This window comes from Arachis hypogaea, chromosome 2 (genome assembly GCF_003086295.3).
Source record: "Arachis hypogaea cultivar Tifrunner chromosome 2, arahy.Tifrunner.gnm2.J5K5, whole genome shotgun sequence".
Lineage (NCBI taxonomy): Eukaryota > Viridiplantae > Streptophyta > Magnoliopsida > Fabales > Fabaceae > Arachis > Arachis hypogaea.
The window spans coordinates 21,548,178-21,620,266 of NC_092037.1; the positions used below are offsets into that span (position 1 = coordinate 21,548,178).

General features: G+C 32.7%; 3 protein-coding genes across 9 annotated transcripts; all 3 read left to right on the forward strand.

Annotated features, from left to right (window-relative positions):
* Nucleotides 1-2,117: 2,117 nt before the first annotated feature.
* On the forward strand, nucleotides 2,118-7,207 carry LOC112741124 (pectin acetylesterase 12-like). Of its 2 annotated transcripts, XR_003171378.3 has the most exons (13): nucleotides 2,118-2,429; nucleotides 2,801-2,883; nucleotides 3,043-3,172; nucleotides 3,268-3,341; nucleotides 3,794-3,880; nucleotides 3,964-4,088; nucleotides 4,208-4,268; nucleotides 4,559-4,612; nucleotides 4,768-4,845; nucleotides 4,978-5,083; nucleotides 5,186-5,331; nucleotides 6,089-6,346; nucleotides 6,868-7,207. XR_003171378.3 is itself a non-coding variant. In XM_025789975.3 (12 exons), the coding sequence occupies exons 1-12, from the start codon at nucleotides 2,222-2,224 to the stop codon at nucleotides 6,194-6,196; spliced, it is 1,260 nt and encodes a 419-aa protein (XP_025645760.1). In that variant the 5' UTR covers nucleotides 2,118-2,221; the 3' UTR covers nucleotides 6,197-7,207. The 2 variants fall into 2 exon arrangements, 1 of the variants encoding a protein (XP_025645760.1); XM_025789975.3 differs by having other exon boundaries at nucleotides 6,089-7,207.
* Nucleotides 7,208-33,879: 26,672 nt separating this feature from the next.
* On the forward strand, nucleotides 33,880-34,761 carry LOC114924686 (uncharacterized). The gene is made up of 2 exons (XM_029289957.1): nucleotides 33,880-34,040; nucleotides 34,143-34,761. Exons 1-2 carry the CDS (start codon nucleotides 33,880-33,882, stop codon nucleotides 34,759-34,761), a joined length of 780 nt encoding a protein of 259 aa, XP_029145790.1.
* Nucleotides 34,762-42,780: 8,019 nt separating this feature from the next.
* Nucleotides 42,781-47,907, forward strand: LOC112741134 (dihydroorotase, mitochondrial). Of its 6 annotated transcripts, none has more exons than XM_029291721.2 (10): nucleotides 42,785-42,945; nucleotides 43,467-43,531; nucleotides 43,650-43,758; nucleotides 43,917-44,062; nucleotides 44,238-44,419; nucleotides 45,558-45,694; nucleotides 46,086-46,251; nucleotides 46,340-46,456; nucleotides 46,895-47,055; nucleotides 47,470-47,907. In XM_029291721.2, the coding sequence occupies exons 3-10, from the start codon at nucleotides 43,657-43,659 to the stop codon at nucleotides 47,662-47,664; spliced, it is 1,206 nt and encodes a 401-aa protein (XP_029147554.1). In that variant the 5' UTR covers nucleotides 42,785-42,945; nucleotides 43,467-43,531; nucleotides 43,650-43,656; the 3' UTR covers nucleotides 47,665-47,907. The 6 variants fall into 6 exon arrangements, with proteins under 6 accessions (XP_025645792.1, XP_029147554.1, XP_072072241.1 ...); XM_025790016.3 differs by having other exon boundaries at nucleotides 42,807-42,945; nucleotides 46,895-47,081; XM_072216138.1 differs by having other exon boundaries at nucleotides 42,807-42,945; nucleotides 43,656-43,758.
* The last annotated feature ends 24,182 nt before the right edge of the window (nucleotides 47,908-72,089 follow it).

A 72,089-nucleotide genomic window follows, 5' to 3' on the forward strand; every position in this document is an offset into this window, starting at 1 on the left:
TACTTCAACGGTGGTTATTGGCTCACCACTATAAATACACTGACACCCCTCAGGTATCTCTAAGTTCAATACTCTCTAGACCTGCTCACACTCTTGCTAACTTAGGCATCGGAGTGTCTTTGCAGGTACCACCCCCCATTCATTCGCGAGAACAAGTCGGACGGAGTCTCCCGAGTTGCAGATCCACCCGGAGTTCTCCTCCTTCATACACTTGGGCCGCCAAACGCCATCCGTCGTATTAATCTCCGGTTACCTACCGTAACAAAAGTATTATTTAAAATTTTTTAATTATTAATTTTATATAAAAATAATTATATAAAAATCTTGACCTTCCTAATTATTATTTGAGTAAGGTAAAATGTAATATGTGCATTGTTGAGTTGTAAATGATTAAATGGCAACAAAGTCCAACTCAAAAGATGAAAAGTCAGGCATTTAAATTTTTCAGTTCTCTCGTCAGAATCACTTTAGAGTTTAGCGGTAACTGATTGGAAAAATGAAGGAACAAAACGAGGCAGCAGTTAATATATTCTTAAAAAAAATTTCACAAGCAACTTCATATTTTTTTAATACAAAAAAGAAACATAAATATTTAATTTATATATTATAGAAGTTTTATAAATAAAATAGAAATAAACAATCAGTGACGGATCCAGAAAATTTTATGAGTGGGGGCAAAATATATATAATATGATAATTATTTTTATAATTATATTTATTATTAAAAAATATAATTAATTTTTAAATTATCTCATAAATAAATTAAAACAATAAAATAATCATTTAAACAATAATCTGTTAATAATTCAACATCATAAAATTAAAATTAAAATTAAATTCACTAATCAAATATAATTTTAAAATCAATTCATGAAACAAAATAAAAAATCGCTCGTAAAAGTAACAGTGAAATCATATATACACAACACGCTACTGCTGCTTTGGCGATAAATTTTCTTTGATTTTGTGGTAAAATTAATCACATGAATAAAAAAAACAGAAACATGTAATAAGGCATGCATGAGTTTAATTTTTTTCACATATATGAACTAATTATCACTTCATTAAGAAGATCTTAAATAAAATCATATAGAAAGATGAATTAGAATTGGTAGTGAAGTTAATAGTTGAAAATAGTTAAATAATTTAACTAATTTGACTAAATTTTTATTTAGCGACTCTCAATTATCAACTTTACATAAAATTAATTGTACCTGAATTTTCATCTTAATATATTTAAACGGAAGATATTATTCTTAGAAATGGAGACAACAATCACATATTTAGTGGAGTAAAATAATGTTCAAGAAAAGAAATAAATGACAACATTAAATATCTAAATTATTTGAATAATTTTTAAACAACACTTTGAAAAATTGAAATGATTCAAATTGATTAGGTTATTATTATTAGTTCTTTTATTATTATTTATTTAATTATTTTTATTAAATAATTGATATAATATTTTATAATATAATAAAATCATTTAATCTCTTTTCTTTTTATTTGTATAGATGTTGTGAACCAAGGAAATAAATATGGATGGGGTCAAATTTATTTACTTTGTGGGGGCAAAAAATTATTTTTACTATATATTACATATAAAATTTTTAAAACTCAGTGGGGGCACTTGCCCCACACTAACCAATATAAATCCGTCCCTGTAAACAATATTAGTCTTAACTCTTATTTTTGTCCTGGAATTCTACCAGTAGAGTGTATGAAAGAAAATAATAAATAAAACAGAAGAGTTAATGATTATTAAAATTAAAATATTTATCTATATATTTTATGAGTTTAAACTTGTTTTTTTAACAGTGTCAAATATTTTTAGTTTTTTAATTATATATTTTTTTAAATAATTATTCACGTAAATAATATAAAAAAATTATTTTTACTACACAATTGAATACATCTGTTTTATATATAACATATTGAAGCATCAAGAGAAAAATTAAAGAGAAACAAATTTAGGATTAGCTACACCCTGTTTATACATAATTAAATTAAATTCACCCGTTTATTATTATTTTTAGTATTATTGAAAAGAAAATTCAATTATCCCCCTAAATATTTCTCTCTAAAAAAAGCAGTGGTTTCGCTCCTTTTTGCAAATTCTCTTCTGATGTGACGGTGTGTGAGAGTGACGCATGCTTTGAAGCTTTTTTCCCTTCTCAAACTCTCTGAAACCTGAGAGTGGAGAGAGCCACAGCTTTTAACAATGAAGGTGCTTGTGTGGCTTGGCATTGTAATAAAGCTTGTTGTTCTGTCAAGCAATGCCTCTGAAGCGGTTGAGCATCATTACGTGAATGCAAGTGATCTCAACTTGTTGGAGGCACACGAAGCTGAAGCGTCCTTAGCTGGAAGGGGTGCCTACACTCTTATGGTACCACTTACCCTTATTCAAACTGCTGCTGCTAAAGGAGCAGGTACACTACTCTCTACTCTCAAAACTTGTAATTATATTTATTTTATTTTCTAAGCAAGCATCTTCTGAGTCTAAAATTCATTTAATTGCTTTTCAAGTAACATTTTGAAACCCTGCATTCCTCTCTCTCTCTGTTTTTTTTAATTGCCTGTTACTTAGCATTTACATAATCTATTGAAAGTAGGATTCTTTATTTTATTTATTTATTTATCTATTTTTGCCTTCATTTTAATGTGATTTCTTCGGAATGTTTTCTGAGATTTTTTTTAGGCTTAAGTGTTTTTTTTTTATAATGAACGAATGTACATAAAAAAACTAATGCTTTTTATTTACGAATCTACATAATTGGATTCTTATTTTATTTTTTGACAGTTTGTTTGGATGGATCATTGCCTGGTTACCATTTACATCGAGGATATGGATCAGGAGCAAATAGCTGGATCGTTAATTTAGAGGTACCACATAATAATCTTTCATTCAATTAGTTAGATTTGTGCACTGTTTTCATTTTCTTTTGCATGTGAAGTGTTCTGTGAGTTAAAATAGTATCTTTATGTTTGTTTATAACTGTATTCACTATTCACCTACTGGACTATAAAGGTTTCTATTGATAGGGTGGAGGATGGTGTAATGATGTCAGGACATGCATTTATCGTAAGAAAACTCGGCGCGGATCTTCAACATTCATGGAAAAGGAGATACCTTTTACAGGAATATTAAGCAATAAGGCTGAACAAAATCCAGGTTTCCATTCAATTGAACTACTTTGATTGCTCCCTTTGTGTTTTTCCTATGTAGTTAACCATCTCGTTCGACTTCTTGTTCGTTTGTGATTGTAGATTTTTTCAACTGGAACAGAGTGAAGATTCGTTATTGTGATGGTGCCTCTTTCGCTGGGGACAGTGAACATAAGGTAGATTTTGAATCTGAGAGTCATAGAAATGAAATGCGGTTGCCTTGAACTTAAGTTTGGCATGCTTCTTTGAGATTCCGTAAATATATGAAGGTCTAAAATGAGTGAATGTAAATGTTCCTAGAGCACGCTTTAAATTGTATATCTAAATACATAAGCTGTCGAATCTGGTTTCACCAATTTCCCAAAGAAAAATGTTAGGTGACCAACACTTTTTCCTGGTTTTCGTCTTACATTTGAACCAACACTAGTCAACTCTCTCTCTTTTTTTTTACACTAAAAATGTTGGTCCTCTAGTATTTCCCATTGGATACAAGTTTGGTGTATATTTGCACAATTTTGTTGTGAAAAAGCTGTATGATTAACATATGTGGGAGATAACACATTGGTAAGAACATTCATAGAATAAGGGTTACCACACAAAACTAAGTGAATGTTGTCTACTGAGATAGGCTGCACGTCTGCAATTCCGAGGACAGCGCATTTGGATGGCTGCAATGGAAGATCTGATGTCGAAGGGAATGCGTTTTGCTCGGCAGGTTGTATTCATATCTGCAGATATACTGATACTGAAATTATACTTTCTTTCTACTCCCAGTTAAATGCAACTATTGTGCTCCAGGCTCTACTTTCTGGATGCTCAGCTGGTGGTCTGGCTACCATCATACACTGCGATGAATTCCGAGGTCTGTTTCCAAGGAGTACAAAAGTGAAGTGTCTCAGTGATGCTGGGCTATTTCTTGACGCGTAAGTTGCTAACTGCGGTATTTCATACAATCAATGCCAATTTCCATCATGACTGCATCATTTTGGACATTTTTTGTCCTCAAATTAACTGCTTACTTGTTTCTCCCTCCGAATTATAGGACCGACGTATCTGGTGGACATACACTCAGGGATTTTTTCAGTGGTGTTGTAGGGTTGCAGGTATATCACTGTTTTTCTTAGGAAACCAAGTTATTATAGCATGAAAGCAAAAATATATTATAAACTTGCCACTTCGTTTTAATATACTCTTGAAAAAGTTTGACAGTTGAATTTGGGCTTCTACTATTTCAGAATATTAGAAAGAACTCACTTTGTTTGCAGTTACTGAATTTCAGAAACCTTTGTTTAACATGAAAATATTATGTACCAAATTAGAATTCTGTATGGTATGCAAATTGGTCTTTTGACATGGTTATAACTTCCTCAGCATTTTTGTCCATTTATTGCAGGGAGTGCAGAAGAATCTGCCGCGTACTTGTACCAATCACCTTGATCCCACATCGGTAATCATTGATATCCCTTAGTCTACAAATTTGGACATATCAAATTTTCAGATGAATGAACATGCACATTGCACGAATGATCCATAATTGTTGTTTGCTCTGAGTTAAACTTGCACTTTTGTTTCTTCTTCTTCTCTCCCTTTTTTTTTTTTCAGTGCTTCTTCCCTCAGAACTTGATTGCCGGTATAAGAACCCCACTCTTCATTCTCAACACTGCCTATGATTCATGGCAGGTAAATGTCTGTTTTCGTCTCGTACTGCTTGTCCTCTTAACTCCTTATGAGTCATAGGATGTGGTTGCTGGTAGTGTTTATCCATTAAATCAAGTTTTGTAGACTAAACAGATATATTTTGCTTGTCATCAGATCCAGTCAAGCTTAGCTCCAACGACAGCAGACCCAAGTGGCAATTGGCACGATTGTAGAAAAGATTATTATAGGTGTTCTGGTTCACAGATCCAGTTTCTACAAGGTGGTTTGATGCCTGAGAGATTGCTTTTGTTAGAAGCAAAAGGGGTCTCCGACAAACTAATCAGTGTGCTAACTAACTCATTTCATTGTCTCTATTGCACAGGTTTCAGGAATGAAATGTTGAATTCTATGAAAGGCTTCTCAAGATCAAATCAGAATGGAATGTTTATCAATTCATGTTTTGCTCACTGCCAATCCGAGAGGCAGGATACATGGTTTGCGGACAATTCTCCTGTCATTAGGGAAAAGGTATTCTATTTGCAATTTTATTAATCTCTAGTTTCTTTTCTAAGCTATCACCACTTGTTTGTTCTGTTAATAAAAATTCGTTAAACACAATTTTCCACTTTGAATAGATGTTTGTTGAGTTTTGATAAGTTACATAAAGCATTAGTTGTCTTGAAGTTTAAATTTTATTTTTGACGCAATGAACCAAAAACATCCTTGTTTGAAGCAGTGTCAATACTGTGTTCATAATGGGTGTGTTTGGAAGCAAAAAATTTTGGAATTGATTTTATTTGAATTGAAATGAATTGAATTGTAAATCAAATAATGTGTTTGGAATAAATGATATAAAATGAGAATATGGTCCTCTGGTGGTTGGAAGACTATTAGTCGAGGTCAGCCGGGTGGTCGATCTGGATGGGCCAATGGTCTGCTGGGATCGGCTTGGCTCCTTTTTCAAGCCCTTCTCTTTACAGAGAGGATTTGAGATTAGTTAATTCTTATTTGTTTTATGTATTACAAAGGATTTACAAGTCAAATCAATTCCAATTTCAAAGAGGATTTGTAGTATGTTACTATTACTACTTATCAGACTCAAAGTTGATCTTCATAACTTTGGTATGTTAATGTTATGCACTGATGATTTTTCTGATCTTCCATGTTATTGCCATTGAGATATACTTTTTTATTCATTCTGATCTTCCATGTTATCTGAAACTTTCTTACACCGCAAAATCTCTGTTCAGTTCTAACCTATATATATGCATTAATAAAATTGCAGGCAATTGCTCTGGCAGTTGGAGACTGGTTTTTCAACCGTGCTGTCGTTAAGGACATCGATTGTGCTTACCCTTGTGATAATACATGCCACAATCTGATCTTCAGATGAAGCAATTTTTTATCAAATTGTTCCAAATTCATTCACCACATTCATTTGGGCCTCTTCTCATCAAGAATCAGGATATATATTTTTCACCTAAAATTATTATACTAGGCAATTAAAGGGGGAGAAAAAAAGGTTGCTGAAAAGTGCAACAAGGTAGCGTTTCTCTGTGACCGAGTAGCTGGTGAAAGTGATTGTTGTGTATATGTTTAGTTGTGAATGCTTTGTTGCAGATATTGACAAATACTTGCATGTTCTTCGAGTACATTTAATGTATAGATTAATTTTAATCACTGAAAATAAAACTTTAGTGATTAAGATTGATCCGTCACCTTATAACTCGGTCTTTACTGTGCATTATGAGTTATAAATCGGCGTTAATTATCATTCATTCTTTGCTTGTAACTGACACCTTCATTACCAACTTAATGACCAAACGGTCATAACATGAATATCATTCATCAATTATATGCCTATAAAAGGAATCTTCTATATCTAATCTCAAAGAACAACATGATAAGTTCCATATCATATAATACATTCTATATTCATAGAATTATTATAAATACAACATAATACATGATAACTTTCATTTCATATCTTACATTCTATATTCATAGAATTATTATATACCTCTTAAACACTTACTGACTTGAGCGTCGGAGTGTCTTTTGTAGGTACCCACCCCCTTGTTCTCTCCTTGCCGACATATAACTCATCCCGACGAGAAGTTTGAAGACATTCATCGACGGACGAGCTATACACCGGCCAAACTCAGCAAGAACAAAGATTATTCTTGGAACACATTAAATATACTTAAGAAATTTGCAAGGATTCTCATAAAATATTTTTGGTTATCCAATATTTTTTTAGGTGATGGAGAGGCAATAAAACATTAGAATTAGGGACAGTTTGCATAATGTAACTTGGTAGTGATGATTGAACGAGATCATCTCAATCTCATTTGAATATTTCTCTTCCGATGCAATAAAATGTTTGGCATTTATTATTGGTCAATGACGATTTTCTAAACGCATCAATATAAATATATTTGTGTTATAAATATATGTGTTATGGATGTCTTATATTGTAACCTTATTTTAAATTTTAAATAGATAGAATTAGTTAACCTAGCTAAGACAGTTAGCAATTAGATCTTAGGCTATAAATATCTCTTTTGTGGTGTTCTGTATACAACACAATTATTAATAATATTGTCCATTATTCTTCCTATTTTCTTTTTTTATCTCTCCTCTCAAACTCATTCTTATTTTCATAACACACCACACTTTAACCATCTGAGCTCTAAAGCTAAATAATTCTTTTTCTCTTCTACCCACTTTATTCTTCTAATTTTTTTTATGCCATCACCTGTGATCTTCTATACAATACAACAATTTTTTTTATGACATGGCCTATGATCGTCTTGTATGACATGTGATCGTCTTTTATGGCTAAGTAATTTTTTTTATACCATAGCCTGTGATCATCTATACACATTGATGATTAATTTTTTTTTTTTAATGATTTTTCTATGCAATACAAGCAACCCATTCTTCTTTTTCTTATTCTTTTGACTACCTAACTCATTCATTAATAATTGTTTTGTTTGTAATTTTTTAAAAATTTGGCAAAGCACTGCAAACACGTTATTTAATAATTTTTTATTGCTTATAATTTATATTTATCATCGGTTCCAGTTTATTTTATAATTAATTTTTTTGTCCTTACCTTTTTCTTTTATTAATACGACCCCTTTTATTCATCCTAAATTGTTTATTTTTCATTTATATAATAATTTTTTAATATTAATATTGTTTTTCGAAGTGAATGATAATTAAATCATGTACATAATCATTTTTTGAAATGAATAATAATTAGAATAATGCTACACATCCAAATCTTTTTGTTAACTGGATCCAATTAAGTTAGTTTAATATAACAAAAATTAATTATAATTATTATTATTTCAAATCTTATTATTTAACTTAGTTAGACTTAATTTATAAAAAGATTTAAATATATAATATTATTCTAATAATTAATCATAAATATAATCATTTTCTGAAGTGAATGATAATTAAATTATGTACATAATCATTCTCTGATGTGAATGATAATTAATCATGTAAATTCCCCGGAAGTGAATGACAAATAATTTTTCATTCTCGATAATGAAGGTATTATTTGGTAATTTATTTAAATTATTTATATTATCTTAAAATAGATAATATATACTTTATCAATTTCTTAAAGTAAATTAATTTATTTTTTTCTTTTTTACTTAATTTTTTTATATGTATTATTAATATTATTATTCTTAATTATTTATTTATTTTTATTTAATTTTGTTAATAAATCTATCATGTCAAATTTGCAAAAGTTTAAATTTGCTACTCTTGATTAAAAAATTTGGAAATACTATAAAAAAAATGTATGAAGACCAAAAAACTGTATTATTGCCAGAGACCGACCCAGTGCATTGGAAATTAAGAAACAAAGTAATAGTTTTGTATATATATATATATATATATATATATATATATATATATATATATATATATATATTTGCCTCCAATATTATTATACTTTTTGCCCTACAAAAATTTACAAAATTTTGTCTTGAGATTTATATTAAAAATAATTTTTATTAAATTTAATATATAACAATATTTATTTTGTTAAATTTAATTTAATATAAAATTAAAAATAAGTAAATAAATTAACTCAATAAAAAATTAATGAACAATTTTAATATAATTTTTAAAATTAATTAATTAGTTAAATATCAAACTAAATTTTAATTTTCTAAATATAAATAAAACTATCAATATTTTTTATCTTCAAAAATTCGTTGAAATAAGAAAAAATAGTATCTATCTATTAATTAATATTCTTTATTTTAAAATTATATATTATTTTTCTAATTTTATCTCTTAAATAATCTTGTTTGTAACAATTATTTTTGGATTAAAAAGTATTTTATGTCATAAATATTATAACAAATAAATTTTCTAACTCAACAGGTGGTAATTAATATTTGAAAATTATAATGAATAGTAGAGCAATTGTTTAAAAGCATAGAAGTTAATTTTAATATATTAAATATGTATATTTTTTTATATAGTCATTTAATTACATTTATTTTTTTAGATAACAATTTTTAGGTGATGAATATAAAAAGTTATTTTTTTAATTACAATACATAATTAAATAGATGTATAAAATTTTTAATCTGATAGTATATCAAAATTAAATTAAAAAATATATAAAAATTTAATTATTTTAAAAAGAAAGGGATAAAAATAATTATAAATTAAATTTCTATTATTTTATATAAGCATACTTTTTATATACAAGTTTAGTTTTTCTTTAGTATTTATATATAATTCTAGTTTCAAATTATAAATACTAGTATATCAATAAGCGCTAACGTGCAAATTAATTCATTTTTTTATTATTAAATGTGTATAAAAATAAATAAAAGTAAAATTAGTTAGAATGACAAGTTATTTATAATTTAATTAAGATATTTTAAGTTCAAATTTAAAAAAAATATTTTTTTATAAATTATATATAATAAATAGTATTTTAATAATGAAAGGGTACATTAACTCTTTTTAATTTTTATATTTTTATTATATTTTTAGTATAATTAATAATGCTTAATAACATTTATTTTAGTATAGATATTTTTGCCCCTCATTCCTAAAATTTTCTGAGTCTGTAACTGATTATTACTTAAAACTCGTTATGAGTAGATACATTTAATGCTGCAAGATTTTAAAATAGTCTGTGAATATAATTTTGCACATTTCAAAATAAATTTTCAACTGAAATTGTATGGTCAAGAAGTCACAGATGAGGATCTAATAAAATTTTTTTTTTCACATTCCATACTTCCAATATACTGCTACAACAACAGTATCGTGAAAAGAATTTTAAAATATATTTTAATCTAATAGGTTATCTTCTATTAGCAGAACAAAATAATGAATTATTAATGAAAAATCATGAAGTTCATCCTATTGGTTTAACTGCTTTTCCTGAAGTAAATGCAATATACCGTGAACCTAAAAGAAATCATGGTCAGAATAATAGTCGAAACTGTAGTTGTGGACGTAGATATGGCAAATGAAACAATAAGGTTCCTACTCATAACCAAAAATGGAATAAACATGAGAAGTGTGTTCTAAGTAATAATTTACAAAATGTGAAAAATTTGTGCTATCGATGTGGATGAAAAGGTCATTGGTCGTGTATATGCCGTACCCCTGAACATTTTGTCAAGTTATATCAAGATTCTATTGAAAGAAAATGACAAAAAATAAGAGGCCAATTTGACTATACAGAGAAATGAAGTTGAAACTAATGATGTTAAAATAGAACTGAAATTCACCGATAATATCTTTGCAGACTTTGATTATATCCTTAATATTAGCAACTCATGCAAGTCTAAGCCATGTCATTTTGGTGACTGAAGCGATTTTACTTATTTAGATGAATCAAAATTCTTTTGGAAGAATCTTAATTAGAAATCTATCAATTTTTTTAGTTGTTTTCTTCTTTTTATAGTTAGTTTTTTTCCTTTTGGTTATAATTTTTATTTATTTTTGAAACTTTCATATTTTTTTCTTTTCATTAATGGTAATCTATTTTTATTTTTTTAATAAAGATATGGATATTTCTCACATTTCGCTCAAATTTAACAATAAAGAAGTATGTCTTACTGAGAGTATTTCAACACATACAATACGTAGAGATAAAAGACATTTTGTCTCTCTTGTTATAAAGAAAACAAATGTAAGTACGATTGTTGGTAGTGCAAAAATGATTGAAGGCTTCGAAAGAACTACTATAATATTACCTAAAGAAACCAAATATTTTTTATAAATAATACATTACTATCAAGTAAGTCTCATAGAAACTTGTTATGTTTTAAAGATATCCGCCAAAATAAATACCATATAAAAACCGCAAGAGAAGAAAATAATGAATATCTCTATATTACAACTATGTTATCAGGAGAAAATTGTGTGTTAGAAGACTACCTACAGTTTCTTCTGATTTGCACTACACCACTATTAGCAATGTGGAATCATATGCCATAATAAACCAGAAGTTTACAAATAAAAATATATTTACAATTTGACATAACCAATTAGGACATCCAGATTCAATCATGATGAGAAGAATCATCGAGAATTTATCTGATTATCCTCTAAAAGAACATAAAATTCTTCAATTTAATGAATTCTTATGTGTTGCTTGTTCTCAAGAAAAATTAATTACAAGACCATCAGAAAAAATTGGGATTGAATCACCATCTTTTCTAGAACTTATTTAGAGTAATATATGCGGGCCCATTCACCCACTATGTGGACTATTTAAATATTTCATGGTTTTGATAGATGCATCTTCACGATGGTCCCATGTTTGTTTACTATCAATTCGCAAGATAGTGTTTGCCAGATTGCTAACTCAAATAATTAAATTAAAAACTCATTTTCCAGACTATATTATAAAGATAATATGTCTTGATAATGCTAATGAATTTAGATCCCAAGCATTTAATATTATTGTGTGTCAACTAATATTATGATAGAAGAATCTGTTGCTCATGTACTCATTAATTAAACGCCTCCAGTTAATAGCTAAACCATTACTTATGAGAACTAAACTGTCTGTTTTAGCATGGAACATGCTATTTTGCATGCTGCAGCACTTATACGCATCATACCAACAAGTTATCTTAAATCCTCCTCATTACAACTAGCTTGCGATTAGGAGCCAAATATTTCTCATCTTAGGATATTTGGATGTGCAGTTTATGTCCCAATTGCTCCACCACAACGCACAAAAATGGGACCTAAAGAAGATTAGGAATATATGTTGGTTATGAATCTTTGTCAATTATAAAATAGTAAAATACTTTAAATCCACGATGGGTGATTTATTTAAGGCAAGATTTTCTTTTTGTCACTTTGATAAAATAATTTTTTCAAAACTAGAGGGAAGAAATAAGCAATTGAAAAAAAGAGATTACTTAAAATACATTGTCATTATCCCATTTTGATCCTCGCACTAAACAATGTGAATTAGAAGTACAAAAGTTAATTCACTTGCAAATCAATTGCCAGAAGCATTTACTGACCTAAAGAGAGTAACCAAATCTCACACTCCAGCTGCAAATGCACCAATAAGAATAAGTGTCTCAGAAGGACAAGTTGTTAGTGCAAATAAAAGCAATTCACGTCAAAAGCGTGGATGACCAATCAGTTCTAAGGATAAAAATTTTTGAAAGAAGAGAGAGATAATTAATCATAATTGTTATAATATGGAGGCAAGTACTCAAAGGGGATTCGAAGACATAAATATTAATGAAACCTCTGAAGAAGTTCAGGTAGCTAAAAATGAAGAAATTTCAAAAAGTTATGTCACTACTGAAAAAATATGAGACCGAACATTGACAACTTTTTTGCTTATAATATTGCTACTGAATTAATAAAGCAAGATGAGGATCATAAACTAAAATCTGTCAAAGAATATAGACAGAGAGATGATTGGCCAAAATAAAAAGATGCAATTCAAGTTGAATTAACTTCTCTTAAAAAACGTGAAGTTTTTGGTCTTATAGTCAAAACATCAGAAGGTATAGAACTAATGGGATACAACTAGGCTTTTGTGCGCAAACGCAATGAGAAAAATAAAATAGAAATATATAAAGCTCGACTAGTAGCACAAGGATTCTTACAAAAATTAAACCTGGTATTGACTATATGGAAACATATTCTCCTGTGGTAAATTCAATTACGTTAAGATATTTTATTACTCTGACAGTGCATGAAAAGTTTAAGAATCTCTGAAGGATTCAAAGTGCCTGAAGCATATAATAGTTCTTTAGAAATTTGTTTAGTAAGACTTCAAAAATTCTTGTATGGATTATAACAATATGGACTTATGTGGTATAAACGTTTATGTGAATACTTATTGAAAGATGGATAAAAAAATGACCGTGTATGTCCATGTGTATTCATAAAAAGGTTTGAATTTAAATTTGTTATTATTGCAGTATATGTTGATGATTTAAACATCATTGGATCACCCGAAGAGATTTCAAAAACTGTAGATTATTTAAAAAGAGAATTTGAAATGAAAGATCTTGACAAGGTAAAATTTTGCCTTAATTTATAAATTGAACATTTGAAGGATGGTATATTCATACATTAGTCAGATTATACTGAAAAACTTTTGAAAAAATTTTATATGGACAAGGCACACTTATTGACTACTCCAATGGTACTGAGATTACTAGATGTGGATAAAGATCTATTTCGACCTTGTGAAAGTAATGGAGAGCTCCTTGGTCTTGAACTACCTTATCTTAGTGCTATTGGTACACTAATGTATCTCGCTAACAATACAAGACCAGATATAACATTTTCAGTAAATTTGTTATTGAGATTTAGCTCTTGTCTAATTAGAAGACATTGGAATGGTATCAAACATATATTAAGATACCTTTAATGATCTATTGATAAAGGGTTTGTTTTACTCTAATAAAACAACATTTCAATTAGTTGGATATGCAGATACAGATTTTTTTTTCTAATGTGCATAAAGGCAGGTCACAAACAGGTTATCTTTTCACAAGTGAAGGAACAACTATATGTTGGCACTCAACGAAGCAAACTATAGCGACAGCCTCCTCAGATCATGCAGAAATATTGACAATTCATGAAGCAACTCAAGAATATGTTTGACCTAGGCCAATCACCAAAACATATTCAAAATATGTGTGGTTTATCCATGAAGAAAATATTAATAGTCATATATGAAGATAACTCTGCTTGCATACATCAACTAAAGGAAGGATATATCAAAGGAGATAGAATAAAACATATCTCACCAAAACTCTTTTACTCTCATGATCTTCAACAAAGTGGTAATATAGACGTTCAACAAATTCATTTCAATGATAATTTAGTAGATTTGTTCACTAAAGCACTATCTACTATAACATTTGAGAAGCTAGTATACAAAATAGGGATGCGCCGACTAAGAGATATCAAGTGATGTAATTATTAGGGAGAGTAATACAGGTTGTACTCTTTTCTTTAATACAGATTTTTCCTGGTAACATTTTTAACGAGACAGTTACTTAACATATTACACCAGAGACATCTAAGGGAGAGTGTTATAAATATATCTATTATGGATGTCCTAAATTGTAACTGTATTTTAAATTTCAATAGATAAAATTAGTTAACTTAACTGAGTCAGTTAGAAGTTAGACTCTTGGTTATAAATAATCCCCTTTTAGTATTTTGTTTACAACACAATCATTAATAAAGTCGTCTACTATTCTCTCTATTCTCTTTTCTTTTTTTCTCGTCTCAAATCCTAATCCTTATTTTCATAAAAATTTGACCATTTTTAAATTTGAAGAAATTAATTTTACTCTATTTTTTTGTTGAGGCTTATCTTGGATAATCAACAATAGAGTTGATAAAAGATGAAATTGGCATCATATTTTATGAAAAAAAATTCAAAAAAAAAAAAAGATTTTTACTGTAAAAATTAAATAATAAAAATATTAATTTTTGTAATACCTTTTAAGTATTATTAAAATTATATAGTTATTATAGGTATTATAGTTTATAATCATAGATAATTAAACACCATTGCATGCACCCAATGTCAAAGCTTCTAAATAAAGTTTTGAAGAATTAAAAAAATGTCTAAACATATTAAATTTGAATAAAAAAAAATAGAATAAATTTTGGAAAGGCTAATTGCCCAAACAGGCAAACATGTTAAATAGTCACAAAAAAAGAAAAAACATGTTAAATTTGAATAAAGAAAAAAAAATTAGAGTGAACAAAAAAAAGAAGTAGAAATTGATTACAAGTGATTAAATTGTTAGTAACTTAATATAAAATTCTAACCAAGTGAACTAATTATATTCTTTAACATAGAACTATTAATTTTTTTCGTAAAAGGTTTGGGGCCATAGCCCCATTGTTTACGAGAAGTTTTGGTAGGAGATAGATTTATACTCAATAAGAATTAATTAGACAAATATAATGACTTTTTTGAAATAAATAAAAAATCATATTTATTTTTATTTAAAATTCAAAATTTTATTCTTTTAAATATTTTTTTTATTTCGACTGCCAGGGTTATAAGAGGGAAATAGATCTTGAACTATAGCATAAATTTTGCCAGTGATATAGTTGGAATCACTATATAACAAGGAATAATTAGATAATTTATTTTTATTAAATATATGATTTTTTTAGTTATCAAATAGTCATTTAATATTTGTACTCATATTTAAAAAAATTTTAAAAATTAATTAGGTAGTATTTATAATTAACTATACGAGTACAATAATATAAGTATATTTATTTTTATTGGATTAAATTTAATAGTTAATTTAAATTATGTTTATCTAAAATTTAAATTAAAAAGTTTTTAATTTTAAAATTTTAAATTATTTGAATAAAATTAGATGAAATAAAAAAATAAAAATAAAGCAACACAACATTATTTAAAATATTATATCGACGTATCAAGAAAATTTTAAATTATATTTTTTTGAAAAAAATTTAAATCGTTAATTTTTTTTAAATTGAATATTTAATTAACTATATAAGTAGAATAACATGAGTATATAATATTATAACTAAATTGTTATAATAATACACATATCCTGGATATACTGGTATTAAACTCATTATCACACTATTACACTGCCAGCAACTACGCTATTGTTTTATTGTGCTCGTCGTTATAGTTTCTTACCTTATTTAGTAGTCAGCGCCTGCACTATAGCTGTTTGTAACATAGTTCCAAAATGTTCAAAATGGTGAAACAGTACAAAATTAATTAAAAGAATAAATATAATTTTTATTTATTTTAAAAAAAGCCACGAATATAATTGATAAAAAATATAATAAACTAATATTTCATAACATTGCGTGCTTGATTAGACACATAACACATTCAATGGATAAAGAATGTAAATAAATTAATGTTTCACAAATATCGAGTTTGATTATCACCAAGGGCTAGAACTTATTAGTACTAACAACTAAACTACTTTTAATCAATGAACAAATGTATCTAAAATTCTAAATCTGCATAACAAACCGGATAACTAGTTTTTTCCCGTTGCAACCAAGAGTTTATACACATCGAATGGAACTCATGAACACAAATTCCAAAAGGTTGAATCAACTCTCTGTTCTTAAACTCTTCTATACAAACTGAATAATAATCAACTTTCCAATCGGCTGATTTGTTGGCGTCCTTCTCCTCATCTTTCTCCTCCTCGATGTAGCGGCAACAGCTTCAAAGTGCTAAACAAACAATTCCGTTAGTTCTTGTGTGTCTTCTTCAATAAATAGTTAAAACGTCATAAAATGATTTCTGTAATCAACAAACAAAAAAATCAATACTATATTTCTTGTGTTCTTATCAATAGTATTATTTTCGTCTGAATTCTCCCTTCACATTCAGAAATATAAAAAAATAACCAAAACAACCGATGATCAATTCAAAATAAAGATAAGAATCACCAAAAATCCACCTCCTGTGCATAGAGATATAACCCTTGTAATGAGGAACATAAAGGGTAATAATATCATCATTGACCAAAAGGCCCTTCGGATAAAACCAAAAATCCTAGGCATATTAGAGAAGGAAACTTATATAGTATGTCGTCTTTTGTGGTTCATGACCAGAATATCTTGTTCTCGAAAATTATATCAATTTGTTCGTAGGAACTAACTAATTTAGCTTTTGAATATCGCATTGTGCATGTTTTTTTTAATAAAAGAGCTCAAACACAATATAGTGAAGTGATAGAAGAATCAAATTTCAAACATCAACATCCAACGAAATATAAACAGAAAACTATCCTTAGTGTCATTTCCGATATTGTCATCAACAATAAAAGGGATCCAAACTACTCCACTCTCTATAACTGGTTAAAGATACACCCGCTTCCTTGTTATTAAAAAATTCGACTGTTCCTCTCTAGCCAAACGTTCTAAATAACGGCAAAGAAGCATATAAGCTACTTGTTGCACTCCTCTTTCCTGTTAACTATACCTGTCCAACTCTCAAAATGTTCTTTTAGTGAATCTGAAACAGACCACAATCTCCCAAAGTCAGATAGTCATTCACACCACACTTGTTAAGTAAACTCACAACAAAAAAATAAGTGGTGAATATGTTTAACATCTTTTTTATACAATATACACATATTATCATTGTGACTAATAATTCCCAACATATGCAATCTTTCTTTAGTATTTACTCTTTCTATCAAAGCAAACCAAATAAATAACTCCACTCGTGGCAGAACCAAAACTTTTCATATGGTTCTGGTGAAACTATAGCTAGTGATATCCTTCGGGAGTGTTTCTGACTGCAACACCTGCATAAAATAGTTAGTTGAAAAAATACTCCTTGTCAAACTTCCATACAACTCTATCTGCTTATCATATGCTAGCTTTACAGGCCTTAAGGTCTCGTGCAATTGATCCAACAATTCCAACTCCAATTGGTATAAATCTCGCCTCCACTGGAAGTTTTAAATCCAATTTAACCCATCCCAAAACCCACAATCTCCTATGACAGATCCTCTTTGGTTTGAAATAGAGAAAAGTGACGATCGGGTTTTCTATCGATAAAGAAATTTAAAAAATATAATCGCGTTGTAAGTATAGTTTCTAAACCAACAGAGAATCCTTTCGTACAAAAGTTTGGTTGTCATAAGTAACAAAATCCAATAAATTTATAAACCGAAGTATTCAAACCTCAGGTCGTCTTCTCAAGGAATTGCAGGGGAGTATGATTTATTATTGGTTATGTAAAAAGATATATTTTTGGGTTTTTGAAATAGAGAACAAGTAATTTAAATAGCAAGAAAAATAAATTAATAATTACGAAAATCTCTTCGCAAGGTATGAGAACTGGAAGTCCTATCCTAGTTATCCTTATCAATTGTGATGAGAATTGGCTTTTGCTCCCACTTGGTCAACCTCTAACTATGAAGGTATGTTAAGTGGATAAATCAATTTGATTCCTCAAGTCTTAGTCTTTCCCTTGGAAAGGCTAGAGTTAGTGGAATCCAAATTAATTAGCAAGGAATTCCAATTTTTAGTCAACACCTCGAGTTTGATAACTAAAACGTCACCAATTACTTAACCAAAGTCAAAAGTCAAAATTCTAAATTAAATTGAAAACATCATAAATAGAATAAAGCAATCATAAAGCTGAAATACCTCAAACTACATTTAAACATAAATTCAATTCTAACATGGAAAAGTTCATAAATTAAATTGGAAAAATAAATAAAAGGAACATTGATCCTGGAAATTGAGAAGAAGAAATCCTAAATCCTTTAAGAGGAATCCTAATCCGAAATCCTAAGAGAGAGGAGAGAACCTCTCTCTCTAAAAGCTACATCTAATCCTAAAATTATGTAGTATCAATGTTCAGTATCCCTTGAGTCTCTGCATGTTTCCTGGCTATATTCTGTGTTTCTGGGCCGAAAATTGGGTCAAAACGCGGCCCAAAATCGTCCCCAGCGTTTTCTGAATTTTCTGTAGATCGCGCATGTCACACGTACGCGTCGTTTGACGATTTTCCTCTCCATGTGTGCGCGTCAGGCACGCGCTCGCGTTGTTTGCGCGAACTCCAATCCACGCGTACGCGTCAAGCACGCATACGCATCGCTGTGATTTTGTCCAAATCGCGCGCACGCGTTAGCCATGCGTGCGCGTCGCTGTTCGCTGGTTGTCTCCTTTATTTCTTGTGCTCCTTCCCTTTTTGCAAGCTTCATCTCCATTCTCTAAGCCATTCCTGCCCTATGAAGCCTGAAACACTTAACACATGGATCATGGCATCGAATGGCATAAAGGAGAATTAAAATATGTAATTAAAAGATCTCTAGGAAGCAAGTTTTCAACCATAGAACTAACTAGGAAGGAATTGTAAAATCATGCAAATCATATGAATAAGTGGGCAAGAATTTGATAAAAACCACTCAATTAAACACAATATAAACCATAAAATAGTGGTTTATCAACCTCCCCATACTTAAACATTAGCAAGTCATCATGCTTAGCTTAAGGAGATAAAATAAATGAGTAGGGAAAAACAAGACTCATGCAATGCAACCTATGAATATGAATGCAACTACATGCTAAAATGATTCTACCTACATGGTGAAAAACAAACAAGTTCTCCAAGACAAATACAGACCAAATTCCACTAATTCAAATCATATAATAAAAAGCAAGTAAACTTGTAAGAAGATAGCTCATGAAAGCAGGGAACAAGGAATCGAGCATCGAACCCTCACTAGAAGTGTATGCACTCTAATCGCTCAGGTGTTTAAGGTTTGATCTCTCAATTCTCTACTAACCTTGCTTTCTAATACTTGCTCTTCTTCTACCAATCAACAGAAATTTAATGCACAAATACACAAATCAAGAAGTCTTTTGAGGGTTATAATGGAGTTAAGGTCAAGGTAGGATTGTATTTGGCCAAGTGAACTAAAATCTGAATCCTTAATTAACTTAAACTTCTCACCTAACTTAGGACAATCCATGTAATCATAATATAAAGCCTAACTATCCATTAACAATGTTTTCCACATATTCATGCATCCCAAATTTAAGTACAACTCATATGCATTGATATTATTACTTAACTTGGGGCATTGTGTCCCCTTTTTATTTTTCTACTCTTTTTCTTTTCTTTTTCTCTTTTTTCTTTTTCTATTTTTCTTTTCTTAATAATTTTTTTCTTCTTTTTCAATGCATATGATTAAGGTATTGAATGCATAAACATGTTCCTAACATTCTTGTTCATATTTTCTCAAGAATACACAACACCCAATTCTCAAACCAAATATTTTCAATCCCAATTTCCCCACACTTAATTCGTGAGTACTTTCACTAGTCTAAGCTAACCAAGGATTCAAATTAGAGACATTATTGTTTTCCGCTTAGAGTTAATGATGTGCTAAAATAAAGAACAAATGGGGTAAAATAGGCTCAAAATTGGTTTACAAAGGATAATGAAAAGGTTAAGGCCATATGGATATGTACGTTTAGTGAAACAAGGCCTCAATCATATAAGTGCATGCATACATTAAACCATAGAAATATAGAATCAAGCAAGATAAAGATCACAATTTAGAGAGAACAACACACAAAAAAAATAAAATATTAGTTGATAAAATGCAACCAATCAAATAGGCTCAAAAATCTCACAGGTTTTGTTTGTTCGAGCTCTAAACCATGTTCTAAAATAATATTTCTTCAAACAAGTTTTTCAAAAAGTTTAATTCAAATTAGTGAAATGCTATAGAGAGTTTTCTTGAAAAAGAAAATATTACTTCAACCAAGTGGTAAAATATGCATAAAATCAAGAAAATATGCAATCAAACATGCAAATGCAACAATGTACTAAATAAATAAAACATTGGTATTGAGAAGAAAATAACTAACCCATGGAGATTGGTATCGACCTCCCCACACTTAAAGATTGCACCGTCCTCGATGCATGCTGAGATGTGCAGGTGGATGAGCTGCTACAACTGATGCGTTTCTCTAGAGATTGTGTAGATGAACTTGTCTGTTGTCCCATATAGAAGTTTTTTTCCCTTTCTCGGTGGCCAGCTTGAAAGAAGAGGAAAAAGAAGAAAAAGTAACCCAGAAAGAAAGATAAGAAAATAAATAAAGTATGGGTGAGTTAATACCAAATAATAAGGGTCTCAATTACATGGTAGCTACAACATGCAAGCAAGAAAACAATTGAAGCACATGGCATACCAATGGTGCAAAATTTGCAACAATGGGAAAGAGAGTGGGTAAGGAAAGACAATATAAATTCATGTCAATGCAAAATTAATACAAGTATCATAAAAGATTAGCATTGACTTAAATAATATTACTCAACAGTGTAAAACAAGTCACTGAGCACCAAAATAATACCAGAAAAGACGCAACAGTTGAATATGAACAAGTAACACCAATGGAAATAATAAATTTAGAAAAGAAAAGAAAAATATGCACAAAATTAAAATACAAATGAATGAAATATGCAAATAAATTAAGTAAAATAGAAATGAAGTGAAGAGGGATGAGAAGTTAAAGAGATAAAGTAAGAAAGAAAGAAAAAAGAAGAAAAGATAGAAGAAATTAGGATTAGAAAAGAAAAGATAAGATAATCGGCGCTGATCTGGATAAGTTGTGCGGCGCAGGCGACGCAGACGCGTGAGTGACGCGGTCGCGTGGTGTGCGATAAGGTCAGGTGACGCGGACACGTGGGTCACGTGATCGCGTGACCTGATTTGTGCGATTGGCGCGAGTGCAGCCTCACGTTCGTGTAACTCTCTGTTCGAAACTCTTTTTGCCAAATTTTAGAGTGACGCGTTCACGTGGATGGCCGTTTTTGGAAAATGACACAGCCGCGTGAGGCACGCTTTCGCGTGGTAGGGCTTGTGCTTCTAGCACGAGTCCAGCCCTACTCCATCATAACTTTCTACCATGCACCCATTTACGTCGATTTTACAGGGCCATGCGTTCGCGTGGGAGACATGGACGCGTGGGGAGGCTATTTCGCAAACGACGCGAATGCGTCAGCGACGCGGTCGCGTGGGCGTATTTGTGCCTGAGGCACGCCTCCAGCCACGCTTTTGCGTGACTTTCTGTTCACTTTTCTTTTCTTCTTAATGCACTTGTGACACGGACGTGTTAGCGACGCTTACGCATCGCATGCATTTTTTTATGCAAAATGTATAATACAGTATGCAGATGCTAATGCAGATGTTATGAATAATTCCAGGTTCAATGAAATAAAATAAAATTCAAAAAAAAAACAAAACTAAATAAAATTATAATTGAAAAAGGAACGATCATACCATGGTGGATTGTCTCCCACCTAGCACTTTTAGTTAAAGTCCTTAAGTTGGACATTTGGTGAGCTCCCTGTTATGGTGGCTTGTGCTTGAACTCATCCAAAAATCTCCACCAATGTTTGGAATTCCAGTAGCCTCTGGGATCCCAAAGTAGGCGCAGAAAGCCTTCAAGCAAGTTAAAGCAAGTGACAAGGCCCCAAAAGTGTTGATTTTCAGAATGAATTCCGGGGTCCCAAATCTTGCTTTTGCACCCGTCTTCTTGTTGAGCAATATTGTTCCATCCGGGTGGCAAGCAGTCTGAATTCTCACTGAAGCGGCCAAACAACATCTTAGACCTATTCAATTGAACTCTACACCAATATTTGCGTTTAAACTTCGAGCTTTCAACCATAATGAACCTAGGATTGTGTTGCCCACCACTAACCATCTTCCTCTTAATGCCACAAAGAGCTCTAAGTTGACCATCCGTCTCCAGTAGCCCATATTCAAGTGGGAAAGTAAAGGATAAGGATATGAATTTTACCCACTTGAATGTTGTGTTGGACGGTAATGGCCTTGGGAGAGGTATTTCTAATGAATTTGCAAGCTCCCCTCTCTTGTGCTCTTCTTTGACAACTTCCACCTCTTTGCAAGCTTTTTCAATTTCAACCTCTTCCTCTTGGTAGCTTTCTTCTAATTCAATCTCTTCTTTATTGCTTACCATGGGCATGAGATGTTGTGCTTCTTCTTCTTGAAACTTCATCTCCTAATCAACCTCTTCCAATTCTTCAACCAGGATATGCCTTGGAGGTTGTACACTCTCCTCAGCATCAATTTCAATCGCCTTGGAAGGAGGCTCTATAACCTGACTTTCCCTTGGAGGTTCAGCATCTCCTAAGTCTGCAACCACTTTTTCCTTTTCAATAATTGCTGCTTTGTCCAGTTGTTTAAGTATAAAATCGTACTCCTCCTTGATGATTTCTTTTCTATGACAACTCTCTTCAACTACTCCTTCATCTGCAAAGGTCTCTTCTACCTTCACCTTTAGTGCCTCCTCTAGCTCCTTATGAAGTATGGATTTGCGAAGATGATTTCTTCTCTCTTGTTCCATGTCAATAGCATCATTGGGATCATGTTGCTCTTGGATTGATGGATGTGGGTGCTCTTCCATAGATGGTGGTGATGGGATGGAGAGATCATTTTGTTGTTGAAAAAGAAGTGCACTAAAGCTTGAGGGGTGATTGTTGAAGGTATTCGGTGGTCTAATTTGGGCGACGAGAGCTTGTATAGCAGAGTTTAGATCGGTAAGTGCTTTCTCTATGGAGGTTTGGGGTGGATAGGAGGGTTCATGGTAGGAAGGTGGTTCATCTTGATAATGACAAGGGGGTGGTGTATATTGAGGTGGTGGTTCATGAGAGTAATTATGTTAGAATGGGGGTGGTTCTATGTATGGTTCATTTGGCTCATAAGGTGGTTGGTATGGTGGATACGGGTTAGGGTCATATGGGCGTGTTTGGTGGTAAGGGGCTTGTGAGTATGGTGGTTCAAAGCTATGTTGAGGAGGGAGTTCATAGGCGTATGGTGGTGGTTGTTGATAATCAAAAGAGCACTCACCATAGCCATTGCCTTGATATGCATCACAGAATGGTTGTTGATAGTCCATTGGAGGTGGTTGTTTCCATAAGGGTTGATCAAATCCTTGTGGCTCCTCCCATTTTTGATTGTCCCAACCTTGATGTATGTTCTCATTGTAATCTCCTCTTCCTGCAACATAATTCTAACCAGACTCATAGCCAAAGGGGTGAGAGTTCATAGTAGTGAGAGAAAATGAAAACAAAAATTAATAAAAAAGAAATATTTACAATAACCAATAATAAGGCACACGTTTGCAATTTTCCAGCAACGGTGCCACTTTGACGATCGGATTTTCTATAGGTAAAGAAATTTAGAAAATATAATCGCATTGTAAGTATAGTTTCTAAACCAACAGAGAATCCTTTAGTACAAAAGTTTGGTTGTCACAAGTAGCAAAACCCAATAAATTTATAAACCGAAGAATTCAAACCTCGGGTCGTCTTCTCAAGGAATTGCAGGGAAGTATGATTTATTATTGGTTATGTAAAAAGATATATTTCTGGGCTTTTGAAATAGAGAACAAGTAATTTAAATAGCAAGAAAAATAAATTAATAATTACGAAAATTTCTTCGCAAGGTATGAGAACTGGAAGTCCTATCCTAGTTATCCTTATCAATTGTGATGAGAATTGGCTTTTGCTCCCACTTGGTCAACCTCTAACTATGAAGGTATGTTAAGTGGATAAATCAGTTTGATTCCTCAAGTCCTAGTCTTTCCCTTGGAAAGGCTAGAGTTAGTGGAATCCAAATTAATTAGCAAGGAATTCCAATTTTCAATCAATACCTCGAGTTTGATAACTCAAGCGTCACCAGTTACTTAACCAAAGCCAAAAGGAAAAATTCTAAATTAAATTGAAAACATAATAAATAGAATAAAGCAATCATAAATCTGAAATACCTCAAACTACGTTTAAACATAAATTCAATTCTAACATGAAAAAGTTCATAAATTAAATTAGGAAAATAAATAAAAGGAACATTGAACCTGGAAATTGAGAAGAAGAAATCTTAAATCCTTTAAGAGGAATCCTAATCCTAAATCCTAAGAGAGAGGAGATAACCTCTCTCTCTAAAAGCTACATCTAATCCTAAAATTATGAAGTATCAATGTTCAGTATCCCTTGAGTCTCTGCATGTTTCTTGGCTATATTCTGTGTTTCTGGACCGAAAACTGGGTCAAAACGCGGCCCAAAATTGTGCCCAGTGTTTCCTGAATTTTCTGCAGATCGCGCATGTCACGCGTACGCGTCGGTCACGCATACGCGTCATTTGACGATTTTTCTCTCCACGCGTGCACGTCAGACACGCGCTCGCGTCGTTTTCGTGAACTCCAATCCACACGTACGCGTCAAGCACGCGTACGCGTCGCTGTGATTTTGTCCAAATCGCGTGCACGCGTCAGCCATGCGTGCGCGTCGCTGTTCGCTGGTTGTCTCCTTTATTTCTTGTGCTCCTTCCCTTTTTGTAAGCTTCCTCTCCATTCTCTAAGTCATTCCTGTCTTATGAAGCCTGAAACACTTAACACACGGATCACGGCATCGAATGGTATAAAGGAGAATTAAAATACGTAATTAAAAGATCTCTAGAAAGCAAGTTTTCAACCATAGAACTAACTAGGAAGGAATTGTAAAATCATGCAAATCATATAAATAAGTGGGCAAGAATTTGATAAAAACCACTCAATTAAACACAATATAAACCATAAAATAGTGATTTATCAAAAAGTCTCGGAAAACTCATCTTTAGCAAACCACTTTGTAACTAGACATCTTCCCAGAAGCGAGTCCTCCTTCCATCACCCACCTCTATAGACAACCTAACAATCATCTTATCTCTCACATTACTATCCTTGAATTGTAACTGAAAGATATCCTTCCATGGACCCTCTCTACTAGGCAATATCTGAGCTAATAACATCACATTTGTGTTCCTAACCATGACATCAACCACCCCCAACCTACCCACTTTTATAGGAGCCTGAACCACTTCCCACTTAACTAGTGCAAAACCATTTCTACCTTCCTCCTTGCTCTATAGGAACTTTCTCTGCGACGAAATCAACTTTTCTGCCACTGCCTTCGGCATCTTATATAGACTCAAATAGTACACCGACAAGCTATTCAACACAGATTTAATAAGAACTAACTTATCCACTTTATTAAGCACTTTTGCCTTCCACAAGCTAAGCTTCTCCTCCACTTTATCAATTATCGATTTCCAAGTGCTGACCAACCTTGGGTTCGCTCCTAAAGAAATGACAGGATATTTGACTGGAAGGTTAGCCTCCTTACATCCCAATAAGTTGCATATGTTGTAAGTCCACTGCTGTTCACAATTGATTGGGATTAAACTAGATTTATCAAAATTAATACTTAACCCTGACATCACCTCAAAACACCTTAGCAACCTGGCATAGTTTCTGATGGTCTCCTCCTGCGGTGGATAGAACAATATATTGTCATCTGCAAACTGGAGATGAGACAACTCTATATTATCCTTACCAACCAGCAAAAGCAAAATACGTCTGTTCTTGGCTGCCTCCCCTACCATCCTATCCAGAACATCAACGACCAGAACAAACAAAAATGGAGACAGTGGATCACCTTGTCTCAAACCTCTCTCCATCTTAAAAGGTTTAGAGCTATACCAACACACTCCTTCACCCATTTCCTCCAACTCCAACTAAAGCCCATCTTCTGTAACACAATATCCACAAAGCTCCATTTTACTCGATCATAAGCCTTCTAAAAGTCTAATTTAATGATTGTCGCTTTCTTCTTTCTCATCTTTAACCATTACAATGTTTTGCATGAAATAAGTACCCCATCATATATTTTCCGACCCTTTACAAATGTGCTCTGAGTCTCCCCTACTAGACTTGGCATCACTGGTCTCATCCTTCTAACCATCACTTTAGAGATTACTTTATATACGCAACCTACCATGCTAATTGGCCTGAGGTCCTTAATCTCCTTGGCTCTAATGAACTTAGGTGCCAGGGCCACCTATGTAATATTGGAGTCAGAAGGTAACCTTGATGACCAAAAGAATTCTAATACGACTGTCATGAACTCTGCACTAATCTCATTGATACATGAATATTTTATACCCTTTTTGACACTATTTTCTAGTTGTTTTTAGTTAGATTTTATTTAATTTTACTTGATTTTAGTGTAAAAAATCACTTTTGAATACTACTTTGAGTTTTCTTGTTTTTTATGATTTTAGATGAAATTTAGAGCAGTTTGGCAGAGTTTGGAGCTGAATAGGAAAATGCTGTCAGCATCCCCCTAGGTGCTGAACGCCCACCCGGTGTTTCACGCCAGCAGGGGGACACATGCTAGCGACGTTGCACTCCCCCTGGCATTTAACATCCATCTCTAGAATTAAACGCCAACAGCAGCCCGTTTTATACCTCTTTGGACCTCTCAAGTGGATTTTGTACCTCTTAGCTTACTTTTATTTTCTTTTTGTAATTTTTAATTTAGGTTTAGAATTTATTATTTTATTTTATTTCCTTATCAAAATTAGGTTAATATTTAAAGAAAAAGATCACTTAGGTTTAGGATCTTCTTCCTCCCGCACTTTTTAGAATCCTGTTTTCTCTATAAGTTATAAGCAACTAAACCTCCTGGTTAAGGTTATGAGCTCTGTTTATTTTTATGGATTAAGATTATTATTCTTCTATTTTAATTTATGTTTAATTTAATTCTAAGCATGGTTTTTGTTCTTAATCTTATGAACTGGGTGGAACGAGAGTATGACCCCTTTTTACATAAGTTCTTGTGATTCTCGAGAGAGTTATCTCGCTTGAACTACAGCTTGAAAATATTCCTCTTAGACGGCTAATTACACAAATCGATGGGGATAAGCAACATCTATTTAGCCAGTTTGGGGTGATTAGGGCCTTCCCGGTATAAACTAGTTTTTCTGAACTTCACCCTTAAATCTGAGTCAAGTGACCACGAGAGTGGCGGTTGATGAAGGTTGAAGGAGGCTAAATCGCTAAGAGATTAGGGTTTAGACACTTATGGTTTGCCATAGAATGAATCATTCATTGTTAAAATAGTTGGTAAAACATTTTAATCCAGAAAAAGTAAACATCTCCGAGACCTTAACCGTTTCCTTACATTGTTTTCACACCAAACTGTTTATTGCTTTTCTTATTTATTTGCTTATTATTTTTATGCGTTTACAACAACAACAACTCTTTTTATTGTTTGCCTAACTAAGTCTAATAGGATAACCATTGCTTGCTCAGTCTGACAATCCTCATGAGATTGACCCTCACTCACTTGAGGTATTACTTGGATGACTCGGTGCACTTACTAGTTAAGATGTGGGAATCCAAAATCCCGCACCACTCATCCCAGCACTTTTTAATGAAATTCATGTTATACCCATCAATTCTTAGAGCCTTGGATGAGTCAAAATCTCAAACCGCCTCTCTAACCCCCTCCATTGTCGGTATTTTCTCCAATGCTACAGACTCTTCTTCATCAATCCGATTTACCAGTCCGTCCCTAAATCCCACAACCGGCAATCTTTACTGATGATACAAATCCTTATAAAACTCTCTGATAGCAATCTTGATCCGAGCTTGGTTTCTTATCAACCTCCCATTAATTACCAATGCATCAATTCTATTGTTCTTCCTTCTTGCCGACGCCAAGTTATGGAAGTACCTAGTGTTTTTATCCATATCCTTTGCATGCCTGGAGCATGACATCTGCTTCCAATGTACTTCTTTTTTTCACATACCATCGCTTGTAACAGCTTACTAAAGCCTTCTTTCTAGCCTCTAATGTACCATCGTAAACTCCATTGCTAGCCATCTCATCTATCTTCCTAATCTCCTCCTCAAATCGTTGAATTTTCTTGTCCACGTTGCCAAAATTGTCCTTATGCCATCTCCCCAAAGGCAACGTTAGAGCATTCAGCTTATCCGTGAACTGCACCTCACCAAGATTCCTCCATTCCTCCCTGACCATTCTTAGAAAAACTTCATGTGTAAACCAAGAGTCTAAGATTCGAAAGATGTGAACCACCTCTAAATTTGAAATCCTTAACTATAATTAAGCAGTGATCTGACAAACCTCTCGGTCTGCCTTTTAATCGAATCTCTGGGAACTCCTCAATCAATTCTACACTCACTAGAACTCTATCAATATAACTGCAAGAGTGGCCTCTGAACCATGTAATTTTCGATCATTCAACGGTAAGTCCACTAACTGCATATCTTGAATCCAACTCTTAAATTCTTCTGCAGAGGCTATTAACCTGTCCTAATCTTTCCTCTCTTCAACCTGTATAACCTCATTAAAGTCACCCATGTAACATATCGGAGCTTGACATAAGCCAGCTATAAAGTCCAGTTTCTCCCACACAGCAAGTTTCTCCACTCTAGTATGAGCACCATATACTAAATAGAAAGCACAAGTGCATTCATTTTTTAGTAAGACTCCTTCAACACATAACCATCTTTCCCCCTTTGTAACAGTTATTCATTCTAAAAAGCATGTCATCCCATATTAACAACAAACCTTCGGACGTGCCTTCTAATCCTACGTACTCCCACCCCACAACATCGCTCCCCCAAATACATGCTAAGTCAAACTTATTCACAACTTGCATTTAGATTCAACAAAACCTAACATATTTAGTTTTTGCTTTTTTTTAGTTCTTTCACCATACTCAATTTTCCAACACTCTATAACCCCCTAACATTCCAGGAGCTAAAAATCATTTTAAAATTTTGTTACACACCTTTTTGAAATTTTTGGGTCTGCATCTTCGTGCCTTTTCTTGCTGTTTTGCCAACCTCCTCTTTTTGAGCTAATGCTTCATTCTATTCTTGAAGAATTACCATGATATCATCTTCTTTGTTGTACTGCACTGCTCCTGATTCAACAGCCAATTTTCATGCCTTCCTATTTTCAAGCATCTGCTCTTCCCTTTCCAAAGCCTTTCTATCATAGATCCCTTTTTGCTCAGCACCAATATCCGCGCAACCCCAGTCTCACCACTGCCATCATCAAGCCCCGCAACATTCAATGTCATACAGTCTTCTAGTTATCCTTCACCATCTTCAACAAACCCGACTCGGGAGCCCACAACATTTTTTCCAGCCACTAAACCACTCACCTCTTCATCTCCATCGAACCCATCGTCCCTGGAAGAACGGAGTCCAACCATCGCCGGCGATGAAATGTTGCTAGGTGAGGTCTCGGAATCCATAGTAAGGTATCTAGTTGGCTCAATCTCGCCCGCATGGTTCCCCGCTGCAAATCCTACGGCGCCGTCATCTCCACTACTCCGTCCTTGCTTGCCGGCTCGATGGTCTCCCTTGCTGCGTGAAATGGTCGTGCCATCAGAATCTGGGTTCTCCTCTTCGATTTGGTCTTGAGCAGCAGCGCACAACCCAGTTTTTGGAGAGCAGCCAACCCGATAGAGCACAACCCGACTCGGACTCCTTATCACCAGCCTACCTCCTGTTTTTCCATCAGCATGACATGGGCTTCTGTTTAATGAGAGGTGGCCCATTCTGTCTCCTTTAGCACAATTGGCACAGACTTTTGTAATGGGCCAACTAATGAGCCTATTTTGGTCAGATTTTTTGTTCCAAATACAACCTTTATTCAGCCCATTATTATCATTACCCCAACTAACCATTTTTTCTGATTCAACATCATTAACCAAATCATTATATCCCTTAAAATAAACACTTCCCTAAAAATCAACATCATTCATTACCCTTGGTGTTTGGATTTGAATTGAATTGCAATAACTCCATTCATTCAAAATGTTCTTAGGAATTACCATACCCTTATCAACTTCTTCCTCCCTTGGCACTGCCATCACCAACTCAACCACCGGATCTCTATTTACCACTGGCACTATCGAGCTCAAGCTGCTTTCACCCAAAATCTCACTAGCTTTTGGGGCCATGGTTTACCTACCTCCTCAAGCTTGCATTGCAATCCATAACTCTCATGACCAACCTCTTTAACTATGACATCGATTCCACTAGTACCAATTGTGATGTGAATCCACTCGTTGATTATGTCCATAATACATGTATCAATTTCCACCCATCCTACACTGAATGAGAGGCATGACTCAGTGGCTTTTTCACACCTAATAACTTCTTTCTAATGGCTTCATATCATCTTGAATGTCTCTTCTGACCACGTATGCAAAGGAACACCAAAACACTCTAGCCATACCCTTCGAGTTTCACTACGCTCCTCCTCATCTCATCTTTATACACTATGGAAAAATTGCAACAGATTGTTCATTTTAAACGTGAAGGCTTCTTCTGCACTGAATACACTATCAAAAGTCAAAAGTGCTTTGTATGCTCCTAGTTCTCGTACTTGCACAACTTGAGGCAAATTCTTTCCAATCATGGTCTTCAAAGAATTATAGTTAATAGCCTTTGTCATACCACCTATTAGACTCCTCTGTAACTAATCCAGATTCTCTTTTGCCACATGTACTTCCATCTTTTTCGTCCACCCATTACCGTGTGGGTCTTCTTTTATTTTCCCTCTTTTCTTGGTTCTTTCACATTTCTCTCTGAAAACCTTTAGCTCTCCTCATGTGGAGGTTGAAGCTTAACAGTATTCTAGATGTCATTTGCCTCATGATGTCTCTTCATATTCTTCACTTTATTCGTACGTTGATACCTAGCTTCTATTGAAACAACCTTGCCTCGTAATCTCATTCTATTCATTTCCGTAATAGCCTTCATAGCTCCACCCTTCGTTGTATACTGGATAAACGCAAAAATATATATTGTTCCATTTTTTTATTTTCATGATATATAGATATCATTTATACGTCCAGTCCAGTTGAACAAGTGGTACAGCTCCTTCTTTGATATATCTTCAAGAAGATGATATACAAAAATAGAGAACGACTCATTTTCCAGACGACAGTACTCTTCTGGATTCCAAACCCTAGTATCTCTACTAAATTGTCTAGTTCTAACCCACCCGATATTTTTTACCCTTTCTCTTGCTCTCATTCTCACTGTTTGATTTTTGCTCTTTTCGCATTGTGTATGTAGCAAGATATTATTCAATGATAAATTTTTAAATAAAATTTTAATATGTAACAAATTAATTTTTATTTTGACAGATTGAGAGATGCCATAAAAAATATATTCGTAGGCAGTTTGATTCGATGGGTAGATATATTATGTATAGAGAGAGAAATTAAAGAGAAAATCCAAAAAGAACTGAGTTTATATAAGAGTTATAAGCTCTTATGAATTATATATAGGCTAGGATAAAGAAGTTTTGGAAATGAATTAAAGTAAATAAAAAAAGATATAATATGATACGATGAAGTAAGATAATGATTGACGAAAATGAAAGAGTTTTACAAATTTAAAAGTAACTTTCGATCAGGGGCGCAGGTACATATAAGTAAAGGGGGGCAATGCCCCCCCCAAAATTTTAGTTTTTATTTAAAAAAAAAATAGTCTAGTCCCCCCTTTCTTTATTTCTCAGCCCCCTCTCCCTTTTAGTTTTTAATTTTTCCAGCCCCTCTTTTAATTCCTACAAAAAAAACCCAGCCCAACCCCAATAGCCCATTCCCCATCCCCTTTTTTATTTCTCAGCATACAACCAGTCTCTCCATCCCTTTTTTTTTTATTTTCCAGCGTAACCAGTCTCCCCCTCCCTCCCTTCCCGCCTTCACTTTCCAAAATTTCAAATAACAACTTTTCTTATTCTTCTTCTTCTTTATCTCTTTAATCTTCTTATCTTTTACTTCTTTTGACTCTTATTTTTTTGTTTTTTGCAGATTAAAAAAAATAGTAGTTCAACAAGTAATTCTTCACTCTTCTTTCTAAAAAAAGGTTATATTTTTATTTTTTTATATTTAGTTATTTACTTAATTAGTTAATTTATTATTATTTGTTAATTAAGTTTATGTTATTATATGTTAGTTTGTATATTTAGTTTTTTTTATTAGTTAACTATTTAATTACAATTTTATATTATTTATACTAGGATGTTAGTATTATTGTTCCAAATTTTAATATTTTATTTTAAATTGAAATATAATTTTTATATTTTATAAAGATTTAGACTGTAATTTACACTTTTTGCTAAATATATTTTTAATTATAGGAACTTATTTGGCCATTTGAATTATGAGTAAGTTCAAAACCATTGATACATTTTTTAAAAGAAAAGATCAAGATAATGAAGATGCTTCTACTATTACTACTCCAACACTTGAGGGGTCATCACATTTCATTACTTCAAGTTCTCCATTAAATAGCTTAAAGCGTCCACGACTTCTTCCAAATCAACTGGATGTTTTTCGTTTGGAAAGAGATCCTAGAATGCGACCAATAATTTGGAAGTTTCCTCCAAATAAAAGAGATGAAATCCGTCGGGCTTATATTAAAGTTCGGCCAAATCAACCAATTCTTGATAATTATCTATTTTCTGGTGATAAAAGTCATCGTCGTTTTCAAGCTTCATGGTTTAAATTGTTCCCATCTTGGTTAGAATATTCTATAGAAGATGATGCTATATATTGTTTTCCATGCTTTCTTTTTGCTAAGGAACCTTCAATCAATACGGGTTCAAATGCTTTTATTGAGAATGGTTTCAGGAATTGGAAGAAAGTAAATAGTGGAAAAGAATGTGCTCTTTTGAATCACATTGGCAAAGGTCCCAACTCATTTCATCATAAGGTGCTGAAATCATGTGATGATTTGATGAAACAATCACAACATATCGACAGACTTCTTCATAAGCAAACATCAGAAGAGATTGAAAAGAACCGAATTCGGCTAGGAGCATCTATAGATTGCATTAGATGATTGACATTTCAAGGTTGTGCATACAGAGGACATGATGAAAGCCAAAGTTCAAGCAACAGAGGTAACTTTTTGGAAATATTAAAATTTTTGGAATTTTACAATGAAAGAGTGAAAAAGAAAATTTTGGAAAATGCTCCAAAAAATGCTAAGTATACTTCAAATGATGTCCAAAAAGAAATTCTACATATTCTTGCTACTAAGGTGAGAAATTCAATTAGAGAAGAGATTGGAGATGCCAAATTTTGTATTATTGTTGATGAAGCTAGAGATGAATTTAAAAAGGAGCAAATGGCCATTGTTTTGAGATTTGTTACTCTAGATGATTTTGTTAAAGAGAGATTATTTGATCTTGTGCATGTCACTGATACTTGTGCAACAACTTTAAAGAAAGAATTGATTTCTGTCCTTTCTCATTATAATCTCCAAGTTGAAAATATTAGGGGTCAAGGGTATGATGGTGCTAGCAACATGTAGGGTGAGTGGAATGGTTTGCAAGCTTTGTTTCTTAAAGATTCTCCACAAGCATACTATGTACATTGTTTTGCTCATAGGTTACAATTAGCATTGGTGGCAGCTTCAAGAGAGGTACTTCAAATTCATGAATTTTTTACTCAATTAAACTCTATTGTCACTATTGTTAGTGCTTCTTCAAAAAGACATGATCAATTACAAGAAGCCCAAGCAATTGAAAATGCAAACTTGGTTGCTCAAAATGAATTAGAAACAGGCAAAGGTGCGAATCAAATAAGCACTTTACAAAGAGTTGGGGATACTCGATGGAGCTCTCATTTTAATTCTATTTGCAGTTTGGTAAAAATGTTTACTGCTACCAACATTATTCTCAATAATATCATTGAAGATGGGACAACTTATGCACAAAGAGGTGAGGCTTATGGTGTTAGTAAAATATTATTGTCATTTGAATTTGTTTTCACTTTGCACTTGATGAAAGAGATTATGGGAATCACTAATGTTCTTTGTCAAGCACTGCAACAACAATCTCAATATATTCTTAATGCAATGCATATTGTTTCTACATCAAAGTTACTTCTTCAACAATTAAGAGATGGTGGATGGTGCAATTTTCTTGCAAATGTTAAAGATTTTTGTGAAAAGCATGAAATTGAAGTCCCTAATATGAGTGCACAATATGTTTTTGGAAGAGGTTGATCTCGTCAACCAAGTGTGACAGTTGAGCATCATTATCGAATAGATATATTTTTGGCAACAGTTGACTCTCAAATACAAGAGTTGAATAGTAGATTTAATGAGCAAACAATAGAGCTTTTGACTTTGAGTTGTGCTTTGGATCCTAAGGACAATTTCAAATAATTTAATATTGAAGAAATTAGCAAGTTAGCAGAGAAGTTTTATCCCCTTGACTTTCCTTCTAATGAGCTAAATATTTTGAAATCTCAGTTGCAACATTATCAGCATGATATACCAAATCATTTGAAAGGCATTGGTACACTTTTTGAATTGTGCAACAAGTTGCAAGAAACGGGAAAATCAAGAACTTATCACATGGTTGATAAATTAATACGTCTTGTTTTGACTTTATTAGTGTCTAACAGAAAGAGCTTTTTCAGCAATGAAAATTGTTAAGACAAGACTTTGAAGTAAGATGGTTGATGAATTTCTTGCAGACAATTTGGTCACTATATAGAAAAAGAATTAGCAGCTATTTTCGACACAAATTCAATTATAGATGATTTTGAAAATAGAAAAAAACGTCGAATAGCCTTTTCATGATACAAAACTGTAAGTGGTAATTTTTATATATTATTGTCTTACTTTGATTGAGATTATATATTTATTTTTTTAATTTTATCAATAAAAATAGTAATATAAAATATTTGTAGTAAATTATTAAACATCGTCCCCCTAAATAGTTAGCCTAACTTTGTCCCTGCTTTTAACGAAGAAAATGACAAGAGATTCAATATGTATGAGATTAGTAAACCAATGATAAACGATAGCAATACATTTTAAATTTTAATTTAATACAAAAAAAGATATCTTCATTTATCCATTAATTTTTTTAATAAGATAAAATTTACTAAATTAAACTTCGTTTACATTGGTTCAGTTTAATTTGATTTTGATTAAAAACGCAACTGTATATATTCTGAATCAAATCAATATCACCAGTTTGATTTAATTTGGAAAATTGCTTTGAACTAAAATAAACAAATTTAAATAAATTTGAATTGAATAAGTTATTGAGTAATGTTATACATCTAAATCTTTTTATGAACTAAGTTTAATCAAATTAAACAATAAAATTTAGAGTAATACTATTTATAATTGATTTTTGTTAATGTTAGACCAATTTAATTAGACTTAATTAATAAATACACTTTGGTTTTATTTTTTTATTTTGACTTTTATAAATATAACACAAAATCTTGTTCTCTATTTTCTCCGTGTCTGTTTGAAGGTAAGTTTTCAATCTGGCAATCTCTACTTCTCTTTAATTTCAGGATTTTCTAGGATATAGTTTTTCTTTTCAATTTTTTTTCAATTTTGTAGAAAAATAAAGGTCAAATTAGAATAATTAATATTTTATATTTTCAATGTTTTGTCATCTAGAAATGTTATATGAATGCACAAGAAATTAGCTACTGAAAGAATTAAATATTTTGTGTAGACTAATCAAGCTTTTTGTTGTAGAGTAATTAAATTTTTCTTACCAAAATAATTAAATAATTTATGAACATAAAAAATTCAAAAATACTTAATAAATACAAAAATTAGCCAACACGTATTTATGTTTATTTATAAAATTTGATGGGGCTACAAGGCTAATTATTGAGAATGATGTTTGACCATTTTTTTTCACCTCTCATATATATTCTTTTAATGGTATAAAAGAAAAATCTTTTATCTTTTTCTAATGTTTATCAATCATTTTTAATACGACAAAATAGAAAATTTTCAAAAGAGGCGTGTATACACAAAAGTGATTCATATAGCATTTCTCTTTATTCTTATTTTATGGTATTTATATAATATGATTGTTTTGATTCACCTTTAAAACAGAAAATATTAAAAATAAAAATAAAACATAAAAAGTCGAACTAAATAAATTATATTTTGACACAAAGGAAATAGTATTTTTTAAAAATATATTTTATTATTTAGGTTTAATTACTTTATACATCTTTATAATCTTAACAAAATGTTAATTAGATCATTATAATTTAAAATTTTACACTGATATTTAGATAAAAAATTTTGTTATTTTTGGTAAAACGAAAAAAGACAAAACATCCAGGAAGCAAAAACAAAAATTAAACAAAAATAAATACCACTAAACTACTTGACAGCCAAGTTGCAGAAATTTTCTTTTTTTTTCGGTCTGGGCCAAAGGCCTGGAAGAAAACCCAGTTTGGAGAGGTCCGCCCCGATTTCACAACAGAAGCTGAAGCCGTGCTCTAATTGAAGAAAAAGAAAACTGCTGAACTTGCCATGTTCTCCATTGCATGGCATATGGCGCCACTTTCATGACCTGTGGGAGCTAGAGGTGGTTCTGTTGGGCTTCGTTGCTTTGTGCTATGGAGCTGTGATGAGCGGATAATTTATACGCTTTTTGGCATTGTTTTTAGATAGTTTTTAGTAAGTTCAAGCTACTTTTAGGGATGTTTTCATTAGTTTTTATGCTAAATTCACATTTCTGGACTTTACTATGAGTTTGTGTGTTTTTCTGTGATTTCAGGTAATTTCTGGCTAAAATTGAGGGACTTGAGCAAAACTCTGAAAAAGGCTGACAAAAGGACTGCTAATGCTGTTGGAATCTGACCTCCCTGCACTCGAAATGGATTTTCTAGAGCTACAAAACTCCAAATGGCGCGCTCTCAACGGCGTTGGAAAGTAGACATCCAGAGTTTTCCAGAAATATATAATAGTTCATACTTTATTTGGGAATTGACGACGTAAAGTGGCGTTGAACGCCAAGTACATGCTGCTGTCTGGAGTTAAACGCCAGAAACACGTCATGATCCGGAGTTGAACGCCCAAAACACGTTATAACCTGGAGTTCAACTCCAAGAAAAGCCTCAGCTCGTGGATAGATCAAGCTCAGCCCAAGCATACACCAAGTGGGCCCCGGAAGTGGATTTATGCATCAATTACTTACTCATGTAAACCCTAGTAGCTAGTCTAGTATAAATAGGATAAGTTACTATTGTATTAGACATCTTTTGACAGTTTAATCTTTTGACTTTGTAGTCTTTGATCATTCGGTCTCTTGATCATTCAGGGGGCTGGCCATTCGGCCATGCCTGAACCTTTCACTTATGTATTTTCAACGGTGGAGTTTCTACACACCATAGATTAAGGGTGTGGAGCTCTGCTGTACCTCAAGTTTCAATACAATTACTATTACTTTCTATTCAATTCTCTTTTATTCTTATTCCAAGATATACGTTGCACAACACTTTGATGAATGTGATGATCCGTGACACTCATCATCATTCTCACCTATAAACGTGCGTGACTGACAACCACCTCCGTTCTACTCTAGACCGGGCGCATATCTCTTAGATTCCCCAACAGAATCTTCGTGGTATAAGCTAGATAGATGGCGGCATTCATGAGGATCCGGAAAGTCTAAACCTTGTCGATGGTATTCCGAGTAGGATTCTGGGATTGAATGACTGTGACGAGCTTCAAACTCCTGAAGGCTGGGCGTGATGACAAACGCAAAAGAATCAAGGGATTCTATTCCAACCTGATTGAGAACCGACAGATGATTAGCCGTGCTATGACAGAGCATAGGACCATTTTCACTGAGAGGATGGGATGTAGCTATTGACAACAGTGATGCCCTACATACAGCTTGCCATGGAAAGGAGTAAGAAGGATTGGATGAATGTAAGAAGAAAGTAGAGATTCGAGAGGAGCATAGCATCTCCATACGCCTATCTGAAATTTCCACTATTGATTTACATAAGTATTTCTATCTTATTTTATTTTCTATTTATTATTAATTTTCGAACTCATCATAAACCAATTTAATCTGCTTAAATGAGATTTACAAGGTGACCATAGCTTGCTTCATACCAACAATCTCTGTGGGATCGACCCTTACTCATGTAAGGTATTACTTGGATGACCCAGTACACTTGCTGGTTAAGTTGAACGGAGTTATGATCACACCAGGGATCATTAAGATCCCAATTCATCACACCATGATCTCTTTGGGGTAGTTTTGATTTCATACAAATACAAAGAGACCAACTTTGAGGATCACAATTTCGTCTACCAAGCTGCCTCTTAAATCCAAGGCAGAGAGAGCCATCTCGAGAACAGGCATGCCTACTGTACCAAATTCAAGTGCAATTTGGACTGCATTCTGTCTCTGATTCCCTGCATTGCTCTGCTGATCCTCTCTTGTATCTTTCATTTCAATTTGATGCCTCGAGAAGCTTCCTTGATTGGTATGTGACTTTATTCCTCAAAGCCCCGATGTAGTATGCTTATCCTTATTTGTCTGCCGTTCAATTGTGTTTGTAGCTTGCATCCCAGCCACGGAAGTATTCGCTCCTATCCTGCTAGCTAGCCGCGCCTCCTTTTGAAGAATGTCCTGTATCGGAGTGGGGGGGTTCCCAGTCCAATTTCTCTCAAGCTTTCTTTCCACTTCCATTGCTGCCGCCATGTGAGCCAGTTGATTCCCCTCCCTTGGTGTCCAGGTAAGACCACAGTTCTCTACTTCCTTCATCCATTCTAAAATATCTCTTAAAATGGGTTCTGCTTCGCCTCTAATGTTGTTTGATTTCAGAGCTTGTACCAAGAGAAGGCTATCCGACTCTATTAAAATCTTATTTAACCTAAGATTTCTGGCTAGGATGACTGCATTTCTAATTGCTGTTGCCTCTGCTATTAGGGCGGAGCTTGCCTTGATTCTGTTCGTAGCCCCCATAAGGAGTTTTCCCCTATTGTCTCTGATCATTGTTGCTGTTGCTCCTTCTCTTGAGTTGCAGTTGAAAGCTGCATCCACATTGGCCTTGATCCACTCCCCTGGTGGTGGCTTCCAGGTAGCTGCTTTTCATTTTTTTGCCAAGTTTGTATTTGTTGCTGTTTGTTGCTCCTCCTTGGTTGCTGCCGTATATTCTTTCTCCATTGCACAGGCTCTTTCAATTGTAGTCTTAGGATTGACTGCTATATTTTTAAAATAATCTCTGTTCTTGTTTTCCATAGTTCCCAACACAGATAAGCAATTTTAGTGATCATTGTATCCTGATTCTTGTCCTTGTCTGCTCTAATTTTTCTGACATTCTTAAGAAACCAGTTCCCAAAAGTAGAGACATTTTCTGTTGATTGACTGAGTTAGCATTGAGATCCAAACCAGGCTACCCTAGTCCATGGACATAGTAAGAGGGTATGTTCTGTAGTTTCAACATTCTCATTGCAAATAAAGCATATGGGATTCCTTGTGAGTTTTTTTCTAAATAGATTGGCTCCCACTGGTATGATATTCTGAACCGCCTTCCACATGAACATTTTAATCTTCTGTGGTACCTGAAGTTTCCAGATTTCTGTCCACACCTCCTTGTCCTCTCCACTTGTTGATGGTGTATTAAGATTATGTTCGTTATCCTCTCTCTAGCAGCTTGGTATCCCGTCCTTACCGAGTAGCGTCCGTCCGACTTATACGGCCAATTTAGACTATCCTCTCTGTCAATTAAGCTTATCGGGGTTCTGAGAATCTTGTTAGCTATATCAGTCGGGAACAACCTTTTGATCTTTACTTCGTCCCATCCTTCTCCTTGTTTTATCAGCTCTTCCACTACGTTTACCTCCTGATTTCTCTCTCTGAAAATCCTCCCCATGCCGTAAACCCAAGAATCCTCCCAAATATTAATAGTTCTACCATTACCAACCATCCACTTTCCTTTCCTTCTCATGAACTCTCTTCCTTGTATGATGCTTCTCCATACCCAGGATGATCCATTTTTTACTTTCTCCTTCCCAAAGCATTCCCTTGGAAAATAAACGGCTTTGATAATTTTAACTCAAATTGCCTCTGGTTCTTGTAAAATCCTCCATGACTGTTTTGCCAAAAGGGCTAGATTTTGTTATTGAAAATCTTTGAAACCTAAGCCTCCCTCTTTTTTGCTTTCACAAATCTTCCTCCAGCTTCTCCAATGAATACTAGAGACCTTATTATTAGAACTCCACCAGAACTTTGTAACTTTGGCACTTAATTTTCTACAGAAGCCTTTGGAAAATAAGACCACATTCATAGCATAGACCGGAATGGCTTGAACCACTGATTTGATGAGGGTTTCTTTTCCCGCTTGGTTGAGTAAATTTTCTTTCCAACCTTCCACTTTGTTCATTACTCTCTTCTATCCACGCCAACGCTTTGCTTTTTGATCTCCCCCAATGAGCCGGTAACCCCAAATATTTGCCCGGATTGTCCCATGTGCTCATGTCCAAAATCTTCTCTATGTCCACTCTATCTTGTAATGCCACTTGCTTGCCAAATGTGATCCCTGATTTCTGTAAGTTTATTTTCTGCCCTGATGCCTCGGTGTACTGGTTTAGGATGGAAATAATTTGGTATGCCTCCTCCACATTTGCTTCCGCCAAAATAATACAATCGTCTGCAAATAGAAGGTGTGTGAGAGTAGGTGCTGTTGGTGCTATCTTAAATCCTTTAATTCTTCCATGCTCTTGTGCTTCTTTCATCAAAATAGTTAGGACTTCCGCCGCTAGTATGAACAAGTAAGGTGATAAAGGGTCCCCTTGTCTGAGTCCTCTACTAGGAATGATTTTTCTTGAGAGAGCACCATTTATTTTAATCCGGTAGGTCGTTGTAGTGATGCACTCCATAACAAGATTGACCCATTTTGGATGAAACCCAAAGGCCTTCAGTACCGACTCAATAAAATCCCACTCCATTCGGTCATAAGCTTTGTTCATGTCGAGCTTAATCGCCATGTTCTCTGCCCCATTGCTTTTTCTTTTTTTCCAAGCTTTGGTATATTTCTTGTACAATTATGATGTTGTCTTGGATGAGCCCGTTGCTCACAAACGCACTTTGGATAGGTGAGACAATGTCTATAAGCATGTTTTTAAGTCTTTTTACCAAAATCTTGGAAATAACTTTGTAGATGAAGTTGCAACAGCTAATAGGTCTCAGCTGATTGAGATTTTCTGGTCTGTTGACCTTGGGCACGAGCACCACCGTGGTTTCGCTTATGTCCGGATGGATCTTTCTGTTTTCAAAAAAATCTCTAACCACTGCAATGAAATCTTCCTTAACCACCTCCCAGTGGCTTTGAAAAAACATTCCGTTCAAACCGTCTGGCTCCGGGGCTTTGAGGCCTCCCATGCTGAAGACACCCTCTCTTACTTCTCCTTCATCTAACTCTCTTATGAGCTCATCATTCATCTCCTGTGTTACTCTTTTTGGCACTTTTTGGATGCATTAATCTACACCTTCTCTTACAGATTTGGTGAACAGGTTGGAGAAATGTTCTTCTATCATTCTCATTATGGTCGAACTGTTGGTTACCCAGTTTCCACTGCTGTCCTTTATTCTCTCAAATCTATTTCTATCCCTTCTTTGCAGTGTTGTGGCATGAAAAAAAGCTGTGTTGCTATCTCCCCATTTTAACCATTTGAGTCTTGATCTCTGACCCCAATACTTCTCTTCTTGTTTCCATAATTGTTCTATCCTCTTCTTGATGTTCTGCGACAGTTCCTGCTGCTGCTCGGTTAAGCTTGAGTTTTTGAGGTTTTGGAGTTCTTCCTGTAGTTTTGTTATTTTCCTGTCAGCTTTAGTAAAGCTTCTCCTGCTCCAACTTTTGAACTCCTTTTTACAGCTTTTCATTCTCTCTAACAAAATTTCTCATTTGTTTCTTTCTCTTGTACTACTATTCCAACCTCTTTTAACCACTTCTTTGCATTCTCGGTGATCTTCTCAATGAACTTCATACCTGAAATATCTTGGGCATTTCTTCTTCGGCTCTAGAGTAAGAACAAGTGGGCAATAGTCTGAGCTTATAGCTAGCCTAGTTTCTAATCTAGCAATATAATATTCTTTGTTGCTTCTATTTTTTGTTTAGTGTCAGCCTGGTTATATCGGCCCAAAACGTTGTTTTTTTTTCATTAATCTTCTTATTCTTTTAGCCCAAAAATTAAAAAAAGAAAAAAGAAAAAGAAAAAAAAAAAGGGAGAAAGAGGAGCATCTCATTCTCAACGTTGACCTCTTGCAACTTAGTTCTCGTCACAGTAGTTACTTCTGTTCTGTCACCTTCTGATCGAACTCTCCACCATCAACAGTGCCGACGGCTGCCTCCACCGGAAACAGAGCACGACGGCTGTCACCGGATCCCTTCTCCGGTAAGTACCGTTAGCTCCTGTTTCATTTTTAGCTTTTTGTTTGTGTATAATTTTTCTTTTATATTTATACTTTTTTCTGTAAAAAATATATGTTGTAAGTGTATAAACTAAAGCGTTTTTTTTTCCCCTTAAATACGAGTTTAGTTAAATTGAACAAGAAGTACATTATTTAGATTTTTCTTTTATTAAAACAGAACAATAATAAATATATTTTCGTTGCTGTGTGAATGAATGCTTATGTTGTGTTTGATAGAATGACAGGGTTCTATTATAGCTGTTATGGTTGTTATTATACTGATCTAGGACTGAGATTTTACTCGTAAAAAAACGCACAAGTTCGCAAGCTCTTGTAAACTCTTCTCGCAGATTCGTACATGCATTGATTTGTTCATCACAAATGTAGTTGATACTATACTTAACTTGTTTCTCCTAATATATTTAATGGTGACGTACTTGATCTTTCTGCATTTTTTCCAATCATGTTTATATTGTTTGTTTTGATAAGTTTCTTATTTGAGCAGATAGTTTGCTCATGCTTTAGTAGTACTAGGAGGGAATGATAAAGACTTTGCCACTTCCTTGCCAAGTATGTATATATATTCTGATTGTAGTTTTATTCATCTTTCATTTTCATGCTTCTTCAATCCCATTCTCTGTGTCTACAAAAAAAAATGATATTTTTCTTGCCATTTTTGCATGGAAAGTTGTAGAATGTTTGGGGAAAAGGGGAGTCATGGTACCAACATCAACAAGTGTTGCATATTGAACTTGTTGCTATTTTGCATGGATAAGTGTAGAATGTTTGGGGAGATGGTGAGTCATAGTATCAACATCAATAAATATAGCATATTGAACTAGATTTTCATTTTATTTCTATAAAGTTTAAATAAATTTTATGATTAAATCAAGAATTAATCTCTTCCGGTTTTTCTGATTCTGCTAGTAATTAAATTGTTATCCTTCTACCAAAGGTACTGAGATTCTCTTCCAAAAGGTTCGAAAATCATAAGCGCTTTAATTGTAAAGGAACAAGGATGGAACTCAGTATTACACAACCTGATGATTGGCATCTTCACCTTCGTGATGGTGACCTACTTGAAGGTGTCATCCCTCATAGGTAATTTGATTTCTGATAGAAAAGACTTTTTAAACACCATGCATTTCTTGCTGTTTATTTTTGTCAGATGCCTAAAGAGCCTTGGACATGGTCTATTATTATTTAGCTATGACTGTGTTAACTGCATTTAAAGGAAACAGAAGTGAATATTAATTAATAAATATTGCTTCTACAGTGCCAAGCATTTCGGAAGGGCAATAGTGATGCCCAATTTGAAACCACCCATCACTACTACTGCAGCTGCTTTGGCTTATAGGGAGTCCATTTTGAAAGCATTGCCTAAAGATAGCAGCTTCACTCCTTTGATGACCCTTTACTTAACAGATATGACAAGCCCTGATGAGATTAAACGTGCAAGTGAGTATAATTTGTTTATATGTGAATCTAAACAAAATATTGCCAATTACCTATGCAATTTCAAGTAATAAAAAATAGCGTTGGCGGAGATAGTAAGTATGTTTAATTGATGTGTCTTTGTTAGTATAAGGTTTTATGTTTTACTAGAAGAATTTTATTAAAATTAACTTCTTTTACCTTTTACCTTATCAGTTCTATTTCATATTTCCAGCTGTGTTTTGTTGCTACATGACAAGCTAACATGATATTATCTTTGCTGTCAAGCATTTCTTATTTCAAACACAATTAGCCACTACATAAAGAAGTTTATGGTACTAACGAAGGGGTGACTTTTATTTTGTTATAACTTTTATGGGGTGAAATTCGAGATGTAATCATTGGCAGATATTTAACTAGGTAGTAGCTATGGAAAAACATATTATATATGATTCGTGTCAAAACGGATAGAGTATGGGATAGAAGTTAAGAAAACCTCTATGCATAATTAACATAATCTGATATCATAGTTTAGTATTGATCTTAAGAAACAGTATAAGTGTTTAAGCAAGTATGAAAAATATATTAAAAAGCTATAAAGCAAGTAAATATCCTATGCATATGGGAGCCACCCTCCTTAGAAATTGCTTAACTGGCTCCAATCATATTTTTCTCATTGAACCATGCGTCCTGTCTCTCAATTTTCCTCATAAACCCACATCTCTTCCTAGTCAGCATTACGGCATTACAAGCTTCCTGCTGTCCTCACTAATTCTTTCCCCTGCTATTCTCACTCCTTTCTCCTGAGTCAGGGTTTCTCTACTGTAGGGGTCAATGTTGCTTGGTGTAGACTTCAGTAATCATGAGTTTGAGCTTTTTTTTTCTTTTCTCTTTCTTTAGACGAAACAATTTCTTGATGGCCATCCCATTTATTGCTCTTTTCTTATGCATAGTGGAAGCTTTCAGCTTTGTTCAATGGAGCAAAGGATCTAGCTTAATGTTTGTGTACACAACTAATTGATATAAAAAGTACAAAATATTTGTCGTTCACATGGAAATCAATGGTTTGATCGTCTAATTTCATACTATTCTCTATACTTATTCAACTTTGGCTTGATTCTTCTGACTATAGTACATTATTTATGCTAATTGTATTTGGAAGAAAAGAGTGGAGCTGTTTATGGTGTGAAGTTGTATCCTGCTGGTGCTACCACAAATTCTCAAGATGGTGTTACAGATCTTTTTGGAAAATGCTTTCCTGTTCTTGAGGAAATGGTTGAGCAAGATTTACCATTACTGGTACGTATTTTCCCTCTCTATATGTGTGTGTATGTGAGTTGATGAATAACAATGCATTACGTGCTTTTAGATGACATGCTTGCCCCAATTGTAGATAGTGATTCAATTTCAGCTACAATGTCATTATTCTTATGACTAATCACACCATGTCTGAATTATAATACACCTTTTCCAATGGAATTTATTATATTTGACGCCAATATCACAATATGCCCCTCTAAAATTGTGTGCAAATACTTGAAGACTTTTAACTGTTGTCTACGTTGTGCTTGGCTTGCCCAATAATGCTTTACTCTCTTTTTGCATGTTGATTTGTCTATTGTCTATAATGTACATAAAATTGAAAGTTCGTGTTTGTACTTTCTTATTTGCGAATCGGTGTATGTGACAGGTTCATGGAGAAGTTACAGATCCAAATGTTGATATTTTTGACCGGGAAAAGGTTTATATTGAAACGATTTTAGAGCCTTTGGTTCAAAAGCTTCCACAGCTTAAGATTGTAATGGAGCATATTACTACCATGGATGCTGTCAAGTTTGTTATGTCTTGCAAAGAGGGTACCTTATTTCAATTTCTTGGAAGAGCTTTCTCATCATTATGCTGTGATGTTCTAAAATTTTACTAATGTATGGTTTTCCTTTCCAGGTTCTGTAGGTGCAACTGTTACACCTCAGCATCTTATCCTTAACCGCAATGCTTTGTTCCAAGGTGGCTTGCAGCCCCACAATTACTGTCTTCCAGTTCTCAAAAGAGAGATCCACAGTATGCAGCTTTGTTTTTTCCCCTTAATAGATTTGTAACATCTTTACATGTTATGTCAGTTCTCATGGTTATGAAATTGAAGTAGCTATTTAAGGTCATGAATTAATCCATGGTTTGCTTGTATTATATTTAGCGAATATCTTAGTTTTTCATTGATCGGATTTGATGTTATTCCTACAATTAGAAAATATTGATTTTCTGTGGCTGCTAGCCTGGAATGGCCTTCCAACATCAGTTTATATTTTGAAGATGAAACTTGTAGCTTTGCTGTAAAGAGAAGTCTTATTGAAGAGTTATGGAGTCTATTGAACAGACTCATACATAATTAGCTTGAAATATTTGTTGCGAACTTGTTAATCATTTTAATTATTATTAAATTAATTTCTATTGCAAAACTATATTATCTTACCTTGAACTCTTTATTTTTTCCCTTCATAGGACAGGCTATTGTTTCGGCTGTCACTAGCGGAAGTAAAAGATTTTTTCTCGGAACTGATAGTGCTCCACATGAAAAGCGTAAAAAGGAATGTGCTTGTGGATGTGCTGGCATATTCAATGCTCCTGTTGCTCTATCAGTTTATGCCAAAGTCTTTGAGGAGGTGCACACTTTCATTTTTGTGTCAACGTATATTTCTTTAACAATTATTAGAGTACTCCTTTTCATTTTTCATTTTAGCAATTTGTGTTTTCTGTGACCAATATGTCACTTTTAAGTTTCAAAAGATTTGCAAACTAGTTTTGCTGTGTAAAATTCCTAAATTTTCACTTCTAGGCGTTCTCCGTATGCGAAATTTTCACATATCCTTTTATATTTTGCAGTGAATATCAATAGACATACATATAATTTTAGTACTGTCATGAATACTTCATATGCATGCATGACTCATGCATTAATCTTGTTTTTCCATGAGATGTAATATAACCAAATGAAAAACCCACACTTTACATGCTACCTTGCCTATGAAAGCATTTTAATTTTTATATTATCTTGAAGTTATTTTTACATGTTGCAGGCTGGTGCACTCGATAAGTTGGAGGCCTTTACAAGCTTTAATGGGTCTGACTTCTATGGCTTACCCAGAAACAAGTCAAAGCTTACTCTAAAGAAGGCTCCATGGAAAGTACCTGAACTGTTATCTTTTCCGTTCGGAGACATCGTTCCCATGTTTGCAGGCGAAACCCTTGAATGGGATGTATCCCTTAATTGACTAGCATTCTTCCTTTTTGACCAAAATCACAGGTATCTTTTTACCTGAGAGAATCCTTGACTAGCCGAGAACAATTGACACTTTCTGTGGGAAGTGCATAATAAAATAAATTGCTACTTGTTAGGAAATATATTCATGATTCATGCAGACGCAGTGTTTAGAGTTTAGATCAAGGGGTCTGTCTGCACTGCAAGGTGACTATTCTAAACGAACAAGTTACATAATTGGTTTTCTTTTTTCGTACCTGAAGTTTTGCTTTTGCTCTTAATGTGCACATGCTCGTCTTGCTATCATTAACTCCTGAATTAGATGCTATGTTCCAATGGCATCTTACACAATAACTATAATATACTATATTCAACAACCCTTTTACCAGAGGTGTATTTATGTGTTACAACTTGCAAATGAAACTATGACCAATCTTACCATTTTATGTTTCTTATTTAAATGCATACTTGGTCCCTTAAAAATTTTTGGTCCGTCTTTAATTTTAAATTTGTTGGCTTGTATTATGAAATAGTTGGCTAAAATTTTCTCTCTTTTTTATTTAATAAATATAAAAGAATAAAATATTTCTAGACATACGAAAGAGTTGGAAAAGTTGCATAATTACGCAACAGATACTATTTCGCAATGGTCTTGCTTTAACAAGTTGCACAACAATTTGTAATTTCGCATGAGAATATTGTGGAATGGCTTATTTTCATGAATGAGTATGTTACATGTTTATTAAAATCAGTCACTAGAATAAAATATATGTTGGAAAATAAAATATATGTTAAAAATAAACTATATAATACATGTATTTATACACAAATATATGGTGGTTAATTTTAGTGGCTAATTTTAGTATATAAATATAATTTTAGTGGCTAATTTTAGTGTATAAATAATATTTTTAGTTCCAAAAATGCCTTTTGGAATAGGGTGTTGCAAAATGATAATGGGTTTATTTTTTTCTCCCAAATAAGCCATTTTGCAATACATTCGAAGATTGATGCAGCAGCCCTTGTTCATTTGATACTAAACTCGAGCCATACAAGGTAACGATCTAGCTTGAGCACAATGACGTGATTGATCCAAGTCATATTGAGTGTCTAATTCAAACCTATTCTTTTACTTGGGTTTAGGATCCACTATGTGCATAGGTGGAGTTATTTTTTTAAAATATCATGTTGTGTAAAATATTTTTTTTTTTGAGTTAAATTCCAAAATAATTTTTGAGATTAACTACTAAAATAATTATCTAGATCCCAATTACACTAATTATGTCTCTGAAATTTACATCACATTAGTCTTTAGTCTTTGACCTACATTCCATTAAGGGCTTGTTGATGGGGCTTGTCGACATGAATCTTTAGTGAATGTGTCACATCATGGTTTGACCATATGTAATTATGTGAAGACGGACCAATCAGTGACACATGATATGGTGACCATGATGCAACATGCCAAAATGTTATTTGCCCACACATCAATTTAGTGTTATGTATCATAATATGATTTGTTTATGTGTCATCTACTGTGTCATCGTTGCAAATGCATCAAATTGTCTCGAACTTTAATTTAATTTGATAAAATCTTTTATTTTTCAAAAATAATTTATAAAAATTAGCTTTTAAATTTTTTTTAATAAATAAAAAAAAATCATATTTACGATTTTAGTTAAAATTTAAATTTTTTATCGTTTTAACTATAACACAGTCAAAGACTATATTATGTATCATACTTGAGGAAGAACACTATAGAGCATTGCACATTTGCTGCTAGTGTTATAGCAACCAAACAAATCTCGAACTATAACGCAGGTTTTGCTTGCAATATAGTTGAGAACGCTATATAACAAGCAATAATTAGATAATTTATTATTTTTTATTAAATATAGAATATAGAATTTTTTTTAGTTATCAAATAGTTATCCAATGGTTGTACTCATATTTAAAAAAATTTTAAAAATTAATACTCAATAAAAATAAATATACTTGTAATATTGTACTCGTATTTTTTTTAGTTTATAAAAAATAATACGAGTACATTTATTTTTATTGAATTGAATTTAATCGTTAATTTAAATTATATTAATCTAAATTTTAAGTTAAAAATTTTGTTAATTATAAAATTTTAAATTATTTGAATAAGATCGGATGAAATGAGAAAGTAAAAATAACCAACACAAGATTATCCAAAACATTAGGTGGACGAACTAAGTTTTGCACATATCTTAGATAATTTTAAAATTTTAAATTGTATTTTTTTAATTTATATTTTTTTTCAAATAAAATATTTAATTAATCATACAAGTAGAAAAATACGAGTACATATTATTATAGACTTATAGTTAAATCGTTACAATAATACACATATTTTGGATACATTGACATTCAACTCATTATCACATTATTACATTGCCAGCAACTGCGCTATTGTTGCGCCGCTGTGTTATAGTTTGGTTTGTCTTATGAGTTTCGCGAAATTTTTAATTAGATTCTTATACTTTTTTTTCTTTGTTCTTGCACTAATTTTTTTTAATTGAGTTCATATACTTTTTTTTTCTTTTTATTTGAGTCCTAACAGTCCTTGCACTAATTTTTTTAGTTGGATTTCTATACAATTAAGTCAATTACTACCAAGAAGGACTTAATTGAAAAAAAAATTGGTGCAAGGACCCAATTAAAAAAAAAAATTATAGGGACCTAATTAAAATTTTTTTAAAACTATAGGAACCAACAAAGTAATTAAACCCTATACTTTCTTACCTTATTTCGTAGTAAGCACCTACATTAATATTGTTGCCTCCAACATAGTTGCAGTCAAAACGATAAAAAAATTAAAAAATGATCAAAAGAGTAAATATGATATTTTTTATTTATTTAAAGAAAAATTCTTTTAAAAGATAATTTTTAAAAGTTGTAGCAACTATTTAAAAAATTAAATTAAAAATGACTTTTAAATAGTTTTTAAAAATAATTTTTAAAAAGTTGTAATATCTATGTTTTAAAATTAAATTTAAAATAATTTTTAATAAATATAAATAATAGCAATTGTGTTTAATAAAATAACTTTTAAAATTTAATATATGAGGTTATATTACTTTTGTAATTTTAAAAAGTATAAACACCTCTCGAAAAAAAATTTATCAAACGAAATCTTTGTGCTAAAAGATCTATTTTAGCCTTTTAAATGGAATGTGGTGAACCAAATCAATACCTTCACCAATTTTTTCTTTAATTTTTTTAATTTAAAAATTTTAATATTTTTTAATGCACTAACTTTTCTTCTATTTTTTTGATAATGCTGGTTAATTATAAGTATTTTTATAAATGATTTTTAAGCTTTTAGTATAATATTGATAAATTTTATTATATATGATTATATATGCTATTTTAATAAAATAATTATATGATGGATTTAAAAACCTACTTTTCTTACTCTAGTCCAAGAAAAAAAGTGCATTTCATCAGATTAGCCAACTTAACTAAATTTTCAATAATTTTAATAAAATTAACTAACTTAGATAGCTTTTCAATGAGCTTATTTAAAAAAAAATATAATGATTTTATATCTCTAAATATAGTTTTAAAAGTGTAGGTAATGTAATATCTTATCACACAAAACTTTACACCTAGGATGTAAAATAAAGGTAGTGTGGTATTACGATCTCTAAAATAAAATGTATATAATAATATATACATAGGTTATAGTATACTAGGAATCTTGAAAAATGGGTAAAGCAAAATCGCAAAATAACAAGCGCAACACTCAGAAAATGGAATTACTTGCGTGCTAAGAAACCTTAAGAGTTAGAGATATGAATAAGCGAAAGGGTAAAAGAGGGCCAAGAATACAGTGGAACTAGCTCCTGACTCAGTCTGTGAAGCCAAGGCTGGCCGTAGAATATTTACATATATATACATAAGTATCCCAAAAACCCAAAATACAAAAATAAGTTTCCTAACTCTCCCGTAACCCCTATGAGGAACAAAATAGTCAAGTTTATTGGAGAGCAAGCTAAGTAACTAAGTACATATATACATAAACTGATAAACCAAAACATCCCAGGGACTACTCCACTTCAAGAAATCCAGATGCCTAGCGAGAAGCCTTTCAACCTGCATCTGAAAACAACATAGTATGAGGTGAGAACCGGACGTTCTCAACATGGTAAAAGAGCCACACGTATAATAAATAAGGTCCTGAAAATGCCAGAGGCAATCTTAGAACTCCATCATACAATTACAAAACTTAATTTCTAAGCAGAAGCCATAAAAATGGGTAGGTATTCCAAGTACCCTAAACTTATTTGCTTTAAAATCTAACATCTAACACATAACCAATTCACCCTTCCTCCGTTCCTGCGTCATCCATAATTCAGCAGAAACAAGCAACCAAACAAGTTCATGCACAGGTAAGAAACAGATAGTGCAAGTAGCAAGTATACAGGTAGCAGGATATATATTCAGTTAGGCAATCTCAGGTAATACATAGCAATCAAAACAAATAAATGCACATGATGTATACCTGTCCTATGGCTGATGAGGCTCATCTGTCGGTTATCCATCCAACCCGACAAGTCCGAAAACCTTAGACTGTCCCCCGTCGCGCATCCCCATGAGTCTATGCATAGATTTCATATTCATTCATCATTCAAATCACTCACTAGGGGCTATCCATACCCGGAAATTTATACGTGCCTGGTCACCCTTACGATGTAGGGTCAATAGAGTATCGAGTTTCAACCTGAAACACGTGGTGGCAAGCCACGGTTCTTACCCAAGAAAACTCGTATCTCAGATATCCTCATTCATAAGCCATTTCATAGTTATATTCATTATTTAATCATTTATCAAAGCCATGGCATTATAACTTCATTTACCTTTACATCTCTTCCTTAAAACTCATCATATTTTACCTCTTTCTTCCTTTTCAAGTTACCCCAAGTTCCTATCATCCGCTAATTACTAAGCCCACTAGTAAAACCTAGGGTTAACAGGGTAAAAATAGGGGTTTAGGGGTTCAAAACCACGTTCGGATCACAAAAACATAGGTGCTGGTAAAACAGAGTGTGTGCGTGCGCACGAATGCGTGCATGCACACACATCACTTGGTGTGCATGCGCCTCACCTGTGCTAGCGCCACCAACAGAAGACTTATCCTGGTGTGTGCGTGCGCACAAGGGCGTGCGTACGCACACTTTATGAAAAACACCAGGTGTGCGTGCACACAAAGGCGTGTGTACGTACAGGTAAATTTTTGCTTCTATTGGGTGCGTGCGCACAGCTGTGTGCATGGGTACACATCAGAAAACCTGGTTCTGCTGTAACATTCAAAATTTTAGTTTTTCGCACCAAATTTTTGGCATCCATAACTTTCTCTACAGAATTCGATTTTTCGCAAACCTTATATCATTTTCAAGCTTTTAAATCCTTCTTTATTTTAAAACAAACCTCATCTTCACCCGAAATTTGTGGGGCAAGTTATCGATTGCCAAAGTTCATCAAAATTCACTTTTTTCCAAAATACACTAAACTCCATTTTTACCAAAACTCACATCCCCTTTTTAAAGTCCATTTACATTCAGCTTCAACTTACCAAAATCATCAACACAACTTCCCTTCACCTCCACACAACCATTTTGCATCCTTAGCTCAATCATACCTCATTTTTTTCAACTTTACACATTTTATTTACAACTAACAAATTAATCCAATTCCATATTTTATGATCATCATAACATTCTTCGATCATTAACACAACATTATTCATCATACTAATATCAACCAAACCAAATAAACACCATTCGCTATCTCAACCATACTGTCACTTTGCCATAGTCATAAACCCTTCATTCATCTCTATCATACTAGCATATATACATACACACATTTAACTCCCATTACCAAACACTCAACACAAACACCACATCAATTCATTCATCAACATCACAAACACTAATCATTTAACTCATTTATCCATTTCAACTTATCCTATAGTGCTCTAGCCTAAGTTTTCACAAAACCTTATATGTTAAACACGCAAAACCTAAACCATACCTTGGCCGATCACTATATTTAGTCCAAGGCAGCCACACAAGTCACAACATAGCCCCCTCAAGCTTAGAGAAACCAGCCACAATCTTAACTCCAATCACCACCAAGCTTCCAAATGCCCACAGTTCAACTCCAATGCATATATCTACTTAATTCACACCTAGTACATATATATTCCAAATTCAGATTTTACATAATAGAATCAAAATTGGATTAGGACTTAGGTGATCCTTACCGCACCCATACGTGTAGCAACTCAAACCCAATAAGTTCCGCAAGCTAAATCGAACCTAAAACACCAAATTGGGCAAGATTTCATCACAAGGACTCAATTTCACAAAAAAAAAAGAGAGGAAGAGAATCTGAGATGAAATTGAGGCTTACCAGTAAAATTGATCCAATAGAAACGTGGAGCTCGACGCGCTGGATGCGTGGTCGCGAATGGTGCAGCGATCGGAGTCCGGATGAGAAAGTTACGGTGGATTGATGGTGGCGTTAGGTTATGTTTCTTTCCCCTTTCACCATGGCATGCTTTCAGCGTTGTGCTAAATGAAGGAGTAGAAGAGGGTTTTCTCTTCTTAATTAATGGGCTGCTTTTTGGGCTTGGGCCCATTTTTGGGTCTGGTTCAACTGGTTTGGCCCGTTTGATCTAATTTTGGGCTAAAATCTTTGAAATTAGTATCAAAATTCTCGTTTTGATGAGCTCTATTCTAATTTAATATAAAATTCACATTTTCAATTTCTTTTATTAGAACTTAATTTGTTGACTAACTATTCGCTAATTTTACATGATTTACATACGGGTAAACAATAATGTGAGACGTTACACTATTCTTTACATTAACATGTCACTAATCAACCTATTATTATATTATTATAATGGTCAAATTATGATATAAAACATGTCACCAAAAAGCTATGTAATAAGACCACGTCAGCAAATTGTTAATAAAAAATGGATCAAAATTAACATTGTGTATTTTTATCAATTTTAAAAATAGAGTAAAGTATCGTTTTTATCTACAACGTTTATGGTAAGTTCTATTTGTGTTCCTAACGTTTAAATCGTCCTATTTGTATCCCTAACATTTATAAAAAGTGATTCAATGTTATCATACCGTCAATTATACTAATAGATCGGATTGTATTTTTCCATTATTCTCTCATTTGGATGTATTCATTCTTAATTAAGTCTCACTTAGATGTGTTCGATTTCAATATTGTACCCACTATTTGTGTTCAGGTTCAAATATGTCCCTAAAAAAAGTAAATTATTTAAATGTTGTAGGGATTAGTTTCAACTTTTGATGAGCTATTATCCGGAGTGGATCATCGGTTCTGTCCCAGACATTTGTATTCTAGCCTCAAGAATAGTTTTTCAGAACTCCAACTAAAGCTCATGGTGTGTAATTGACGACAAGATAATATTGAATTACTTTCACAAATGTTAGGGAATACAAATAGGACAATTTAAATGTTATGGATATAAATAGGACTTACCCCAAAAGTTGGAGACAAAAACGATACTTTACTTTTAAAAATATAACTAGTATATGTTCTTGTGTTCTGCACAGGATAATATATAAAAAAAATTAAACAAAAAATATATATAGTAATTATTACTATAAATATTTTATAAAATTATAATTAAAATAAAAGTTTAACGATTTTTAATGTTAAAAATAATTGGTATTTATCTTAACTAATTTGGGTTGGTTGAATAGTTATCATATTCGTCTACTTAAGTAAGTATTAGGGGTTCGAATTCCACGTTATATGTATAGCAATTCATTGGCTAGCAGCAGACTTTTAGTAAATAAAGTTTCAATCTATAATGGATTAGTCATCGGCCTATAGAGTTAGAAAATACAGCGAAAAAATAGTATTTATTTTTAAAGTAGAGCAATTTCTCATTGATAGCAATATTTATAGAGAAGATTTATTTTTGTTAAAACTTTTTTGAAACAATTTTATATGTTGGTATCATATTCATTCTTGAAGTCCAACCAATATGATTATTATTGTTGTTAAAACTTCACATTTTATGATATGATTTTTAAATTTTCAAACTGATAAACTTATGTCATTATAAAAATTATTAGATTAATTAATATTCTTTAGTAACATTACTGGAATACCAACATTGAGTATGAGTTTGTATGAAGAGAAATTATAACAACTTTTGTTATTCAATATATAATTTATTTTATTGAAAAATGAATTATTATCCCCTAAGTGATAAATATATTTTTTTCTAATTTTTTATACTATTTTATCTAACAATAATTGCTGTTAGAAAAAAGTAAACGACCATATTATCTAACAATATAATGTATAAAATAATTCTTTTATTTTAAAATTAAGTCTAGTTAGTGAGATAAAATTTAAAATAATATTTTATTTTTTTATTCAACTTTAAATTTGGATTTAGAATTAATTAATAACTTACCTTTTTTAATTTCAATAACAAAAATAAAATTGATTCAGTGCAAAATATTTAGCATTTAATGATTTTAATTATTTAAATTTTAATTACCAAATATTAGATTAAAAATTAATTATAATTTAATAATTGATAATATATATTATATTAGAACATAAATAGTATCTAATGTATACTTTTTTCTATTTTTTTGATATAATTAATATATAATTTATTGAAGATTGATTTATTATAAATTTTTTTATAAATTTTGTAATATGTGAAAATAGTGATTTTAGTTTTTATTATTAATTGAGAAATTATTCATAATCTTTATTATGTAATAATTAACTTAATTAATAATTATTATTATTATTTTTTACCAAAAATATCAATTTATATTATTTATATATTTTTTTAATACTAATAAGTAAATAGAAATTTATACTATTATATTTATTGTCTTAGATGATAGTTTAAGTTGCTTAGTATGTTAAATAACATATATAACATCTTAAATTTATTAATTTACCTATATTAAGAAAAAAATTATACAATAAATTATATGTTATAAATATTAGTTGATTTACACATAAATTAACTACATGGTCATTACAAAAGATAAATAATATTTATCATATATAATATTCCTTGATATATATAATGGCATGTATATATTAGGATGATCTATTTTAATTTATATGGGTGATTATTGTTATTTTTATTTTTTTATTATATTAGTAAATAATATTTAAAACTAAAAGAGACAAAGAAGATAATTAATATTTTTTAATTTGAATTAAAAGTTTTTTTGTAAATATATCTAAATTTTATATATAATAAATATTATAATATTTAATAGTATAGTATTTATTAACAATGTCTCAAAACATTAACCCAAGATATACTTAGGCCTATTAAGACCCACAAACAAGTAAGATCAACCTAGGCCTAATTTTAATGTCATAAATTCAACGTAGCTTTATTACCTTAAAATCCAATGTCAACGAATGTCATACGTCTCTTCTCAAATTGACTTGGATTGGTTTTCCATTGTTAATTAGGGATAGTAATGATCTAATGGGTACTCTCCTAGAGGGGCGGTTCCCTTCCTCGTTCCTCACTTCTATTTAAAAAAATGTCCTCCATTCCCTTTCTATCTTCATCACAAGTTCATGTTCAATTATTCCCTTAGGTTCGTTTATTTACAGGCATGGGACATTGAGACAAGAACACAAAGATACAAAATCGTGTTTGGCAGATGAGACATGAACAGAGACATTGTATTCAGAGACATTAAATTAGTATATTTTGTATCTATCATGATAGGAAGGATATAGAGACACTAATAAGAGACACAACTTATTTTTTATTTTTTTATTATTCTTGTTAATTTTTTATAGTTATATTTTTATTATGATATTTTTCTTCTCAATTTTTTTTGAATAAAAAAAAAGAATAAATTAGACTTTCATAATTTGTTCTAGTTTATCACCAAACAAAATAGAAGAACACTAATTTTTGTGTCTCTGTCTTTTGTGTCTTATTCTCAGTGTCTTGTCCTCAGTGTCTTGTCTTGTCCTGTTCTCAGAACCAAACACAACCTTAAGGAGCACAGTTATCCACGAGTATTCATGGATTATGAAAATTTTTCGAAAAAAAACTAACAAAAAACATAATATAATAATCATAAAATAATCAATTCAATATAATTCAATACAATTCATAACCGATTCATTATGAAAAATAACATTTAAAAAAATATAAAAATATCTTCCAACATAATAACATAAGATAATTTTTGTGTGGCGACACTAAGTGACGTAGTGACGAACTTGAGAGGCAGAGAAAGTAATTTAGAGAGAGATGCAAAATCGAGGCTGAAGATGAGTAGAAAAATGAAGAATTTGAATTGGAGGCAGGAATTAGGGTTACTAATTTAAGAAATTTATTTATGTATATATAAATTAGGATAAATTAGTAATTTCATATTCGCGTGGGCTTAACTAGTTTCATGGGGCGCGCAGCAGAGACGGATCCAGAAATATTATTATGGGGGCCAATAACATATATAATATTAAAAAATTATGTAATGTAAGATGTATTACAAAAATATATTGACAGAAAATATATTTTAAAGTGCAAAAAATATGTCTGTACTTTTTACTAACGAAGTAGTCGATTCTTTGTATAATAAAATTCATCGATAATAGAATTTGTGTCAAATTTTTTAACAATTTTCTTTTTAATATAATTAAAAGACAATTAATAAGAAATTCATCTTTTATTTTCTTTCTGAGTCATTCTTCACAATATTCATAGATAAAAAAGATCTTTTGATTTTAACAGTTGAAACAAAGAGAATTAATACCAAATGAATCAAGAAAGATGGTCACAAGAAGAAAAAGAATTTACTTTATGAGATTTGAAAAGTTTTATTTAATTAAAAGTTATTAGTAACAATATTTTTTTAGATTTTTTTTAATATTGTTACTTACTTTTTAGATACTAGAAGTCATTAATTTTTAGGTTGGACTGGACTTTTATTTATATTAGACTAAATATTAAATAAATTTTTTAAAAAATTAAATCATACTTAATAATTTATTACTATTATCTTTTTTTTTAAAAAAAAACTGGGGATCAAGGCCTCCACTCGCCCCCCGTTTGTCCGTCCCTAGACGTGAGTATCCATGTTTCTATCCATGGCGCGAGTATCTATGTTTCTGCTTATTTCACGTGGCCGGGTCCCAACTCGAGAAATTTCACGGGTTTACATCCACCCCCAAATTGCGAGTAACCCATTTATAACAAGTTTTTTTTATCATCTCTATTGTTAGCATTCGTTGGTTCGTGACATGAAGTTACTCCAGCCACTTAGTAAATTCTCAAATAACCAAACTTCAAGCTATAATATTCTCATAAAGTCACATGTATCTTTATCATAATAACATTAATCCAAGATAAATAGTTAAACACTAAATGAGTTATCAATTCTTCTTTGCTAAAGACGCTGATGTGATAAGGGTGGAAAAGGGATTACCATGGATCTTTAAGTAATATATAATTCACGTGAGGCGCTGAAATATAGAGATGAATATTAAAGAGGAGGATTACTCATTAATCCCTACTTGGATCTAATTTTGGGATATGCCAGACCATTGCTAAAGGAAGGAGGCTGCTTGTAAGATTGGATGAGGTACTGGAGGTGAAAACGTACATGATGAGAGGTAAGGAGGATCAGATCATGAAGGTGAGTATTAACTTGAACGCCACTCACACGCTGAAGTAGAGTATTAGATTGGCTAGTCCAGATAAGAAAATTTTTGAAGTTCAGCTAAAATATAAATGTATAGGGATATATTGTAGTTTTGTGGATTTATTGGCCATGATTCCAGAAATTCCAGTAAATCTTTGGAAAATTCAGCTGATTTAAGTCTAATGGAAGAAAGATAGAGTTCTCAACTATAGGCAAAATTCACAGGGTGAAAGCTGGAGGATAATAAGGAGAATTTAAACCCAAACATTAATAAAAAAGAAAGAGGAGGAGATCAATTAACCAAAAAGCCAATTCCTATTAGTCTCGTCAAAATTTTTTCCAATTATCTTTTAACGACGTCAATAAAAAAACCATGAACCACATCAAGTCTAATCCAGAAAATCAAAATTTCTCAATCCTAAACTTGCACATTTATAATCCAAACCAATTATCACCATTTTTTCTATCTCAAAATAGTAGTAGGGAACATATTCCTGCAGGAGCTGAGGAGGTAAGAGGGAAGCTATTTTATATGGAGGAAGTAGGCACATTTCAGCATGGCAGCAAATCTGGTAATAAATGTAAAAGTTTCAGTAGGCAGAAGATTAAGCATTTAGCACGTAAAAGCGATGAGGCTAGAAACATCAAGATGATTATAGGGATGAAATGTAATACCAATGTTAAGGAGGAGGAGGAGAAATGTCAAATTCAGAGATAAAAGACAATTGAGATGAATGTTGATTGAGGTGAGGGTGCCAACCCACCAAAGACACCCACGGGGCTATAAAGTTGGTAATGTAGAACTATCAGGGTTTAGGAAAATCCCTGATAGTTCACAATATTAAAGGAATTCAGAATTTCCATTTCCTTGAGGTTGTGTTATGTGAGACAAAGAACCAATCCTTGTTAGTGAAAAGACAGTTAAAAAATACACCGGATCGTACCACGTAATACCTCAGGTGAGTGAGGGTCGATCCCACGAGGATTAATGGATCAAGCAACAATAGTCAATTGATTATTCTAGTCAGCCAATCAAAATTTAGGATTTCAATAGCAAATAATATAAAAACAGAAAATTAAATACGAGCAAACTAAAATTGGTTAAGAAAATAATACGATAAAATTAGTTAAGGTGTCAGAGATATTTAAATTTCTGAATTAATATTCAATGTTAACTACCGTGATCATGCAAAGATTATGTTCATGGCAAACTATATGTGACTAAACCCTAATTCCTCAGACCTTTTTAGTCTCCTCTAACCTTTATCAACCGCCAATTTCTTGGTCACTTAATTTCGATTAGAGGTTAAGTTCAAAACTAGTTTATGAGCTACACAAACCCTAAATACCCAAAAATAAGACGATTATATGTCACGTATCGCGTTAAATCCAGATAAATAGAGAGAGTTGTGAGGAATTGATTTCAAGATGTAATTCTAATTATATAACTTTTCCAAGATTCAAATAGAGTTCAAGTTGAATTAGAGTTATTTTCCAATAATCACTAATTCTTAGGATGAAGAACGAAATCAATTCTTAAACAATAATCAAAACATTAATCAAGAGTAGAAAAATAAATAATTATTACTCCATCAAAGTAAATAGAGCTCCTAACCTTAACAATGGAGGCTTAGTTCCTCATGGAGAAAGTAAACCCTAGTAGAGAAAAGTATAAAAATATGGAATGAAAATTAGGAGCGTTGCCTAAGTCAAGATCTCTTATCCTTTTATATCTAATCTTAATTAATGTAAAATATATTTTCTAAAACTAAATAATATCTTTTTCTATTTGTAAATAAAATAAAAGATTTAATGAAAATAAAAAGATCTTCATGTAGCTTCCTTTGGCACCTAACTTGGGCTGCTTGTGCTTCAATTGGCGCCTAACTTGGGATTCCAAATTAGGCGCCACACTTCCCGTATTCAATTGGCATGCTAGTCTTCATCTGGCGCCTAACTTGGAAAATCCCAAGTTATGCGCCAATGTGGCCATAGAATTTATGAGAGAAGTATATACTATTATATATCGTTGGAAAGCTTTGGAAGTTAGCTTTCCAATGCCACTATAGTTGCATCAGTTAGACCTCTATAACTCAATTTATTCCTATTGGAGTGAAAAGAGGTCAGAGTTGACAGCACCATTCACTTTCTCCCTTTTTTGCTACAAAAGCTTGTCAAATCCATCCGAATGCTACTTGAAATAAACAAAATTTCACACAACTCAAAGTAGCATTCATAGTGGCTAAAGAGCATTTAAATCTTGATTAAACTTGACAATTCAAATACAAATTCACTAGGAAAAGATAGAAAAGATGCTCACGCATCACAACACCAAACTTAAACTTCGTTTGTCCTCAAGCAAACAAAGAATCCTGCAATATAAATTGACAATCGAAGGTGAGAAGAATAGTAATTTTTATTCATGGTTAACTAGTTTACTATGCATGCAACACTCACAAAAGAATTTCAAATGATTGATGATTTTATCTTGACCACTTTATAGAATCTTTTCTTATATTCCTTCCTTGAACAAGCTTTTCAATTGTTTCTTTTTTTAGCTTCTTGGGTGCTTTGCACCATTTGTTTTTATAGCTTCGACTCTAAATGCTTTGTTTTCAAGTATTACCACCTGATACATAAACACCACAAGCATATAACTAGAGAACTTTTTTTAAGCTTTACTTTTTGTTTCTTTTCTTTACTCTCTAATCATTGATGCTCAGAGTCTTGAGCTTTGAGGGAGTGCTTTGCATTTGAGCCTAGCCTTGACTCTAAGTATTTTCTTTTCAAACTTTTTGCTTGTTACATAAACACCACAAGTACTTGACTAATGAGTTGTCATTGGTACTCAGAGCCTTCAACTTTCTCATTCCCCTTTCTTTACTTGATCATTTATGGACAAGCTTCTTCAAGGTTTTCAAAATTTCAAAGATTTTATAAAGTGTTCTAGATAAAAATTTTAATCAAACAAAATTCAAATGTGTTGGAGTAAAAATAGTCATGCTAGCCTTACAATACTCATATGCTCATGTTGGTTTCTTCTTTAATTACCCTATTTGTTGATGATAATGATGCTTAATTGCTTTGACTCAGAAATTTCAAGATGATAGTTATGATGTAAAGGCAATATGTTACAATTCAAAACTAGACTATACTTATTTAAAAGGAAGGATACACATACATATAATCAAAAAGGAAGGAAGCAACCTTAGTTCTCTCTGCCTTTCTCTTAACCATCTTCTTCTTTATCCCCTTTTAAGCTATGTAGAACATAGCCTCCAACACCAAAATTAGAATGGTTGTGTAATACCCTAACTTTTAGCACCTCATGACCGTACTAAAAGTCCGAGCACTACTAACCTCTATTCCTTTAATTATTTACTATGTTTATTTAATATTGAGCCTTCGAGAATACGAAATGAAACTTTAATTAAGAAAATGAAATTGTTTTTATGAAACTTATATATATATATATATATATATATATATATATATATATTCACATAGCATGATATACATAAACTTATTCAAAGACCATCAAATACAATTTCTATCCCTCTAAAAAAAACAAAACAATAAATGACGAGAGAAAAATAAAATCTAAGAACTCAACTTGTTAACAGAATCTTCTATGCTCTTGTTGTTCCGCACTAAACCTTCACACCTATAGCTGAAAGGGGTGAAAATAGGTGGTAAAAACTGGAAAGTTCTTAGTAGGGTTAGGGTGTATAGTTAAATCCATTTTATATATACTTGGTCAGCAACAACAATCAACAAAATACGAGCCAACTCAACAATTATAGAACACAAAACCCAATCACAAGCACACACAATCATAGAAAACACACTCACAAACAAATATGCGCAAATAAGTATGATGCATGTCTATCCCTAGTGCAGGTAATGAGCTCATCTGTCGGTTTCGACCCGCTCCCAACGCAACTCAACAACCTTTGTCTGAGTTTGGTTTTCAGTGTCATAACCTTTGTAAGCAACCTCTGTCTTATAGGCGTGACTCTCTTGAGCCAATGTAACACCCTACCATACAGAGTCTTATGCTTAAGTCATAATTCAGAGATGGCAAGGTATTACGACCTCTAAAATAAAAATTTAGTACGTATAGTAGTATGAATGATTGATTATAACTAAGAGCCTTTGTAGAAAAAGGGGTAAACAAAAATCGCGACTCGAAAGCGCAACACTCCGATCGGTAACGTAACGAACCAGGATAAACCAACGCGAGATTATATATATACAAAGGAGTGTCAAGAACAGGAATATCAAAATGCAAAATCCGGCTGCGAAGATAACCGGTCCGAGCATAGCATTATATACATATGATAAAATAAGGAAAATCCCAGAGGAAACCCAAAGGGACACAAATACATAAAACCTATTCTCCAAAATCTCCCATAAGAGGAGTCATCACAGTTTGTATTATTTAATGGAGATAAAAGTATCTAAGCAGAACATATAACCCAAAACATAGTCCCGAGAACAAAGGATCTTCGCAAATCTAGAAGTATCCAGCATGCCACAGCGGGAAACCTCACGTCCTGCATTTGAAAACCACAAAATCCGCATGGGTGAGAACCAGAGGTTCCCAGCATGGTAACAGCTTCCACATATATAATACATAATACTAGAGAAAAGCCGAGGGCAATCCTAGAACTTCTTCCAGATAATTCAAAAGCTTATAAACAAGCTAAACCATAAAGGGCCTCTGACTAAAGATTCTTCAGTCTAACTAATACTTCCCTTTCCAATTCCTTCAGACCTCCCATCCACCAGCAGGAGTATAATGTAGCAAACACAGTTATATCAAACAAGAAATATACAAATAGGAACAATTAAGGCATTAGGACAATTAGCAAGTAATATGCAGTCAAATAGGCAATCTCAAACAATTCATATAGTATGCATATGATGAATGCCTGTCCCTAGCGGCTGATGATATCATCTGTCGGTTATAGAGCGAACCCGACAAGTCTTAGTAGCTAACCATTGGACTGTCCCTCTGTCGTTTCTCCCAAACTCGAGTTATACTCAATATAAACTTGATCATAATCATGATCCATATCCATCACCCTCACTGGTGAATATTTATGGGGGTGAGCTCATCCGGGGCTTTCACAGTGCCCGGCCACCCTGACGACATAGGGTCAAAAGAGCTTCAAGTCTCAACCTGGAGCACGTGGTGGCTAGCCACTGCTTTCTCCTAGGGAAACTCTCATCTCCGATAATGGAAGTGAAATATTCATAATCATGGTTCCGCCATAACACGGCAATAATCCAGCCATCCGGCTCACGGTTAAATCCATAACCAGCCATCCGGCTCACAGTTAAATCCATAACCAGCCGTTTCATTAACAATTACGGCCTTTCGTCCCATGGCATAACAAGCACTTCCACCATCATCCTCCGTCTCTCCATAATCATCTTTGATCCTCATTGATTATTCATTTTCTCTTGTTTCACTCGCAAGTTACCACATCCCTTTGCTCCTTTTCTAATAGCTAGGCATATCATAATGATTTAAGACATAAATGGTGAGATTGGAGGCTTAAAAGTATGAGATTTGGCTTTTAAAACTCAAAAATCAACTTTGGGTTGAAAACAGGGCCACGCGTACGCGCACTCCACGCGCACGCGTGGATGGCCACAAAACTCATCCACGTGTATGCGTCATGCACGCTAACGCGTGGATTGAAAATTAGCCAATCGACGCGCACGTGTCAGCCACGCGTACGCGTGGGTACTCTCGTGCCCCAGGCACAAATCTGGCACAGTTTTGGCACAACTTTCTGGAAAATGGCTGGGCATTGGGTGCAGCACATCGGCGCACCGCGCAAACCACGCGCATGCGTGGATGGCGCTTTCTGGAAGAACGGCGCGTACGCGTGAGGGGTCGTTCTGCTAAAAATTTTCTAAGTTAAAAGCTTCAGAATTCACAAATTCAAACCCCAATCTTCCGACGGACATAACTTCCTCATTTTAAATCGTTTTTCACCCGTTCTTCGAACGGCATGGGCATCCCGGATTAAATTTCATTTCTAAATAGATTTGGCACAAAACAGAGATCCGTAGTCCAAGTTATGTCCCGTCAAAGTATGCCCAAAAACCATATTTTTCATACAAAACCACAACATGCCATTTTCAAAATAAGCCATTTTCAACTCTTTTCAAAATCAATCAAAACATGCCAATTTCATCCTTTTTCTTTGAAATCAATCAAAATATATCAAATTCAACATCAAGCCTCCTCAACTCACACATTGACACATTACCACAATTTACAAAATCACTATCCCATCATTTTAACCCACTTCACCCAAGTGGCTCAAACTCAAACACATTGACATATCCTATACTCTTTCTCATGCCAATTCTCAACAACACCAATTCCAATAATTCATCATCATACACAATCAATATCATACTCACCATCAACATGGTTCAATCCACATTTCAACCATAACCAATCATCAAGCGTATATCACAACATGCATTTTTCTCATACATCATACCATCAAGGCATCAATAATCATCATCCCATATATGACCACATCATATATATCAACCATTCAACAACACCAACAATTGAATGCCTATCTTAGGGCCTCTAGCCTAAGTATTTCCTACTACATTACATATTAGATACGGAAAACCGAAACCATACCTTAGCCGATTTTCCAAGCTCAACCGGAGCACTTCCAAATCACTTATCCATAAGCTCTCAAGGCCTCAACACCTCCAAGAACAGATTTTTCACCACCAAACCCTTTTCAAGCTTTTCAATGTCACCAATCAAGCTCCAATATTCACATATACACAACCTAGGCCACAACAACCATCATACCCATACACAACATCTCAAAACCCAAATATCATAGAACAACAAATTACACTAGGATTGAGAATCTTACCACAACCAAGGTCCAAGGAGACAAGATTAACCTTTTTCTTCAAGAGAGTTGGGTCCTATAACATCAAAGAGCCCAAAATCTCAACATTTTTACTCATGAAACTCGAAATCAAGGCTAGAAATTCGAAGAGAAAAACATGGCTTACCTCAAAATTAATTGTATGGGTTTTGTAGAGCTCTTTGCGGTGAACACGTGGCCGCAAACGGAGCGACAATCGGAGCTCTAGATCAAAAGTTATGGTGGTTTGAAGATCAAGTGAGAGAAAGAACTTGAGAGAGTGTTCTTCCTCCCCTCTCTTCAATTTTCAGCGTGTATTAGTGTTGTGTGAGAAGAGAGAGTGCTGAAAACTAGGGTTTTGGTTTAGTTATGTTGGGTCAAGGGCTCACTTTGGGTCCGGTTGGTCCGGTTTGGCCCGTTCGGTCCAATCTTGGTCCGAATTCTATAAAATTGGTACCGAAATTCTCGTCTCAATCTCCTCTATCACATTTAGCCATAAAAATCACATTTAGGGCTTTCTAAAATTTTATGGGTTAATTAGCCGTTAATTAACCGGGTTTTACAGCCAATGTATGTAAACATAACCTCTGTAAGCAACCTCTGTCTCACAGGTGGGGCTCTCTCTAGCCCATGTATGTAGCGATAACCTTTGTAAGCAACTTCTGTCTTACAGGTGCGACCATCCCCTAGATTGGCCGATGTATCTCTAGAAGCAACTCTCGGTGGACTCACCATCATATCTCTGCTCGTTTTCAGCAGGTACATAATCATCTTAGCTCGTTCTTTCTTTCGTTTCTTTTATTCCTACTCTCTGCTCTCCTGTGGTAGAGGTTCTTTAGATTCTTTTAATCTTTTTTCTCTATTTTTCTGTGGCAGAAGTTTCTTTAATATTTTTCTTTCCTTTTCTTTTCTTTCTTATCGTTCATCATATAAATCATCCTCACATTGTTCCCTCGCCTTTCCCCAAGTGTCTTATGAAAAAGAATTATAAGGTTCTTTAATTAAGTGTGCGTTCTCTAAAACTTTTAGGATTAGTTTACTTGCTTGCTTACTCATTAATATTACACTTTATAATATTCTTACAAAATAATATATTTGATAAATACTAATTATAATAATAATTTATTTTAATATAAATGAATAATTTTAAAGAAGTATTTAAAACAATATTTATAATCTTCTTTTAAAACTTAGTTTATAAAATCTTATTTTTAAACTTTTATTAATTACTTTTTAAATTACGAAATTTTTAATATTCTATTTTTAACTTCGATATTTTATAAAATTATATTTAAACCCCTTTCTTTTCAAAATATTATTTTTATTTTAATCTGTTCTTGAATTTTTCGGTTACCGATTTTTCGTAACTTTTAATTTAATCCCTCGACGATCAAATCTCACCAAATTTATACTTTATTTTCAACGATATTCCAGCCCAAAATTCACCAAAACATCCCAGCTGGCCGTTCATATATAGCCGAATCAACAAATCATAATCAACAACAATAATTTAACCAAATTAACTCATTCAAACTCAAACAATAATCAACCAAATCAACATTCACTTATCAAATTCACATTTAATTATTATAAAGTTACCAAACCTACCTCCGTACGAAATCAAAACAATGGAAATTCTGGAGAAACTTTCTGACCGAATCGTTGAAGAAGAAAACGTCAAAAATCGCTTTGACCTCCTAGAACTTCAATTGACCGAACTTAAAGGGAAAGGGAGCTACGTTACCGTCAATTTTCACCGAACAAAAAAAATGCCAATACAAAAAAAAATACGAATACTTTTATTGGATTAAATTTTTTTGAGTTAAAAATCTCAAGAAATCGAAGTTGGAAGGACCACGGTCATGAAGGTTCTCACGCTTCTCTTTTTTTTTATTTCTTATGACATTAAAAATGAATGAATGATGATTAAATAAATTTTGATAAAGTGAATGTGTGTTGTCAAGATTATATATATCCATATATATATATTAAAGCCACGTTTTGGCTTTCCTTATCTTTACTGTGTATATATATAATGAATATATACAGTGGCATATATGTATAATAATAGCCTTCCGCCACTTTCTTTTCCTTTTTTTTTAAGTAATAATAATAATATCACTAAAAATTAATTTAATTTTTGTTTTATCAAATTATTTTTTGATAAATAATTTAAATTTAATAGAATAAATAATAATTAAATTAAATTTTAATAATTATAAAATTTTATTTAATTATTTTTATTAAAAATAATTTTTTTTAAAAAAATTTAATATAATACAATAACTCATAAATAACTAATTATTTAATTTTTAAACATTCGGAGCGTTATAAATTGTTTGTTCTCAAGTAATAAAAAAAATGTGGTGATAAAAATCGGAATAATCATGATGTCTAATAAATATAAGGAAGCAAGGCGGAAGCTCATTCAAATCAAACAAACAAAATTAAAAATAAAATGAAAGATAAAATAAAATAAAGTAAAAAAAAACATGTTACTAATATATTGGCATGGAGGGAGTGGATTTTACATAGGTGAAGTGTGGCAACACTAAACTTGGTGTGAGAACACTAAATTTAGTGTGACACTATCAATGAAAGTCTGGATCAAGTACCCAGTAAAATGTAAATATCATGTTCATGTAACAACACCAAACTTGATCCATGAAATACATATGCAACATGAAGCAAAGCAAAAAGATAAATGAAAAGAAATTACCTAACGTAGCGTTTCTTTAGCATCATTAGCATGGTGGTTCGTTCTTGAATTTCTTCCTCTTCTTCCAGTTGGTTAAGAGAAATGACCTCAGTAGACATGAGTAGAAAAATGACACCCACCAAAAAGTAACTCCCATACAACTCTCTAATTCACTAGGACCAAGAAAAGCATATTCAAGTGTTGGAGGAGAAGGCTTCAATTCAAATGTGGGCAGTGCATTTAGATTTTTCTTCTCAGAAACTTGCATGCATAGAATTGAAGGGACTTATATGGCTTTCTCCTGAATTTTTGGAATGTGCAAGCATGGAGTGTGCATGGCTTTCTCCTTTGTTTGTGCATTTTCCTCCTTTGTTTGTGCATCTTCCTCTTCTTTCATGTGTGAGGGTGAAGAGTTTTCTAATTCACTGGAGTATAAACTCTTTTGATTGATTTTCTCACTTTCTTCCATAGGATCTTGCATTGTATCTCTTGGGAAGAAATTTGCTTGTATCTTGTCCAGGTGCTTGATAATCAACTCTGCATGTTTCTCTATATTTTTGACACTCATCCTCATATCATGTATGCATTCTTTCATGATAAGCTTAAGAGCTGATGGTTCTTTATATGAATAAAGATATAGTGGCTCTTGATGAGTAAAAAGAAGATGATTCTTCATATGAATAAGGAGATTGTGGCTCTTGATATGAATAAAAAGAGGAGGATGGTTCTTGGTATGAATATGGAGATGGTGGTTCTTGATAGATGGAACATGGAGCACTGAAGTTTCTTTGGTCTTGACTTTTTCAACCAAAATTCGGATAATTCCTCCATCCACAATAATATGAATCACTCATTGGGTGTGAGTAGTAACCCATATGATCTCTCTCCATTATTTTCCTTAGCAAAAAATACCAAACAGAATTAAACGCACCATGTGGTAAATAGAAAAGTTAAGAAAAAAGAATAAAAAGAGATATTATTTTTTTTAATTTTGTTTTTTTATATAAAAAAATTTCGAAAAAGAAAAAAATATAATTTAAAAATAAAATAAGAAAATTAAACAAAGAAAAAGTCTAATCTAAGTAATCAATCAACTGGTAGTTATTAATCATAACTAATCTCTGCAAATTGCGCCAAAAACTTGGTGCGGAATTTATAACCCATAAACTAACCGGCAAGTGCACCGGGTCGTACAAAGAAATACCTCAGATGAGTGAGGGTCGATCCCACGAGGATTAATGGATCAAGCAACAATATTCAATTAATTATTCTAGTCAGACAATCAAAATTTAGGGTTTCAATAGTAAATAATATAAAAATAGAAAATTAAATAAGAGCAAACTAAAATTGGTTAAGAAAATAATATGATAAAAATAGTTAAGGTGTTAGAGATATTTAAATTTCTGGATTAATATTCAATGTTAACTACCTTGATAATGCAAAGATTATGTTCATGGCAAACTATATATGACTAAACCCTAATTCCTTATACTTTTTTAGTCTCCTCTAACCTTTATCAACTGCCAATTCCTTGGTCACTTGATTCCGATTAGAGGGTTGAGTTCAAAACTAGTTTATGAGCCACACAAACCCTAGATATCCAAAAATAAGATGATTATATGTCACGTATCACATTAAATCCAGATAAATAGAGAGTTGTGACGAATTGATTTCAAGATGTAATTCTAATTATATAACTTTTCCAAGATTCAAATAGAATTCAAGTTGAATTAGAGTTATTTTCCAATAATCACTAATTCTTAGGATGAAAAACGAAATCAATTCTTAAACAATAATAAAAACATTAATCAAGAGTAGAAAAATAAATAATTATTAATCCATCAAAGTAAATAGAGCTCCTAACCTTAACAGTGGAGGCTTAGTTCTCCATAGAGAAAATAAACCCTAGTAGAGAAAAGTATGAAAGTATGAAATAAAAATTAGGAGCGTTGCCTAGGTCAAGATCTCTTCTCCTTTTATATCTAATCCTAAATAATGTAAAATATATTTTCTAAAACTAAATAATATCTTTTTCTATTTGTAAATAAAATAAAATATTTAATGAAAATAAAAAAGATCTTCGTGCATCTTTCTTTGGTGCCTAACTTGGGCTGCTTGTGCTTCAATTGGCGCCTAACTTGGGATTCCAAGTTAGGCGCCATACTCCCATATGCAATTGGCAAGCTAGTCTTCATCCGGCGCCTAACTTGGAAAATCCCAAGTTAGGCGCCAATGTGGCCGTACAATTTGGGAGAGAAGTAAATACTATTATATATCGTTGGAAAGCTCTGGAAGTTATCTTTCCAATGTCACTAGAATTATGTCAATTGGACCTCTGTAGTTTAAGTTATTTCTGTTGGAGTGCAAGGAGGTCAGGGTTAACAACACCATTCACTTTCTCCCTTTTCTGCTACAAAAGCTTGTCAAATCCATTCGAATGCTACCTGAAATAAACAAAATTGTACACAACTCAAAGTAGTATTCATAGTGGCTAAAGGGCATTTAAATCTTGATTAAATTTGACAATTCAAATGCAAATTCACTAGGAAAAGATGCTCACACATCACTAACACACCAAAGACACCCACGAGGCTATGAAGTTGGTAATGTAGAACTGTCGGGGTTTAGGAAAATCCCTGATAGTTCACAATATCAAAGGAATTCGGAATTTTTATTTCCTTGAGGTTGTGTTCTTATGTGAGACAAAGAACCAATCCTTGTTAGTGAAAAGACAGTTAAAAAATGTGGGTCTTACTGAGGTCTTTTGTGTTAATCCTAACGACGCGGCAGGAGGCTTGGCTCTTGCATAGAGGGAAGGAGTGAAGGTGAAGGTGAATAGCAGTATAGAATTTTATATATCCATTTCAATGAAGATTAAGAGAGAAGAATCACATGGGAGATGTTAGGAGTTCATCTCCATAGTATTGACCAGCTGAGAGATAATCAATATGAGGCTTTGCTGGAGATTATTAGGCATCTAGGAGACAAATATATGGTCATTGGTGATTTTAACGCCATATTATCATCAGATAAAAAGGAGAGAGGAAGGGAGAATTCAGTTCAATCTATTAAGAAG

Coding starts and splice junctions, on each gene's coding strand:
- LOC112741124 (XM_025789975.3), top strand. CDS start 2,222: ATGAAGGTGCTTGTGTGGCTTGGCATTGTAATAAAGCTTGTTGTTCTG. Junction 4,846..4,977: donor CTGCCTATGATTCATGGCAG/GTAAATGTCTGT, acceptor GCTTGTCATCAG/ATCCAGTCAAGCTTAGCTCC. Junction 5,332..6,088: donor CTCCTGTCATTAGGGAAAAG/GTATTCTATTTG, acceptor ATAAAATTGCAG/GCAATTGCTCTGGCAGTTGG.
- LOC114924686 (XM_029289957.1), top strand. CDS start 33,880: ATGGCCATTGTTTTGAGATTTGTTACTCTAGATGATTTTGTTAAAGAG. Junction 34,041..34,142: donor GAAAATATTAGGGGTCAAGG/GTATGATGGTGC, acceptor TTTTGCTCATAG/GTTACAATTAGCATTGGTGG.
- LOC112741134 (XM_029291721.2), top strand. CDS start 43,657: ATGTTTGGGGAAAAGGGGAGTCATGGTACCAACATCAACAAGTGTTGC. Junction 43,759..43,916: donor GTAGAATGTTTGGGGAGATG/GTGAGTCATAGT, acceptor CTTCTACCAAAG/GTACTGAGATTCTCTTCCAA. Junction 47,056..47,469: donor ATGCCAAAGTCTTTGAGGAG/GTGCACACTTTC, acceptor TACATGTTGCAG/GCTGGTGCACTCGATAAGTT.